We start from the raw sequence: 72,089 nt of genomic DNA, 5'->3' as shown, positions 1-72,089 counted from the left end.
CACAGATCCTAGCATCACTAAGGCAATTATTCATCTCTATTATGCAGATGAGGATACTGAGGCTCAGAAGTGGGGATGCTGACCATCCCCTCCTTGGCAAAGCAACCCTATTGCTCCTTAACACTGACACCCTGGCTTTCATCCCCATCTCGTGGCTGAAGCTGCTTTCGCTGTGAGCCACCCACCATCCTCATTGCCGGGCTGTCTTTCATCGTCCAGGCTGGGCACTGCTGCGCGAGGTCACACCTCACTCCGGAAACAGCCTGCCCTCTCCTGCCTTGGCCTCCTCAGACCATTCTTTTTGTGAGTCGTTTGTGGACTCAGTGTGTCCTGGAGATGCTGTTCTGACCCCACTGCTTTGCCCTGCACGCTCCCTGGGACACACTCTCCAGGAGAGCTCAGCATCACAGACCCAGAGCTCCAGGTCCCTATAACTGCCTGCCACAGGGGAGCCTCGATTAATACGTCCCCATTGGAACTCATTATCTCCTAATCTAATTTTCCTATAAGTTGGTTTGATTAAAGGAAGACTCCCAAATACCAGGGTGGGTCACCCCCTGGACAGTGTTGCCAACAGCCAGAGGCGTCTGCCTCTCTGCACCTCCCGGTGCACCTCCCGGCACCCCCCGGTTTGCCTCTCTTCACTGTCCTCTCGCCTCCGCTTCCGGATCAGGCTGTGCACACAGGTGCCTGCCCTGCAGAGCAGTCTCTTCCGGCTCCTCCCAGGCTGGCCTGGGCGTGAGGGCGGCCAGGCTGTGTGGGGTTAAGCCCCTAAGATTGGGGACTTGCTGAAATAGTCTACCCTGACTTATAAGTAGGTGTAAATAGGAGATGCATTTCAACTTTAGTTCCACTGCTTTCCCTGACAGGTCAGCCACGGAAGGAGGGTTGATTTGTATGTAGTTCAGCGGGGTCCCCTCATGCTTCGCTGCAATCACACCAAATGGGGGACCGTTTACGGAGTTCAGGACTTTCCACTACCAGCCAGTGATCATTCAAAGCCAACAAGTTATATCCGTTATAAAAAAGTTATGAAAAATTCTGTTTCAAAGATAAAAGTAACCCCTGAGGCTTAAAGGAAAAAGAAATCTAGCTGTAATAGAAACTGGGAAGAGCTAAAAGAATCCTATTTTCTTCTTGAATAAGATGAAATTTTTATCAGCTGAATATATTTTTTTTCTCATGACTGAGCTTAAATCATTTTCCCATTTCCTACCAACAGCTTTCTGCTCTAGTTTCGTATTATTTGGAGGGCAAAGCAAGCTTTGTACATAAGGGAAATCAAATATTTAAATCATAAATGAAATATTTAAAACTTCACACTGTACATACTTGTGAATTTGAAACTTTTGGGGAAATCCTCAATCGTCAAAACATCTCTAAGCTTATACATTTTTCTAACACAATAAAGATGTGTTTTATTAACTTTTTAAAAATATGTTTATAGATTTTAGAGAGAGAGGAAGGAAGGGAGAGAAACATCCACATGAGAGAGAAACATCAACTGCCTCCTGTACGTGCCCCAACAAGGGATCAAACCCACAACCTAGGTATGCGCCCCAACTGGGAGTCAAACCCGTGAACTTTCAGTCTATGAGAGGACACTCCAGCCAACCAAGCCACGCCAGCCAGAGCCCAAGGTGGTTTTTAAAGTATGTTGGATTGCAGTCCCCGAGGCCATCTGAGTCTTGCTCTCCCCACTCTCGGGAATTCTAAGGACATCACAGGTCGCAACTAAGATTCTGAAAGTACAACCTAAGGACCCTAGGAAAGGTTGTCATCACTAAAGCTAAACAGCGCTTCTGCTCATTCAACAGGCTCCCTAGCAATGCTGTGTTCATCACCAGAAATGTTGTGTTTGCTAGTTCCAATTCTGAAAGATTTGCTTCACTTAACTGCACAGTGTGAGGACTGTGAGTTTCTAAATGGTAGAAGACTATTTGGTAAATGGTATTTGCTTTGGATACGCAATGATATCTTTATAAATGGAATGAAATTAAAATTGAGGGGAGTCGTTTCACACTTTTTCTAAACTTAAAACCCTGATTAATTATAATCTGTACGTATAGTGAAGTTTTCTGTGGCTGAGAAAAGTATTTTCTGTATTAAGGTTAAATTTTTTAAAACATGTAAAGGAAAAAAATGTTGAAAATTAACAATCCTACTAATTAACATTTACTAAGCTCTTGAGCCATTTACAGTGTTAAATATGTTATTTACATTATTTTCACTGTTATAGTGACGGTACATATGTTTTTGAGTATGGTTTAACAAAAACTCTTGATTCTGCTGATATTTAGCCACGCTCCATTTGCCTTATCTTAATGTGTTTAGTTATGGTCCTTTGTGATACTGCTTACCTGAAAATGTAATCCTACGTCAAAGATTTTTGGTCCATGAGAAGTAGGCGACCAATTTTTATAGACTTTACATATATTTCTCAGCTTTTATACCACCTCTCTAACAGAGGTCACATATGGAAGGTCCTGGGCTTTTCACTTTTAAAAAATGTAATAACTTGCTAATATTTAAAAGTTAGAAAATTTTCTTTTTTACAGCCATAGTTTCTGGACAGACTTGGCAAGCTGAATAGCAACAAGCCCGGATTTTCGTAGGGCAGCAGTTAGCTCAGCAGCTGGTGGGCCCATCAGGCCAGCACACCTGCCGTCTCCTCCTTGTCCCCCCGCTGCCAAGCTTCGGGCCGGCTGTCCATCGTCCCTTTACAGTTTGTCTTCCACCCGCCCCCGTTTCCTCAAACTACTTACCAGCTAGTTTCCTGTAGGTGTAACTCCTGTCCTTAGTTATGAACATAATGAGCACTAGCGAATACTTCCATAGTGCTTGGTAGAACCAGACACTTTCTAAGTTCTTAATAAGCATTAACTCATTTAGTCTTCAGAATAACCCTAGAGGGTGAACACTGTTCATATCCAATTTTACAGATTAGGAAATTGATACACAAAGGAATCGGAAACTCGCCCAAGTCACCACAAATTTTGTGTATATGTCCCTCAGGCTCACACGCCACCATTCTCCACAATTACATTGGCAACTTCCTTTCAATTCTGTTCATTACCTCCATAACAGAGTATCTAATGAGTGCTAATTTTTTCTTCGAAACACCTAGAAAGCAAAATCTTAGTCCATATTGAACTTTAGAGAGCATTCTATTTTAATTAAGTCTGTGGCACTTGACTAGACAAGCTATCCCATCTGTAACCAAGGCTTTGATGCCATCTGCAGAAACTATTGCTACAAAACGACAAAGGGGCGTTTGCTAATGTGAAGGCCCTTCTAGGCCTCTGCTCTACAGCAAAGCAACGGTCAAATATTCGAGAAAATGTCATGTTAGTTTTTAGAGTGAGAATTATTTTGACATTTTCAATCATAAAAATTAATAAAATGCTTAATAGCTAAGATCTCGAAACAGCTCAAAAGCTGATCAAAATAGATCCAAAGACATGGAAGTAGGAAACAGACTGACACACCTCAGAGGGAAAGGGACGGAGGGCAGGAAGAGATAAACCAAAGAACTTATATGCATGTGTCTGTGTGTGTGTGTGTGTGTGTGTGTGTATATATATATATATATATATATATAACCAAGGGACACAGACAGCAGTGCAGTGGAGATGGGGGGGCAGGAGTAGGGAGGAGGGTGTCAATGGGAATAAAAAGGAGGGACCTCTGCAATACTTTCAACAATAAAAGTATTTTTTTTAAATACACTTGAAAAAAAATTACCAGGAAGATGATGGACCATACATATGTCATTTTCTATGCAATTAGCAACCCATCAACTTTTTGTTAACAAGCTAAATCCTTATTTCATAATTATGGCCAAAAATATACAGTTCTGATCTTATCATCTCACATCTCAAAATTCCGAGTCTAAGGCTATTTTTCCCTGCCCACTAATGAACTTGAAAGAGTGAACACGACATGATCTGCAAAAATTTTATCTTGGGCCCTGACCGGCTTTGCTCAGTGGTTAGAGCATCATCCCATGGACCAAAGAGTCGTAGGTTCGATTCTGGTCAAGGGCCTGTACCTTGGTTGCCATTGGATTCCTGGCCATGGTCAGGGTTGTGCACAAGGCAACCAGTTGATGTGTCTCTTTCACATCAATGTTTCTCTCTCTCTACCTTTCTTGCTCCCATTCTATCTGAAAATCAATGGAAAAATATCTTGGGTAAGGATTAAAAATAAGTAAATAAATTTATTTTTTAACTTTTTATTTTTTTGCAGTATAAAATTTTTATATTTAGAATTAGCCAGCTGGACTCAGTTTGGATGATCCCAATCTTGTTGGCAACATCCAAAGCATCCTAGTCAGGAGCCAGTGGAACACATGCCTTCTCACCATCAGGTCTGATCAGGGTGCTGACCTTGGCCACATCAGTGTCATCAAGCTTCTTCACAGCCTGTTCGATCTGGTGTTTGTTGGCCTTGACACCCACAATGAACACAAGTGCATTGTTGTCTTCTACCTTCTTCATGGCTGACTCGTAGTCAGGGGGAATTTGACGATGGGTAGTGGCCAAGCTTGTTTCTCCTGGGTGCGCTCTTCCGAGGATATCCAGGCTGCCTTCGGAGCCGCAGTGTCTGAGCTGACGGAAGGTGGGTGACGTGCGGATCTTCTTTGGGTGGCCGTGGACACCTTTCAGCACTGCTTTCTTTGCCTTCAAAGTCTTTGCTTTGGCTTCAGCTTTAGGAGGGGCAGGGGCTTCCTTCTTCGCCTTCCGAGCCATCTTCAGAAAAAGGGTTTTCAAAAATAAGTAAATAAATTTAAAAACCTTTATCTTAGAGCAGTAAATCCAAAACCCAGCTTATCCCCTCGGCATTTTTTTTTTTCTCTCTTCTGGTGTAAAACTTGACAACTATGATAATAAAAGTGTTCATTTCACACATACTATTGGATTTACATATGTCAACTCAATGATACAGGTTTATTATCTCATATTAAAGACAAGTAGGTAGGATTTGAAGCCAGGCCCATTTAATTGCTAAATTCTGGTTTATTCTCCCATCCCGCAGTGCCTCCTGGGTGCTGTGTGGTTGGTAGTTGTTGCTCAGCAAGGCTTCTGTGCGGCTGGTGTTCCACTGGACAAGAAGAGGGTCTGCTTTGGAAAACCAATAGCGTTTCATGGGCTCGAGGCTGCGAACGTCACCTGCCTGGGAGGCACACGCAGGCCAAAGCCCAGCAATGAACAGAATGAATGCAATTTGCCAGCGCATGATAAATTGGAAGCATACTCTGCACTTCAATTAGTTCTTCCCAGATTGAGGCTGACCCAAGCAAGAGTTTGAAAGATTTGGGAGGGGGAGATAAAGGAAGTAAACTGAGAACCTATTCGAGAAAATTGTTGAGGGAAGACTACAGATGAAAATTCTCAGGGTGAGTTCCAGAAGATGTCAGAAAGAGAACTGCACCTAGACCGGACACCTGTATTTCAAATTAGCTTCGCTCACGTGTTTCTAACAGCAGAACCAAGAAGTTGCTTGAAAAGTGAAAAATCTCTTCCGATCATACAGGAGGGAGAGCATCAGGAGTCCTAAGGTGACAGAATGGCACTCGGTCTCCGCAGAGGGCCATGGCCGGGGCTGAGCTGGGACCAGGTCGGCTGAGGCCCCTGAGGACGGGGTCGGCAAGGTGCACGCAGAGGACAGTGCTCTTGAAGCAAAGGCACTGGCCAGGGCAGGGCAGCACCGGCAGGCCCCGCACGCCCAGCAGAAGCGAGTGGTCCGGCAGGAGCCCGGCTCCCTGGCTTCGGGAGGAGAGAGAGCAGCCTGGGTGGCGGCGGAGTCACTGCTGGGCTGAGCCGAGCCTGGGCCGAGCAGAGCGGTCTCCCAGGGAAGAGGAGGCTCACCTTACAGGGCCAGGAGCGGGGCGCTGGGCCCGGGGTCAGGAGAAGCTGTCAGCGCAAAGACTCTGAGACACAGAGTCCAGGCAGCATCGTGCAAAAAGAAACTTTCCGAAGGTGCCTCCGCCGCACATGTTATGTCAGCCTCTTGGCCTGTCTGAAGCTCAGGATGATGAATTACTTACTGAATCCATGGAGAACAGCTTTTCTTCTTTTTATCTGGTAACATTACCAACTCCTCAACCACGGGCAGAGTTCTGAGTTGAGTCAGGGCACATCCTCCTTCCCTACTCCAAGTATACTCTTAAAATACAGCTTCATTTCCTCCTATGTATTTTACTCCGGCACCCAAAGCATTTCACTCACGTAGGATTCAAACCGGCTACTTCTACTTTCTTCCTCCAATGTTTAAAGCTATGTTCAAAGCACGAACTCATACACCTGCTTGTGGAGGCGACAACTGATGGACACACTGCAGGGACATCGGGTGGCACCGCGCGGAGACACCGGCTCGGACCGCTGGCTGGCCGGAGCCGCTGGTCTCCACCAGCAGTGCTAAGGCCCTTTCGCTGAGGTAGCGCCCCTCAGGGACACGTGGGGGAACACAGCAGACTTCTTCAATAAATATGCTTTGCAGTGAAACATGTATTTTTTAGTCACTCTGTGAGCAGATATTTAAGAAAGGTTTTGATTTTATCTTTAAAGACTGAAATTTTCAAACAAATTTCATGCTAAACCAGCACTTTAAAAAATGAAAAAGTAATAGAAAAATAAATTAAAACTTGGATGGTCCAGTTTAGGCAACAATCCCAGATGACCAGACTGGGAGACGAATCTAGTGAGTGGAGAACTAGTTTGTCAGATTTTATCAACCTGATGAGAAAAAATCAATTCATTGGTCACCTCTCCAGCAATTTTCCTGGCCCTTCACATTCTATAGGTGAATGCTGCCCCCTTTGGGCAAAATATTCAAACTTAAATATGTGAGGCTTTTGATTAAAATATGAAGATCAGAAGAAAAAATTAATTTTGCTGAACAAGAATGATTTATTTTAAAGTAAATTAAACTTTAAGTATTCTTGACATTGTCCATGTATCTTTTATTGTCTAAGTATAGCAATAAACCAAAAAAGCCCATTTCTTCCTTCCAGTCTCCCTCCTACAATTACTATGCTCTTGTCAATGTTTGCTACTTGTGAAGGACTTGGGTGAGACATGCATACTGGTGTGTTATTTCTTTCAGTTAGAAATATTATAAAGTTTGTATTCATAAAACATTTTTCCAGAAAGAAAGACTAAAAACTTCTGCTTCGGACACATGAGCTGACATTCAATGAGGGGGTAAAAACCTGATCACCGACTGCGGGGGAAGGAAGAACTGCAGGGCCCTGAGACGCACACTCGGCGCAGCTGCCGTGGGGCGCGGAGCCTCTTTCTGACAACGTCTCAGGACGCCTCTCCAGCAGAAAAGTGCCGCAGGAGCTAGATAAGACAGTCTGAACACTTTCCATACATCCACGTGCCGAGTGAGGAAGTTAGTAAGACATATGCAAACAAGAGTCCAAGAGTGAAGTGAAAAGGAGAAGCCAGAAAGGTAAGTAAACACTGAGGGCTGGTTCAGCTTGAGAATATTTGCTCAACCGAGTAAAATTAACTTCAGATTTTGGGGTAGAGGGGTACAGGAAGAAGAAGAAAAAGTTCTGTCCTAAATGCGAAGTTTTAATTGGAAAATCTGCATTTCCATCAAGTTCATGAAGGATGAGTTAGAAATAATCCAACTTACCCCCTCCCCACATCCATCCAGAAAAATACAAGAAAAATTTCCTATTTCAAATTTTTCTGTGAGGAAGTCAAATTTCCCTGGAGATGAAATATCCCCAAATTAGTTATGCAATGGACTTTCAGGCCACTCTACCTGAGTGATCTAAAAACCTTAAACCAAGGATTTAAAAAGATCATGAACTAGCAGTGCTTCTAGCAAAAATAACCCAGGCCTCTAGTAATCCTCACAGATAAAGTTCTACAATACAAGCACTGTTAAAACTCACAAAATACAAGAGAAACAGCGAGTTATGAAAGCTAGCGATCAGAAACACCATGAGCGGAGCCCATCTTACCCAGTTCAATATGTTTGGAGAATTGAACATAATAAACAGCAAAGCTCTGGCCAGTGTTGTTCAGTGGTTAGAGTGCTGACCCACAGACCAAAGGATTGTGGGTTTGGTTCCTAGTCAAGGCATGTACCTGGGTTGCAGGTTCGATCCTTTACCACATTTGGGGCACATGCGGAAAGCAATCAATCAATGTGTTTCTCTCACATTGATGTTTCTCTCTTTCTCCCACTCTCCTTCCTCCTTCCCTCTCTCTCTAAAATAATCAATGGGGAAAAAATTCTCCATTGAGGATTAGCAAAAACAGCAAAAAGAGCAGAAAATCATAGAAATAATCATGCATATTTGAAAAAGCAGGCCTAGAAATGAAAATTTAACAGGTATTAAAACTCAGTGTAAGCATTTAAAGCAATTGAAGAAATAATTAGTGATTGAAAGATGTATTTGAATAAATTGTTTAGAATTCAATGCTGAGAAATAAAATGTTAAAGCAATATTTTAAGGGGGAAAAAAGGCCAAGGATTTCCAGAACTGATGAAAGAGACTAACCCACACAGCTACAAGACAAATAAAAGACCAGGTAAGATAAATGAAAATAAAAGTTCATAACTAAACATGTTATATGAAACTCCAAATAATTAACAATGTCAAGACAAAAATCTTAACAATATCAAGACAAATTCTTTAAAGCAGAGATAAAAAGATAGTTAACCTTCAAAGGAATGGCTGTCAGTTGACTTTTCTAACTAAAATCAAAGCCAGAATGTAAAGAAGTAACTCCATTGTTCAAGAGGAAAAATGTTAATCTAAAAGTGTGTAACCAGATAAACTCTGCTAGCCTTATCCTGACGACTCCCTGAGATCCTGCTCCAACATAAAGGTATGTGAGCACCCAGCAGGTGGCAGCTAGACATGTTATACCTGGAGATATTTGCTGAGTGGCCTCAGACCTCCCTACCCAGCACGGGCACCAAGTTTGAACCTGTATCAATCTGGTAAACAACACTTGTCCCTACTTGGTAACTCACTGAGAACCTTCCTCATGCAACTTGAGTACAACCAGAGGCCCTTTCAGTGGCTGAACCTAGCAAGCAGCCTGCAGGCAAAGGCAGGCAGAGGCGGATCTTGGGGTGCTTTGAAAATTTTGCTGACTTGCCCCGGGGCCCAGTATTGATAAAAGCCAGTCTTGGTGCAGAGCTTGGTCCTTCTCACACACACCCAGACCTAGCAGAGACAGCTATAAATTATAGATCACTGTAACTTCAAACAGGTTACAGAGGGCTAGTCACAGGCAGCCTCTTACATTGGACTGCACCAGAGTCCCTCCCAACAGACACAGACCAGCACATCTAGTGGCCAGTTTCAGACAACATCAGAGCAGGAGCCAATAAATTTTACAAGAAGATTATCTAAAGGGAGATTTCGGCAGGAACCAAACCCTGCCGAGGCAAATTCTGCTTTATTTGGTCAACATCTGCACAGCAACTCATGTGCTGTGATCAGGGTTGTACCTCATAGTCAGCTGACCTGTGGGTAGACCCCACATATGAATGGGCCAATAGAAATCAAAATTCAATTACAACAGGAGGGCCCACATTACCCAAACAAGAGACATTCCTAGAGCACCCAGCTTAGGTGATCAAGGATAATGCACCACTGAACCCCACAGGACACCTATAACATAAGGACACCCAATGAAGACTGGAAGTCATAGCAGATCCAATACTTAGGAAGAAACATGAAATGGCAGCCAAAATGGGGAGACAATGAAAAAAAACAGATGAAAAAATAGGAGAAATGTTTTGAAAAAGAACTAAATAAAATAGAGGCAAGCAAATTACCAGATGTAAAGTAATGGTTATAAGAATGCTCAATAGCATGAAAAGGGACATAGAAACCATATAAAAGAACAGTTAGAAATGAAATATCTGAAATGAAAAATACACTGGAAGGAGAAAACAGTAGATTGGATGAAGCAAGGGATCAAAACAGCAATTTGGAATTCAAGGTAGAAAATATCACTTAATCAGTGCAGCAGAGAGAAAAAAAAAAGTAAACGAAGATAGTTTAAGGGAACTCTGGGACAATATGAAGTATGACAACATCCACATCACAGGGGTACCAGAAGGAGAAAAAAGAGAGCAAGGGATTGAGAACCTATTTAAAGAAATAATGACCAAAAACTTCCCTAACCTGGTGAAGGAAAAACACAGAAGTCCAGGAAGTGCAGAGTCCCAAACAAGATGGATCCAAAGAGGCCCACACCAAGACACATCATTAAAATGGCAAAGGTTAAAGACAAAGAGAAAATCTTAAAAACAGCAAAAGAAAATTACCTACAAGGAAGCTTCCATAAGACTGTCTGCTCATTTCTCAAAAGAAACATTTCAGGCCCATAGGGATTGGCATTAAATATTCAATGTGATAAAAACAAGGACCTACAACCAAGACTACTTTACTCAGCAAGGCTAGCATTTGAAATTGAAGGAGAAATAAAGAGCTTCCCAGACAAGAAAAAGCTAAAGGAGTTGGTTACTACCAAACCAGTATTACAAGAAATGTTCAAGGACCTGGAAGAAGATGATGAAAAGAAGAAGAGGGAGAAGAAGAAGGAAGAGGATGAGAATTAGGAGGAGAAGGAGGAGAGAAAAGGAAGGTGGAGGAGAAGAAGAAGGAGGAGGAAGAAGAGGAGAAGGAGGAGAAAAAATAAGAAACAAGAACATAGTTAAAAGAATAAATGGCGTCCTGGCCAGCTTGGCTCAGCAGTTACAGTGTCGGCCCGTGGACCGAAGAGTCCCAGGTTTGGTTCCCGCTAAGGGCATGTACCTCAGGTACAGTTTGTCCCTGACCCCAGTTGGGTCATGTGGGTGGCAACCAGTCAATGTGTCTCTCTCACATCGATATTTCTCTCTGTCTCTTCCCTCCTATCTCCCTCCTGCTCTATCTGAAGATAAATGCAAAAAATGTCCTCAGGTAAGGATTAAATAAATAAATAAATGACAATAAATTCATACCTATTAATAATTACTTTAAATATAAATAGTTTAATTGCTCCAAAGAAAAGACATAGAGTAGCTGAATGGATAAGAAAACAAGACACATACATATGCTGTCCATAAGAGACTCACCTCAGCATGAAAGATACATACATACTAAAAGTAAAGAGATGAAAAGAGATATTCCATGAAAATGGAAAGGAGAGGGGGAAGCTGAGGTAGCAATACTTATATCTGACAAAACAGACTTTATTTTAAAAGGCTATAGTAAGAGAGAAACAAGGTTAATAAATAATGACAAAGGGAGCAAGCAATCCAACAAGAGGGTAAATATGTAGCCAACATAGGAGCACCTAAATATGTAAAGAAATATTAATGGAAATAAATGGAGAGACTGAGAGTAATACAGCCATATGGAAAGATTTTAATACTCCAGGACAACAATGGATAGATTTTCCAGACAGAAACTCAATAAGAAAACAATGGCCTTAAATGGAATCTTAAATCAGATGGATTTGACATCTTCAGAGCATTTGACAAGCAGCAGGATATGTGTTCTTTTCAAGTTTACATAGAATTGTTTCTAGCATAGACCATGTTAGGACACAAGTCTCAATATATTTAAGAAGACTGAAATCATATCAGCATCTTCTCTGACAATAATGGTATGAAACCAGAAATCAATCACAAGAAAAAAACTAAAAAACACGCACAAAGACATGGAGGCAAAATAACCTGTTACTAAACAACGAATGAGTTAACAATGAGATCAGGAAGAAATCAAAAGATTCCTTGAGCTCTGGCCAGTGGCTCAGTTGGTTGGGTCACTGTCTAATAAACCAAAACACTGTGGTTGAACTGGTGGTCAGGGCACATATCTAAGTTGTAAATTCAATCCCTGGTCAGTGCATGTATGGGAGGCAAGCAACCAATGTTTCTCTCTCACATTAATATCTCTCTTTCACCCTGGCCAGTTTGGTTCAGCGGTTAGAGCGTCGGCCTGCGGTCCAGAGAGACCCGGGTTCGGTTCCCGCTGAGGGCACGTACCTCGGTTGCAGTTTGTCCCTGGCCCTGGTTGGGTCGTGTGGGTGGCAACCACTCGATGTGTCCCTTTCACATCGATGTTTCTCTCTCTCTCCCTCCCTCCCACTCTATCTGAACAAAAAATGGAAAAATGTCCTCGGATGAGGATTCAAAAAAAAAAAAATTTTAATATCTCTCTTTCTATCTCTCTCTCTCCCTGCCTCTCTCCATATAAAATCAATTTTTAAAAAAGATGCCTAGAAACAAATAAAAATGAGAACACAACACCTCAAAATCTGTGGAACGGAGGGAAAGCAGTCTTAAGAGGGAAATTCATACCAGTACAGACAGGCCTATCTCAAGAAACAAGATAAAGCTCAAATAAACAATCTAACTTTACACTTAAAGGAACTTGAAAAATAACAACAAACAAAGCCCCAAGTGAGTAGAAGGAAGGGAATAATAAAGACCAGAGCAGAAATAAAATAGAGTCTTAAAAAATACAAAAGATCAATGAAACTAAGAGCTAGTTCTTTGAAAAGATAAACAAGACTGACAAAACTTCAACCAGACTCATCAAGGAAAAAAGAGAGAGGACCGAAATAAATAAAATCAGAAATGAAACAGGGCAAGTAATAACTGACACCAAAGAAATAAAAAGAATTGTAGGAAAATATTAGGAACAACTACATGTCAACAAATTGGACAATCTGGATGAAATGAATAAATTCCTTGAAACATAAAATCTTCCAAAACTGAACCTGGAAGAAACAGAGAATCTGAATAAACAGATTACAACTAGTGAAATTGAAGCAGTAATAAAAAAAATTTTTTAAAAACTTCCAACAAACAAAAACCCTGGACTGATTAGCTTCACAGGTGAGTTTTAGCAAATATTCAGAGAAGAACTAACACCTATCCTTCTCAAACTCTTCCAAAAAATTCAAGAGTAGGGAAAACTCTGAAGCTCATTTTAAAAGGCCAGCATTATCCTAAATCCAAAACCAGACAAAGACACTGCAAAGAAAGAAAATTATTGGCCAATATCCCTGATGAAGAGAGATGCTAAAATTCTCAACAAAATATTAACAAACTGAATCCAGCAATACGCTAAGATCATACACTATGATCAAGTGGGGTTTATTCTCGGGATACAATGTTGGTACAATATTTGCATATCAAAAAACAAGATAAACCATATAAACAAAATGAAAAATAAAAACCACATGGTCATATCAATAGATGCAGAAAAAGCATATGATAAAATCCAGATCCATTTATAATAAAAATTCTCAACAAAGTGGGAATAGAGGGAACACACCTCAATGTAATAAAGGTCATATATGACAAACCCTCAGCCAACATCATACTCAATGGGAAAAAACTACAAGTATTCCCCTTAAGATCAGGAACAAGACAGGGATGTCTTTTTTCATCACTCTTATTCAACATAGTACTGAAAGTCCTAGCCACAGTACTCAGATAAGACAAAAAATAAAAGGCATCCAAATTGGAAAGGAAGAAGTAAAACTGTCATGATACTGTATATAGAGAACCCTAAATAACAAAATATAAAATAGAAAAATATAACAAAAATATACTAGAACTGATTAATGAATTCAGTAAAGCAGCAGGATACAAAATAAATATCTACAAATTGATGGCATTTTTATACTCCAATATTCAATTATCAGAAAAGGAAATTAGGAAAATAATCCCATTTACAATTTCTTCAAAAAGAATAAAATACCCAGGAATATATTTGATCAAGGATGTAAAAGATCCAGACTTGGAAAATTATAAGACACTAAAGAAAGAAATTAAAGTTAAAAATAAGTGGAAGCATATATCATGTTCATGGATAGGAAGAATTAACATCATTAAAATGTCCATACTACCCAAAGCAATCTACAGATTAAACACAGTTTCTATGAAGATATCAATGGCGTATTTCACAGAACTAGAACAAATATTCCAAAAATTTATATGGAACCACACACACACACACACAAAAACAACTATGATATATTCCTAGAAGTGGAATCACTGGGTCAAATGGAAGTTCAATTTTTAACTTTTTGAGGTAACACCATAGTGTTTTCCACAGTGGCTGCACCAGTCTGCATTCCCACCAGCAGTGTACTAGAGTCCCCTTTTCTCCACACCCTCGCCAACACTTGTTTGATGATTTGTTGATGGCAGCCATTCTGACAGGTGTGAGGTGATACCTCATAGTTGTTTTAATTTGCATCTCTCTGATGATTAGTGATGTTGAGCATTACTTCATGTGATCCCACTTCTAGGAATATACCCTAAGAAATTTGAAACACCAATCAGAAAGAATATATGTAACCCCATTTTTATAGCAGCACTATTTACAATAGCCAAGATCTGGAAACAGCCCAAGTGTCCATCAGTAGATAAGTGGATAAAAAAGCTATGGTACATATATAAAATGGAACACTATGCCGCTGTAAGAAAGATCTCTTATCCTTTGAGACGACATGGAAAGATCTGGAGAGTATTATGCTAAGCAAAGCAAGCCAAGCAGAGAAAGACAAATATCACATGATCTCACTTATTTGTGGAATGTAATGAACTAAACAAAGTGCTGAACAACATTAACCCAGAGACATAGAGGTGGGGTACAGACTGACAAGCCTGAGAGGAGGAGGGTTTGTGGGGGAAGAGATAAACCATAGAACTTACATGCATGTATGCATGACCAATGAACATAGACAACAAAGTTGGGGATGGTGTGGGGGGGAGGGGAGGAGGGTATCAATGGGGGGGGGGAATGAGAAACATCTGTAACAAAAACAAATTAATAAATAAAAAATTTTAAAAAACATGAATAGTCAGAGCTATATTGAGAAAGAAGAACAAAGTTGGAGGAATCACACTATCTGATACCAAACTATATCACAAGGCCATAGTAATCAAAACAGCATGGTAGTGGCATAAAACAGACATATATCAGTGGAGCAGACAGCCCAGAAATAAACCCATGCCTTTACAGTCCATTAATATTTGACAAAGGAGTTAAGAATATACAATGGAGTACAAATATTCTATTCAATAAACGTGTTGGAAATACTGGACAGATATGTTTTATAAAATGAAACTAGACCACCTTTTTGCACCATACACAAGTGTATTAAAATGTTGAGAAGAGGTATTAAAGACTTAAATGTAGGACTTGAAACCTTTAAAATCCTTGAAGAAAACATAGGCAGTAAAATCTTGGACATTTCTCACAGCAATATTTTTTCTGATATATTTCCTTGGGTAAGGGAAAGAAAAGAAAAGGTAAACAAATTAGACTACATCAGACTAACAAGTTTTTGCACAGCAAAGGAAATCATCAATAAAATGGACAGACAACCCACTGAATAGAATGAGAGAACATATTCGCTAATGATACATCTGATAAGGGGTTAATATCCAAAACTTATAAGGAACTCACACAATTCAACACCAAGGAAACAAACAATCCCCCTAAAAACATGGGCAGAGGACCTGAATAAACACTTCTCCAAAGAGGACATACTGATGGCCAACAGACATATGAAAGGATGCTCACTGTCACTAATCATTAGAGAAACGCAAATTAAAACCACAAGGAGATATCACCTCACACTCTTCAGAAGTGTGGTCATCAAAAAACCAACAAAGAACCAGTGCTGGCGAGGGTGTGGAGAAAAGGGAACCCTTGTGCACTGCTGGTGGGAATGCAGACTGGCGCAGCCACTGTGGAAAGCAGTATGCAGTTACCTCAAAAAAATTAAAAATGGAACTGCCTTATGACCCAGCTATTTCACTTCTGGGAATATATCCAAAAGAACCTGAACATTTATTTGAAAGAATATACACACCTCTATGTTCATGGCAGCCAAGATTTGGAAGCATTGTATGTCCATCAGTAGATGAGTGGATAAAAAAAGCTATGGTACATTTACACAATGGCATACTACTTGGCCATAAATAAGAAATCTGACCCTTTTTGAGAGCATGAATAGACTTATGCTAAGTGCAATAAGCCAGTCAGAGAAAGACAAGTACCACGTGATTTCACTTATATGTGGAATCTAAGGAACAAAATGAACAAGCAAGCAAAATAGAGACAGACCCATAGAGAACAGTCTGACAGGTGTCAAGGCGGGGGCTTTGGGGAGTTGGTGGGGGGTGGATGGATTTAGCAAAAAAGAGAAAAAACTCACTGACATGGCCAACAGTGTGGTGATTGCTGGGATGGGGGAGGGAGGGGAGGAGGAAGGTGTAGGGAGATAAATGGTGATGAAAGGAGACTTGACTTGGGACTGTGAACACACAATATAATGTATAGATGATGTGTTGTGTAACATTACACCTGAAACTTGTATCATTGTATCAGTATCACCCCAGTAAGTTCAATTTAAATAAATGAATGACTGACTGTGTGTAACCGGTTGACATAATTTTCAGACAGACAAGACAAAGAGTCAGCTACCTACCGTCATTCATTAAAGAATATTTAAAAGGATGTACTACAGGCAAAAGAATATTAAGATAATACATGATTCAAGAAGGAAAAACAAGCAGAAAAAAAGTGTAAACGTGGGACTATAGCTAGTCAAACAATGATTTGATAAATAGTAGTAATGGTGTATTATAGGGGCTTAAAATTTCAGAAGTAAAACACTTGCATACAATTTTGAGGTGATGACTTCAGAGTTAAAGAGCTTCTAAAGTGACCTTATCACTTACGAGATGGGGGTGTGAATGACTCCAGGTTTTGACAAGTTGAGTGAGTGTATTAAAATGTTGAGAATAACCAATAAAAGAGCAGAAGAAAAGAGTCATGGACAAAAAATGGGAGAAACAATCATCAATCCTAATAAAGGAGAAAGCGAAAACACAGAAAAGAATGTATAACACAAAATATCATTCTGTAATAATATTTTAAATGAATGTATATGAATGGAATGCTTCAAGTAAAATTCAAACATGGTCAAAAATGTTTTAAGGAACTCAGCTATATGACATTAAGAAACACATCCAAATGTAATGTACAGAAAAGGCTGGAAAGAAAAATAGAAAGTAGGTGGCTACTACCCAAAAGAAAACTGCAATCAGCAGAGAATATAAAGAGGGTCTCCACATAATTTCCAAGGTTCAAATCACCAAACAGATGCAGCAAACTAAAGCAAAAATGGAAAGAACTGCAAGAAATTGACTTTCTAGCTTTAAAGAGAGATTTTACTAAAAACTGATGGTGTAAGCTCACACACAAAAGGTGTTTAGATCATATTAGGTTTGAACAACTTGATTCAACATTTATAGACCACCACACAGAACTGCAGAAAATATATACTGTTAAGCACACCAAGCCTTTTATTAAAAATGACTATGCAGGGGTAATAAAACCAGAAATAAGACTGTTCTTCCTGTTTATTGCTTCCATCTAGCACTCTGCTAGAGACCCCAACAAACACATCTGGCAAAATAAAAATAAATAAAATCAAAGAGAAAAATAAACTGTATTTAAAGGTGATTTGGTTGTCTATGTAGGAAATGTATAAGAATCAAGAGATAGGGATACATTTAAATAACGTACAAAAATCAATAAGAGCAAAATATTTTAATACAAAGCATTGAAAAATATAAAATACCTGCAAATAAATCTAACAAAAGATGTCAGACAAAATTGTATAACCTTATTAAGATGTTTAAGAAGACCTAAAGAGAGAAGTACTATATTCATGAAGAACTCCAAATCATAAACATGCTAATTCTCACACAGGTTGGTCTATAAATTCAATGTTATCCCAAAGGAAATCCGAAAAGGATTGTGTGTGTGTGTAATTAGAAAAGCTGCTTCAATCTTGTATATCAAAGTCTAAGGGTCCAAGAATAGCCAACTCCTGAAATATAAGTTGAAAGAACTTATCTTACTAAATATTGTCAATTTATAGTAAACAAGATGGTGTAGTGTTAGCACCGGGCTTCATAAATCAACTAATAAAAAAGAAAGCCAAATATGTAGAGTACAAACATATGAAAATGTAATTTATGACAAAGTTAATATTGAGATCAGAGGAAGAAAAAGGAACTTAAAAAAAAAAATGGTGCTAAGACTATTGATCAACAAGGTAAAATAAACTACTACATATTATTTCTCACCTCACACAAAAACCTAGCAGGTTTACTGTAGACGTAAATGTGAAATCATAGGACTTTTGTAAAAATGTAAGCTGATTTTTTCATGATTTTGGGATTGAGGGTATTGGAAGATGAATTGAACACAATTAAAATTTGAAATGCCAATTCATCAAGACACCACAAACAAAATGAGAACAGAAACGAAACTGAGAAAAGATATTTGCAATACATGTAACTGACAATGAATTAATATCTAGATTACAAAAAGAATTCCTACAAGCAGATTTTTTTAATGTATTGATTTTGAAAGAGAGATATTAATTTGTTTTTCCACTTGTGTATGCAGTTTGGTTGCTTCTTGTATGTGCCCAGATGGGGGATTGAACCCACATCTTGGGGTATCAGGATAGCGCTCTAACCAACTGAGCTACCCAGCCAGGGCTCAACAATTTTTAAAAAGAAACTACCAAATAAAAAATTTATAAAATATGGCCTGATCAGTGTGGCTCTGTGGTTGAGCATCGACCCATGCACCAAGAGGTCACTGGTTCAATTCCCAGTCAGGGCACATGCCCAGGTTGTGGGCCCAATCCCCAGTGGGGGCATGCAGGAGGCAGCCAATCGATGTTCTCTCTCATCAGTGTTTCTATCTCTCTCCTTCTCCCTTCCTCTCTCTAAAATCAATAAAAAGAAAAGAGTGGGAGCCTGAGGGTTCTTTAAAAAACAAATTTTATAAAATACTGTAATTGAATTAAAACTTTATAGAAAGAAAACCTAAAATCAAGAAACACTTGAAAATATCAAAACAAAAACAAAACCTCCTTAATAAGTAACAAATCCCTTACCAAAAAGGCAAAAATCACTACCAAATGTAGGTGAGGAGATGGGAAAATTGGAACATTTCAACACTGCTAGAAGGAAAATATATTGTTACACTATTTGGGGAAACAAATTTGTACCGTCTACTGAAGGTGAATATAAACATGTTCCATGACCCAGTAATTCTCCTATATATACACACTAAGACTCTTGCACACGTATAATAGCCACAAAACATGCTGAAAAATGTTCACAACAGAACAATTTGAGGGAACAACACATGTCCACCAACAGTAGAATTAAAATATGAGTTGTGAATGTAAGGAACCTAACTATATGCATCATGGTCTAATCTTAGAAGGCAGTGTCAGTGGAAACATACAGCATGGTTCCACTCACATGAAATTAAGCATGCATAAAGCCAAATAATAACTTAAAGATACATGCACATGTGCTAAAGCTGCTACAGCAAAGGCCAAGTCATGATAAACACAAAAGGGTCACCCACGGGAAGGGAGGGATTAAGATGAGATTTGGGAAGGAGCACAGAGTTAATAGTAAATCAAGTTGTCAAATCTAATAGTAGGAACACACACATAGTCTAGTTCCTTGAATAATTTCCTTCAGCATCCTGTCATTACAACATTGATGAGAAAAAAATATCTTTTGATCCCTGGCGAGGCCACTGTGTGCGTATGCTCTGGGTCCTCCGGTTTCCTCCCACACCCAGGTGGGCACGAGTGGAGCGGCGTGTCTAACTGTCCGTGTGTGCACAGAGCTGGCACACAGAGCTGCCGGGAGAGGCTCCAGGCTACCCACAACCCAGCATCGGTAAGTAGGCTGCGAAAAAGTGGTCTTCTTTTGTTCATCTTTCTTAAATGGATGTGTAATTCACATCTACTTCAATGTTTAATATTAGATGTGTTTGGGGGTCTTTATTTAGAAGTTTGACGATGTTTCTGTGACCAGAAATAGAAGGTAAAAACTTAATTTTTATCAATTAGCAAATAATAAAATTAGTTTTGTTTTACATCGTTTAGCTTAGTCAGTTACCAAGAACCTATGAATAAGTGAGGACTTGCTGTATTTACATGTACACTGCATTATTCCTTATACTTTACATACATCTTACAATTATCCTTCATATCTACTGTACACTTTATAAAAATAATTTCTTAAAAACCCTCCACTCTTCAGAGGTGGCAATAGCCAAAAGGAAATTAGATGTCCAAATACAGAGCACCGTTAACTAACTCAGCGTACGTCCATAGGAGTATTATTGTCTAAATTAAAAAGGAAAAGCCAGGCTGCCGAGAAACAGTGTTTAATTATATGCAACTGTTTATTGAAAATAATTTTCCAAGTCTTCCCATAATTTAACAGGTTTTGCTTCACTTCTATCCCAAGACAGATAGAAACCAACACTTACATTATTTTTGTATTTCATTTTAACCACTATATATGCCATTTTCAAGACATTTTCCTTTATTAATGCTAGAACCAAATATATAGACCAATAAGCAGCATAGATTTAAATTATTTTCTTAGTAGTTATGGTGTCATTGTCAGTTGCTGGATGCTATTCTGAGCCATTTCCAACTAACTGTCTGATTCAGGAAAATCTGCTTTCTCTTGCAAAATAATTGACAGGATTAGATTATTCCTATTGTTTTATTTGGCTTAAAATCACATGATATATTCCTCATCATTTTCAATTAATTACATTTAATTTTTTATTTGCTACTTCTCCACTTATAAAGCATAATTACCTACACTCAAGTAAACATGAATGCATTAAAAAATAAACATAAACCCAATATATTGTTAATCACTCTAATATATTCCCATTAAAACATAAAAGGACTTTCACTTGAATTTTCATTTATTTCTATTTCTTTATTTAAAGTCAATAAAGACACAACTGTAAAATGAATGCATTTAAAAACAAAAAAAGATACATTTCAATGACAAAAATATGCAATCATGAAAATCTATCATACACTCTGCCAAGGTCAACAGAATGAAACATGCTATGAAAAAGTCAGTCTTCAAATTCAGCCTTAACAAATACTCTCTCCCGATAGTAAAACCATCATTTAAGAATATGTACATTTGTATATCTGGATATCAGCTCCAAAAACAACAAGGGGTGTGTGTGTGTGTTGGGGGTGGGGGGGTGCTAGATAAAAATACATGGGTACCAGGAATTCAAGATTAAACTTCTAAAAATAATATATAATTAAAAATAAAGTAGACAATTGTATGAATTATCTTTTTCCTTGAAAGAAATAACATGAGGCATTTCTTAACAAAAACAGCTTACAATCATGTGAGAAAAATTGTGGAGATACTCCCAACCCTACTTCTGGCCTGTCACTGGTATAAACAAAGAGCTTTGTCCGGCCAGTGTGGCTCAGTGGTTGAGCATCGACCCTGCACCAAGATGCCCCTGGTTCGATTCCCGGTCTGGACACATGCCCAGGCTGTGGGCCAGTCCTCAACGAGGAGCATGTAGGAGGTGGCCAATTGATGTTATCTCTCATCGATGTTTCTCTTTCCTTCTCCCTTCCTCTCTCTAAAATCAATAAAGGGGGAAAAAATAACAAAACAAGCAGCTTCCATGAAATTATCTTTTACATGACTAACATATTCTCATTTATTTGGGATCATTTAGGCTTAGAATATTTTAAATGCTTGTTTTTGGACGTATAGAATTCCCAGAACTTGGATTTTTGAAACTATCTATGTATTACTAGGTTGAATATTTGGAGAGATATTAATCCTTTCACGACACACTGACTGGGTTTCCTCAAGCATGTTCGATCAACTATTGTAACAGTGATGCTGGTGGTAATAAGTGATACTCTCAATTTTTTCCTTTTAAATAATAAATAATCCTTGTAACACGGATTACTAAATATGTAACTTGTATATCTTCTTAACAAGGAATGACTGATTTCAGGCCCTAGTATGATGAAAAGACACTAAAAATGGCATTTACTACCTGTGTTATTACTGAAAAGCTACTACTAACAAATGATAAATATGTGACATTAAGCAAAAAATGAAAATCAATATAATTTTACCTAGAAACAACAGACATGGGAAGAAATTAAATGAGCACAATGTAGGTCCCAAACACACTATGATTCTGAACTACATTTTCAAAGCAAAAGCCATCTACATACAATTTATGATTATTTCTCATACTACGAAAATGAACTTCAAAGCGAATGTAGGCTAGCTAGGTCAAGACAAATCCCCAATGAGTTCCAAGCTCCGTTTGCTGAAGTGCACCTGCCAACCCAATATGCTCTGGCCTGCTCCTGAGCACGACCCAGAAGTGGCCACGACTCAAGCTTATTCATTCCCTCACTGTGCTATCAAGTCATATACAACAATGGATTTTTTAAAAACCAAATACTTTATACAGTGGACTATAGAAAAAAAAATCCTAAATATACTGTCTTCTAAAACTCCAAAGAGTAATACAACCTCATTATTTTTAAATACTGAAAATGTAAAGGGTCCATACAAATGAAGAGTATTAAGCATATACTTTTTACTTGAATATTCACTTGATGTGTGCTCTTAAAATCTCTCCGAGAGAAGCAGGTATTTTTCCCATGTCTTTTGGCAATAGATTCAAAAGCAAAGTAGCAGTGCTGTTGAATTCCATGGAACATTTTTTAAAGCTAAATGTTTCAATATCTGTATTGTTATTGCACTCATATATTGCCCGGAATACATCTAAGTCACTCCGCAGTGGTGACTGCAAAGGAAAGTAAGGTGAGTGGGTCTACAAAGCATCAGTTTCCACAGAGGAAAGGCAGACAACTGCAGTTCAAATAAGACTCTATATGCTTAACATTTAACTTTATATAAAATTAAGTCTGACCCTCACTACTACAAATCCGCAGGAAATCAGAAAAAGATTTACAGTACACAAAATCTTGACTATTGTTGTATTCCACTCTTGAAGTCATTCTGAGTTAAAACAGCAATTTTTCCAAGATTTAAAGAAAAATATATTTTATAAAAGGGATTCTTTTTAATCACCGAATACATCATTTTTATTACTGAGAGGAACAAGTTATACTTTTTTTCCCACTATAATTTGCTCTGATAAAAGAGATGTCTCTCTCTTTTAACTTCTAACAAATGCTACATTTTCAAGACTATAGGAATTATCAGTAGGCATTCTTTCTTCGTGATTTAAATTATTTTTCTCTAAAATATGTCAAGTAAGCTTTTAAAGATTCAGGGAGGGGGAGCTTCATGATTTTCTCTCTCAGCAGATTCTGAGGGGGCTCCTCTGGCTTCATGGCTTCACTGAGATCTTTCTCTTCCTCCTCTTTGTCTTCCTCCATTTTCTCATCCTCCTCACTGTCTAGTGGCTGAGGAATCAGCTGGTTGCCCACAAACACATAGGTGTTAATTCTCTGTTTAACTCGCTTTCGTTTCCTTTTGGGCGGAGCCCTTGAAGGAATCCCCTTGGCCTGCATCTCGTCATTTATGAAGTTTCTCAGTGTGCGGCGGATGTAAATACGAGCCAAGTCTTGCAGATTTCTGACAGCACAAGGGGCTAAAAGAATAAACAGCGCACACACACACACAAAACATAGAAAGAAAAGCGTTATACAGTATCCATTTCTTCACAGAAAAAACATGTATTTCTTAATGAATGTTAAACAACAGTTAAGTATAAAAACTCTGATGTTCAACTAGCAAAGATTTCAGGGTGCTGACCCAATGCTCAGCACTGTTCTCAGAACCAAGGACAGTACTCGCCGGTGACTCAGCTGGCTGGAACATCATCCCCTCCCCCTACACCAAAAAACTACAGGGTTCAAACCCCACTCGGGGTGCATACAAGAGGCAAACAATCCATTTCTCTCTCACATCAATGTTTGTCTTCCTTCCTTCCTCTCTCTAAAACTGATGAACATGTCCTTGGGTGAGGACAGTGCAGAGGTTTATAAGTATAGATGTGTGTGTGACCCTATGTATATTCATAAAAATTGTCCGGAAGCAAAAAATAAGAACTTATAAACAGAGTACATGAGAATTAGTTAGGGGTCAAGAATAGTAGAGAGATTTTTTACCTTGCTTATTTTTTAGACTTTTTTATATTCGAAATAAATCTATTTAAAAAACTCAAAGTCAGCCCTGGCCGGTTTGGCTCAGCGGTTAGAGCATCGGCCTGCGGTCCCCAGAGACCCTGGTTCGGTTCCCACTAAGGGCACGTACCTCAGTTGCAGTTTGTCCCCGGCCCTGGTTGGGTTGTGCGGGTGGCAACTACTCGATGTGTCCCTTTCACGTCGATGTTTCTCTCTCTCTCTCTTTCCCTCCCACTCTGTCTGAACAAAATATCAAAAAATGTCCTCGGGTGAGGATAAAAAAACAAAACAAAAAAAACCAAAACAACTCAAAGTCAATATTTGAATAGCTCTCTGAGTCTAATCTAAAGCTTGTGAACGTGTGTACACACACATGCATACACAGTTTCTATCTTGCTGTGAATCAACAAGTAGAACTGGTTCATACACAAAGGACCACCAGAAATGCTATAAACACTCCATAACTCAGGGAAACACTACAGGTTTCTTTAAATCACTGATGTTTACTTCCATCAAATGCCTCACAAAGTTAGCACATATCCTTTCTGCTTCACTCCCATCTCCCACGAATAAATGCATACGTCCTAGAATCATATACTCTTCTTTGTAGTCTGTCCCAATATGTAATATAAATTCTCTAGTCCCCACCTAAAATGCATTTCTCCTAGTGTCCATCCCTGAGGAAGTAACTGTTATCAAGGATCCTTCTCAAACACCTAAACTACACAGAGCACACTCCTCCGCAGTCGAGCAGCATTAGAAAGTCTTCATCCGTTGTTTGCTTCTTCACTTTTGGTTCTCTTTCTGAATACCTTCCTTCCACACCTTTCGCTATAACATCGAAATCTTTTCTTGTTCAGCTCTTCGTATACGGCCTTTGTCGTCACTGTGAGCTCTACGAGGGAGGACTGTGGCACCTCCTCTCGGTGCCCGTGGGCACCAGCCTTGCACAGTGCGCCACCCTATCCACGGTTCACAGCGTGCTTCCCGTGTTCTTCCCATCATGCCTAGCGCCCGGCCTATGCCCAATCATACACTGAACACACCCTGTAATCACAGACATGATTTGTCATAAAACCCAAGGGTAGGAGACCTTTTACACTTATTCAAAGATCCCTTAGCATATACGTATTAAATGCAAAGAAAATTTTTTTAAAAAGTTCTTAAAATGGTCTTTTTTCAACTCCCTACTGAAACCTCCACTTCCACCAGTGTGGTCACTTCTCACTGGATGACTAAGTGTCCTGCTGACCTCCTGCTTTCTCTCTGCCCCCCGACAGCAGAGCCAGGGTCGCTTCGGCTGCCTGGACGCCTGCCTTCTTCAAGCCCTGCGGCAGCGCCCGGCAGACAACGCATTCCGACCGAGGCCTGCGGCCGCGCACCGCCCGGTCTCGCGCTGCTTTCTTCCTGCTCCGAACTTGGTCTGCACTAGCCTTCTTTCAGCTCCTTGAACATACCGAGGAACTTAATGAACAATTTGGGGAGGTAGGCGGAGTAGGCGGTATTTTACACATTTTAATATAAAGGGGGAGATTTCATATCTGTTGTTACTTACCATGTTCACAACACTAACCACTGGCAGAAACAGGACTTGACTTTGAATGGTTGTATGTTAAGTTTCTGCCTCACATAGTTGGTAGCAGGTCCAAACAGGGAAAACGGGAGAAAAAAAAAAAAGGTTTCTAGCTAAACACACCCAATAAGTCTCTTTGGAATTATTTTTCATTTCAGGTTTTAGTAGGGACTTGAAAAAAGACCATTTTAAGAACTTTTTTAAAGCTCTATCATTTTCCTCACAACTTTCGTCTTCATTTTGCTGCTAGCACTAACCTTCTTAGGATCCGTGGTGACTTACTATATGTATTTAATAACAGTAAGCAGCAACAAAGGCAAAAAAAAGACATGAAAATAGTCACAGCACGATTTCCTGAGATAGTAACGAGAGGCTTGGAGGTAAACTGACTCCCATTCACGCATTCTTCCTCTGGGTTGTCGCCTGAGAGATGTGAGACTGATCATACAGGTATCAGCACCAAAGTGCTGTTGGATCAAGAACTGAAGTTTTGTTTGACAACCGAGACATTTTTACCCCGTGAACAGCTTGGAAGAGAACCGAATTGTTGGAGACAGGAGATGTTCGAGATCCGAGGTTGGACCGTACTAAAAGCATCCACGTGAGCTTCACCCCAAAGTTCTTCACCCTCCTGATTGGAAACTTGTTCTTATTCTCCATACATCCTTTTCAACTTTGACAATAATTTAAAAATATTTTTTATTCTGTAAACATTACTATATATAAAGTTTTCCACTTTTTAGAAACTGGTCTTTTCTGACTCATTTTATAAGGTGCTCTTGATAGCTAAAGACTTTTTCTTCTCTTTTTTTACTTTAGATTTTCAAGTATATATAAAGAGAGAGGCAACAGCATAATGAACCCCATATACCCGACAATCATCTTCAACAATTATCCCTTATAGCTAATTTTACTTCATCAACACTTCTACTTCCTCTTCCCATCCCCACCCAGATTATTTTGATAAAAAAGATTTAGATCATTTTACCCACCAATATTTCATAGGTATAATGGATTTTTTTTAATTTAGGCTCTTCCCCCATTTTATCCTCTTCCATCAAATGTGTTCCCACTTTACACTGAGTTACAAATGTCAATCAATCCAACCAATGAGTCTTATGAACTACCTAAATCTATTTGTTGACATCCTTAAAAATGAGGGAGAACAAAAACTGCTCATTTAAAGAATATCACTATCCATGCCATTCATAATATATGTTACTATAAAACCACATTTACAACCAAGATTCTTCTAAAGGAAACCAAACTAGAAAACCTGTCAAGTAAAATGGGAAATGCTGAGGGTTATAATAGCGTCAGCTGCAAAGTAAACCACTAAAATAGCTGTGGCAGGAATCCACGGGAACTGAGTACAGGTGTACGTGACACACAGGACGCTCGCGGGTACGCCGCGGGAAAACCAAACTGCGTCAGAGAATTTCCTCATCACCTCTCTTTGTGACTCGCCAACCAGCTATGACAGGTTAAACAAAACTATCATAAATAACCTATAAGTCTAATGTTTAGAAAACAAGAGGAAAAAAATAGTTTTATTTTGTAACTATTGCTGCTTTTAGCAAGGAGTTTAAGTATTTAATAATTATAGTCTACTATAAACTATAGTAGTATATTTATTATACATATACATTTATACACACACACACAATACATGTGTACATATGGGGAGGGGTGTGTAGTCAACAAGAAAGGTAGACGTTAGTGAAATAACTGTATAACGCAGGTGAATGAATACAAGTGACAATTACTTGATTCTGGTGCTAAAAAGAAATAAGTCCCTTTTGGTCCCAAAGCACATCCAAAGTGTGTGTATCTTTCTGCCCAGCTGATGAGTCTCAGTGGCTGAGCGTTGACCCATGCACCAAGGGGTCACCAGTTCGATTCCGGGTCAGGGCACATGCCCAGGTTGTGGGCCCCATCCCAAGTGGGGGCATGCAGGAGGCGGCCAATTGATGTTCTGTCTCCTCGATGTTTCCATCTTTCCCCCTCTCCCTTCCTCTCTCTCTAAAATCAATTAAAAAAATTTTTTTTAAATATGTATCTTTTTTTACTAGACTGGAAGAAAATTTAAATTTAACATCCCCATGGAGTAACTTCATATTTCTAATAGAATGAGTCTTTTTTATAATCCTTTTTTATTTTTAGTCATGCTTATTTTTAAAATTTCTTTATATAATAGTTTAATGCAATTTGCTGTACAGGTTGACTCAAATCCTTTTTGTAAGTAGTATATGTTAACGAATATAGCTGAAAAAAATACTTAATGCTTTCTGAATTATAAAAGGTTGAAAATTATTTAGAACCAAGTGCCTAATTTCTTTCTAAATGAGATCAAAGTAAGAGTACTGTGTCAGGATTTATGAATCTTATGACTCCATGAAGTGGTCAGTGTGTCTCTGAGGGCAGCTCTTCTCCCTCGGAGAAAGTGCTGGTCAGGCCTCTGCGGGAGGAGACCTCCATGCTGCTGCCACCCACACGGGCTCTCCGTGTCACCACCCAGTCCTCCTCAGGGCAGCATGAGTGGCTTGTACAGTTTGTGGGTGTGTAAGAAGCAGCTGGCATGAGTGGTGAGCGGCTTGTACAGTTTGTGGGTGTGTAAGAAGCAGCTGGCATGAGTGGTGAGCGGCTTGTACAGTTTGTGGGTGTGTAAGAAGCAGCTGGCATGTGTGGTTCTCTCCTTTCCCTTCCCTTTTCCATTAGGAAATACACACTGAAAACTAAATCTCTCTATAAAGCCAGGTTCCTATGGAATAAATTCATTGAATAATCAAATTAAAGCCCTGGCTGGTTGGGCTCAGCGGTTCAAGTGTTGGCCCACAGACCAAAGAGTTGCGGGCTCGAGTCCAGTCAAGGGCCCGTAACTCGGTTGCAGTTAGTCCTCGGCCCTGGTTGGGGTCACCAGGGCCGTGTGGGAGGCAACCAGTCAATGTATCCCTCTCACGTCGATATTTGTCTCCCTCCCTCCCACACTACCTGAGATAAACAGAAGAATATCCTATGATGGTAAAGTTCATTTATGGTAAAGAACTTTACTTAATGGTGCCTTCTTCCTTCTCAAGTTCTCAGTAACCTTCACTCAGTGGCTCATTCCCTCCAGTTTGAAATACTTTTCTTTCTTGGTTGTCAACACACTGTGCTGTCTTCCCATCTCTCTGGTCTTCCCATTCCCATCTGTGCTAATACATGCCCTCTGTTTTATCTCCAACACCTCTCTCTGTATCTCCTCTCTCCCCTAACTTTTCTCATCCATTCTCACAGCTTAAAATGCCATCTTCATGTTCAGGATTCTCAGTTTATACGTCCTTCTTGCAGTCGGTATAGACCCATTCACAACCTAACATTTACAATGCTAATAGAAAGCACAAACATGGACAAAACAAGTATCTGATCTTCCTACACCTATCTCCAAACTATTCCACCCCCGTCGTCTTCCAAACACCAATAAATGGTACCATCACCTAGCTAGCTGTTCAAGTCAAACTTGAGATCCCTTTTTCTCCTCCACCAACATCTGCTATATAGTCCACAATTTTTCTGCCTCCAAACAACCAACTATATCCACATCAACACTGACTCTCTCCTCAAGCCTAAGAAAAGTCTTGTATAATTTATCTTCTACAGCGTAGCCAATGAGCTTCAACTACCCTAAAATGTATTTTCTGGTCTCAGAATGACCGAGCACTTTTCAGCCTAAATAAAGGCTTTTGTGTTTGCTATCCCTCTGTATAATGCCACCAATTTCACAACTATAATTAATAAATTCATTTTTGTTTGACTTGCTCCTTCTTTTCACGTTTCCATGAAGGCAACTAACAGTGTCTGGTGCCACGTAGGGCTTTATGTTTAAAGAAAAAGGTGAATAAATCCATTGAATACATTACTGCATATCTTTTTAATTCTAGAGTCTATTAAATCGTAAGCATCGGAGTTGAAGACACAGTTCGACTGGAAGGGACCACGGTTACTTACGGAGTCCAACAGAATCTGGTTTGCCATTGTCATTCTTACTTGGCTGCACAAGTGGAGCAAATGAAACAGCAAGAATATTTTTACTTTCCCAAGTGTTCTGTCCAGTTCGCATAATTTGTGTTAACTATTTAGAGGGGGGAAAAGAAAGAGAATCGCTTAATTCTGGAAATGTGATTGGCTTACAATCACAACTTTTTTTTACCAGACTAATTGCCAATAATTGCCATATAATCACTTGTATTTGAATGCAACCAAATTACTTTCACTTAATATTACTATAAAATAATAAAGAAGGAATCACAAATATTGGCTGAAGGTAGATATTCCAATGTAAACAGATCATCCAAATATGGCCAAGTCTCTGTGCTAATACGTCTGGGTCTGAAGGCTTCCAGGGGCAGAGTTCCAGTCCGTACCTGCCACTGGCTCCCGAAACATGTCTCATAAGTTCAGGCGCTTGGTTAAAGCATTCTATTAAAACCATGTCTTGATTACTGTACAATGAGTCAACTTCATGATCTTCCCTGATGGCAATAAAATACAGATTCTAATTCTAATCTCAATTTAATATTTCACTAATAAAAATAATTAGTCACAAAGGGTTTAGAAGTTGTGCCTAACATTCATCACCAGTCCTTGGATAAAGATTAGCACAGTACACAGCTTGATCAAGTTAGTACCTTTAATTTATATCATAAAAATCATTATTATATTTCACATCAGTATAACAGTATATAATAAATATTTAATGGAACACCAGTAGGAAGCCATATTTTAAATATCTGAAAATGTAGCTTTAAAGGAAAACAGAAAAAGACTGTTCATCTAGAGAGTCTCAACTCTGGAAATATTCAAGTAACATTTTTCCAGGAACATTTTTCAGTGAATGTTTCTATATTATATCTTTTTAATAACTGACAATTTGCACAGTGCATAATAATGATGAAATCCACTGAGATGCAAATAATATATTGTGATGTTAAGGGACCCCCAACATATATAAACTCCAAAACATCATGCCAGGTCCCAGTCATCTTAGACAATCTATCTTCTACCATACAAACCACACAGTGTTTTAAACATCTCAGATTTGGGTTAATATGAATATTAAATCTATTTTTTGAAATTTATTTTTATAAATTTTTAATGAAATTTGCTTTTGAAAGATTCACCCATTTTCTGAATAAATTAGTATTTCATACATTTGTTATACCTAATAATTCCAAACCACCGGAGGGCAAATAAATAGGTAAAAAATATTTTCAAATGAGTCTAAATCACAGTAACAGCCCTGGCCGGTTTGGCTCAGCGGTTAGAGCGTAGGCCTGCGGTCCTCAGAGACCCGGGTTCGGTTCCCGCTAAGGGCACGTACCTCGGTTGCAGTTTGTCCCCGGCCCTGGTCGGTTGTGCGGGTGGCAGCCACTCGATGTGTCCCTTTCACATCGATGTTTCTCTCTCTCTCTCTGTTCCTCTCTCTCCCTCCCACTCTACCTGAACAAAAAATGGAAAAATGTCCTTGGGTGAGGATAAAAATAAATAAATAAATAAATAAATCACAGTAACACATTAACAATAGCTAATAATAAAACAGAATTATAAGAACATACTGTAATAAAAGTTATGTAAATATGGTCCCTTTCTCTTTCAAAACACCGTATTTTGCTGTACTGCCCATTCTTGCTGTGATAATGTGAGATCATACAATGCCTCATTAAGTTAAGAACCTAACCTTTGCAGTTAAAGGAAGCCCTTTGCAGCTTCTTTGACACATGCAGTTGGACAGCATCACTGCTCTTGCAGTCTGGGCAATGACTGAGTGAAGTAAGCTGAACACAGGCACTGCATTACCACCACAGTCGGTCTGATACCTGAGAGGGCTACTAAGTACCTAGGGCGGGTAGAGTGCACACTGTGGCTAGGATGGACAAAGGGATGACACACGCCCCAGGCAGGATGGAGTGAGAGGGCTCAAGATTTTATCACACTACTCAGAACGTGGCACAATTTAAAATTGATGAATTATTTGTTTCTGGAAACTTCCACTTAATATTTTCAGACCATGGCTGACCACAAGTAACTGAGATAGCACAGGGTGAAACCAAGCGTGGGGTGGACTGCTGTACCACGGAAGACAGTAGCAAAGCATGGGTAAGAGACCAAGTCTCTTCTAATACTGGTATAGGGAACTCTTCTGTATCTGCTTTGGTTAAATAATTAAGATCCATTTCAAAATGTTTTATGTACATAGATCTAGGAAGATTATTTCTTCTATGAAGTTACATTGTAGCCCTGGCCAGTTTGGCTCAGCGGTTAGAGCATCCACCTGCGGTCCAGGGAGACCCGGGTTCGGTTCCCGCTAAGGGCACGTACCTCGGTTGCAGTTTGTCCCCGGCCCTGGTTGGGTCGTGCGGGTGGCAGCAACTCGATGTTTCCCTTTCACGTGGATGTTTCTCTCTCTCTTTTCCTCTCTCTCCCTCCCACTCTATCTGAACAACAACAACAAAAAAGTTACACTGTAACTTTTCTGGTGTTACACTTTTGTTTTCTGCCATTACACAAAAGGACAGTGAAGGTACCTGATCTTCTATGGGCATGACTAGAATGCCTCCAACTTTCAGTAATATTTTCATGTAGTTTTCATGGTCCTTCTGAACTCCGGCTCCGCAATAGATTCGATCATACTGATGACTGTCAGATGCTATCTGGAGGCAATTGCCAACCACAAATGCAGGTTCACAAAATTCAAATCTGCATAGAAAAACAAATATATTTCAATTCATTAAAACAAAAAAATTAGATGAAAAAAAATTTTAACATAATCCAATTCTTTGAAGTAGTGAAGTTACCAAAATTAATTCTAAGGATAAAATATTATTATGAAATTTGATTTAAATGTCATACTTATGAAGTTTAACGCTGATTAAATATATTATTTTTATTATAAACATGGTATAAACATTTTTAAAACATCAACCTATATTTTTGCCACACTGAAACCTCACTTAAGACTTAAAAATGAATATAATGAAAAGTCCATCACAACACCAATCTTGTGACACCACACAAATGATATATGATAAGGGTAAGAATCACAGAGAAAAAAAAAGACAAAAGGCTCCATCTTCCACTGTCCTTTCCAAAAAAGCCTGAGGGGCCATTGGACATGGGAAGGGCTGGAGAGTATTCATCTGTGAGATTTTGCTGCAATTAACAGGAGCAAACTTTGTCAGAAAGATACCAGTGTGACCATATACCCTTGCAACTACTAAGACGAGGGAGATTTTCCTAATAAATTTTAGCAGAACTATGTTGCAGGACTGGGACAGAGAGCAGAATGAACAGTAATTGTTTTACTGCTACCCTGGCCCCATGATCTCCCTGGGCAACAGAAGAAGGGAAGTGGTTTCAAAACAAAGGCATTTATGCTGGCCACTTGTTCCTGGTTACAGTGTTGGTTCATGGCATATGGAGTTGTGAGTTTATAAACTTTTCTAGTTAGACTTCTACTTTATTCCTTCATTTCTGACAAACCTGAAATAATCTCTAACATATAACATAATTACAATCTCAATGCACTGAAATGTAGTCATTTTAAAAATTAATTAATAAAATATCCTTTCACTTTTAACTTGATAAATGTTAATAGGATCACACAGCAAAATCAAGCTATCATTTAAGGATAAAGTAGTTTACATTAAAAGTTCCAGCACACAGTGAAACATGACACTGATTGAATCACAATCATTTATACTTTGTAAAATATATATATATATATATATATATCTCCTGTCCTTTGGTAATTAACAGACTTATGACACAGTAAGTTTCCATTAAAATACAGACACATTATGATCCCTGATAGTGAAAGAAGAATCTACCAGAATTACACCCTGTCTTCAATTTCCTGTCTTCTTGGTGGAGCGGGGTGGGAGTGGGATGGGAAGGGTTGATGGGTTGGGCGGGGGCAGTAAACTGTGTATACCCTATCATCTCTTCTGCATATCCCCACACTAAGATAGTCTATGCCCCGTTATTTCTTTTACTCTAACTTCCTCCTCACTGCTCACACCTGTCAGGTCTCCCTTCCACCATTTTGCTACCTACAGGGCAGGACAAATTCAAGCTCCTTGGAATGTCATGAGGGCTCTTTATGATTCTATTGTCAGGTTGTCCGTCCAGAATAATTTCCTGGCTCTGCACTCACCCATACATACTATGTTGAATTATTTGCTTCTAATTGCTTAGAGAAACTATTATAAAGTATTTTGAAACACTGTATCTGTGGACATGCTGTTCCTTTGATAAATGCCTACTATCCCTTAAAGATACAGTGCAAATATTAGCTTTGCAATGAAATCTTATCCAACTCTTTAATAGTACCTCTCATTCTTTCCACTTGCATTGCACACACAAGGTGTAAATTTACCTACATTAGGGATCATGTGTAATTTCTCTTTTATACTCAAGACTATGGTACAACCTATGACTGTATAAAATACGGCCAAAATATAATTTGTTGACTTTCAAATAATTAGATACTGTGGATCGGGTGGTTTAATCATTTTATCAAACTCACAATAAGCATTCTTTAAAAAGAAAAAGCCTGGCCGGTGTGGCTCGGTGGACTGAGCATCGTCCCTTGGACTGAGAGGTCCCAGTTCGATTCCTGGTGAGAGCACATGCCTGTGTTGCAGGCTCAATCCCTAGTACAGGGTGTGCAGAAGGCAGCCAATCTACGTATCTCTCTCAGATCAATGTTTCTATCTCTCTCTCCCTTCTTCTCTCTCTAAAAAAAATCAATTAAAAGAAAACATATTAAAAAAAAGTTAGATTATTTTCAATGAAGTCTATCTAAAAATCTTCATTCATTTTAAATAATTTACTTTTATAATAACTTAAGTCTGTCATAATTATCAGGATGTGAACAAAAAAATTTTAATAAAATTTTGAATTATTAAACACCTTTTTACCATTAAGTCTATTCAATAAACTTGGAAATAGTCCTATAGTTTTAAAAGCTTCCTACTATTTAAAAACATGTGATAGCTTATAAAAACTATCACCTAGAAAAACATAATTACAACTGAACAACTTACAATTAAAACTACTTCTCATACTAGTGATATTTTACACATTCTTGTCCCAGCAAAATGAATTAGCAAGAATTTAGTGCCTGATCTAAAATTAAATGTGACCCTGGTCAAGTTACTTTATACGAGTAATTAGTAAAATTCATTATGTCAAATACTACTTACTGGGCACCAGCTATGTATAATGACTGGAAATACAATGGAAAACATACATGCCCACATTTGTGGAAGAGACAAGTATCAAACTATCTATTTAAAGATTAATTAACAACTATGGTAAATATTTTAAAGGAAAGAAATATGATTCTATAAGACTGAGGATGAAAGAAAATTAACAGACCTGGGGAGGCAGAGAAAGATTCCCTGAGAAATGAGAAGCTATGATCTTAAAAATGAGACATGACGAACTAGAGCCACAAAATCCAAGAGAGGATCCACTAGCCCCATGTGCATACTAAGCCCTTCAAGTGTGGCTAGTCCATTCTGAAGTGTATTGTAAGAATAAAATTAACCTGGGATTTCAAAGATTCCATACAAAAAAGAAGAAAAATATCTCAACATTTATTTTATATTTATGTATATATTTATATATGATACATATTTCAACAGCCACATAAATTCCAGCAACTGCCCTTCTCCATATCACCTGTCAGCAGGAGCTGCAAAGACTGTCTCCTTAACACAGGCATCCCTTTGAAACATTCTCCTGGTCTCCTGCTGTCTGAAAATTTCTGCTGAATTAACTGTATCTTCATCACCTATTCCAGTCCTTGAAAAACATTTACTAAATAAGCAAACCATATAAAAAACATAAATGTTTTGTCAACTTTTCTACCAACTTTGAATATGAACCCAAAGCTGACAAATTTAAAATGCTAATCACAAAAAACTCAGAACTAGAAGAGAAAATTGCCCAGATAGATAGATAAATAAATTAATAAATGTTTATGGCACTGTCTGTGTCGACATGCTGGTTCTTGTTTTACGAAATTGGTTACTATAAATAACTGTAGTTTAATGTTACAAGATGCATGAGCTTCCCTCCCCCCACCCCAAAAAATGCCAAAAAAAAAAAAAGCAAAACTCAAATAGTAAAACAAACCCTTTCCTTTTATGAATAAATCAACTGGTCTATGTCACTGAAAGGCACTTTTTAGAAGCCATTCTTCAGATCTTAAATGAGCCACCCTTATTCTAAGAAACAACTTGATGTTTTCCCTTAAACACACATGAGAACAAGAATATTTGCTCTTATGTAGAAAGTATTATAAAGGATCATTAGAGAAAAATTAGATCTCTAAATTTATAAATAATTTCTATTAGTGCAAATGGAACATATTCATATGGGGTCTTTATACTTTTACTTAACATATTTATATTAATTTTCTTTACCAGAATATTCTAATTTGAAAGTTTAATTGAACTTGAGCCAACATTTCAAAAGGATTGAACTACTACTAGATACAAAATATTAAAACCTCAAGGACATAGTAAAACTGAGGAGAAAAGTGTAATATTTTTAAATGTTGGCACTAAAATATCTAGAACATAATAGCAAATTCACACACCAAATACATTACATAGTTAATACTACCAATTTAACAGTTATAAAAAACTCTGCCAGAGAGTATTCTATCTGGGGATTATATATTATACTTACAACTATGACCTTTTCCACTAAATACTACAAGAATCCTTCACATTAGTAAAGAAAACAACTTTCAAAATGCACATATTTACATTATTGTTTTCATATATAAATGGGCTATAGGTCACCTTTCCTAATAAAAAACATATAGATGACCTTTGTATTTCTGACTAGGTATACAGTTGAGGATACTACTTAGACATTTTGTATTCTGATACTAAAATTATTATTTTATAATAGTATCTCATATAAATTAATTCATATCAATTGAAATATTTTTTCAAAAAGCCTATAATGAAAATTTTCCAGGTAAATGTTTATGGATATGCTCATATCCATATCATATGTTTGTATTATATATATGAAGAACAAATTATTGCTTTAAGACATAGATGATGATTACCATTTATCAGGGTAAACTACAAATCCGATTAATTCTTCCAATGTAGAGAAGAAATATAAAGAAAACATTTTCTACCTTAGGCTTTTACTATCTTCTGAGTGCTGCAGCTTATCTAAGTTTCCAGAGACCTCTACAGGCAAAGGACATACTTTAAACCACAAATACATTTTCTGTATAATCTAGAAGACTATAGCAATAAACTAACTAGAAGTTTTCAGTTCATTACAAAACAGTACTACACTATTTATAGATTTACACATAAAATCTGAGCTAAAAATACTAAGAGAGAAAATCCAAATTCCACCTTTCACATCAACCACATACTACATGAAATAAAAAAATAAAATAATAAAAAATAGCAAGAGGTCTACCAAAATGCCACTTCCTATATGGTTATAATTCTACTCATAAAAGTATGGTTCACACATTCTTTCCCTAATTTTTATGTTTATTTAGGGGAGTTCATTAAAATTTTATGTCTTATTAAAAAGAAAAGCAGAAATCATTTTTATTCTTTAAAGAACATTTCCAAAACAAAGTTTCTCAGATACAGATGAGTCTTAAATTATACTAAATTATGTCTCCCAACAATGTTATCTATATAAAAAAAATAGTCCTGCAATGTGTGTAATAACTACAAATTCACTGACTTTAGACTTTTTATTGATCTCAATTTTAATGACTGCTTTTTAGACTCTCTTATGCAGAGAGGGAAAAAATATTTGATGTACTCTTACTAAATGTACACAGAAAATAATTTGAGAAAATAGAGAACACACATATATCTTGGTTTACATGAATACTTGCTCAAAATAACACCAGGATTCTAATCACTTACCTTAGCAGTGGTTTTCTTTACAGGTGCATGTTGGAATATCTTCATCTCGAGACGGACAGATGATTTCGTTCACAGCAGGGACCTTGCCAACTTGCCCATATAATTCTTTTGATAAGCTGCTAGGAGATCAGGGTGACCTAGCCTTGCCCTGCAGCTTCCCTCTTAGACGGATAGTCTAGGTCTAGGAGCTGACTGAGAGTAGAAAAAACAACATTCCCCTTCAATACACTGTTGAGGTGGGGCTGACAATTTGCACACCTAGTTTATCACGTGCCACAGGATGCTGTCATTGAAATTTTAGACTACTCTTTCAATGGAATCAAGAATTTCAAGGACATAGAAAAAAAATCCTACCTTGATCTCATACCTCATCCAAAACAAGCTGCCAAATAAATCACAGAAATCTTTTTTGTAAAACACTTTGTCAAAGTATACATTTTGAGTTATAAGAGCTATGACTATTTCATTACAATAGGATGAAATTTCAGAACTTTCCATTGGGAAGAAAACCCAGGGATATGTTAATCTTTTGATCTCCAAATGCTGTTAAACCATTCAAAACCTCTTACAATAAATAAACTGCTTGAATTTAAAAAATTTTAAAAACCAATGACTTTACCTTTTCAAGTGTTTCCCTTCCAAATGCATCAAACTCATCCCAGAATAACTCAAGCATTATGTAAATAAAGCAATGCGCTAAAAGTAAATACAGTAATTTTTCATTCAGTGAAGCTTTAAGAAAAATCAAAAACAACCTCTCACAATACCAAAGTGAAACTTCAAGTATTTCAACAATAATTTTTCTCCTAATAATGTGTTTGAAGCCGTTAAACTTTTCCCCATGCCATTTAACTGATTTTAAAATATGTAACTGACAGCTCTGAGGACTATTTTTAAGAATTTCTCTGTCCCACCATACGAATGTTTTTCATGGTTAAAAACTGTGTTTACAACTTGTAATAATTGTTATAAAACTACCATCTGAACATTTTTGGCATAAAAAATCTTCAAATTCTGTGAGAAATATTTTGAAATAATGTTAATATATATTTCTAGACAGCAAAACTACTTCCAGTGTACTATAGTTCTCTTACAGGCTAAGCAGGACTACTCTTGTGATAAAGCTGACAAAACAGAGAAGCATTTAATTTTTCCAATGCAAATCACATGAAAAATGAATACCTATCACTAAAAACAAAATTAGGACACTACACATTTCCATAAAGCAATTAAATCTCCTATAATAAAAGACTATACTGTCTTTGAATTTAATTTAAAAGTTACACCTCAACTAAATTTGAGGAACACATAGCCTCTTCCACTCATCTCTGCCCCCAATAGTAATTCACGCCATAGTCTCATTAATGAGCAGGGTAGGTGTGCTTTGGAATAAAAATGCTGTGGTACCTTTAACCCTGTAAACAGCACTCCTTAATTCTAATCTGAAGGACATAAATGATAAAACTTAAAGTGCTGCTTCAACTTTGCATATGGAGCTAAGTTGCTAGTCTGTAATTCACCAGTAGCAGCTTACTGTAGGGAAGAAATATTAGAATAAATCATGGTTTACACAGTCATACCTAAATCAGAACTAGTAAGACTGGCCTAGGTGAGGTTACAGGCTGTCTAGCTCTGCTTTCCCATTTGGGAAATGTGGACACCAATAGTCTCTAGGGCTGTGTACAACGCACTTAGAATGGTACATGGTATTTAATGAAGAAACAGTATGTATTAGGTGCTACTATTTTTATCATCTCATTACTGTTTTTAGTACTCAAAACGTGATTCATTTATATGACAAACTATATAAAAACAAATGCATTTAAATAGAAAGAAAATCTTCAATAAATCAGACTATGCTGTACTCATTTGACTACTGACATTAAAATACTTCTGAAATCCGCTACAGTATCCTTGGGAAGAGGGGTGCTGGGATCTACTGTCTTAGAGGGAAACAGCACTCCGCAAAGCATGCACTCCAGGAAGCCAAGTCCACTACATGCACATGTTTACATATTATATAAAGATATAGATGCAGCTATAAATAAATGCTATACCATTTCTAACTCATTTGCAAAGTATTTATAGGGTAAAGCTTTACAATTTAGGATCCTTTTACTGACTTAACTCTTCCAAGTAAACACAGCTGGAGAGATTCCTTTGCTTACTGCACATGCTCAAATACTGATTCATATAATTTGGCCTTTCCCAACTTCCTCCTTCCATTGTGAAAGACAAACACCTAAGAGCCTTTAAAACTTGGCCCAAAGGCTTCCCTAGACAAGAGAGAGCTAAACAAAGATTTTCTGGAGAGTTTGTGTGAAGAGTAGAGTGGGGGTCAGCGAACTGTGGGTAACGGTCAAATCCCACCTGCTGCTTGTTGTTATAAAGTGTCCATCTAGATACCCTGGACCACCACCAAGATGAACAAGAGTGTCTTGGGGCAAATCAAGCCTGAAACATTGATGGAGGCAAAAATGACAAAACTGAAGCGGTCCCACTTCATGACATCATGAGAAGGCAGGGTTCTTTGGAAGAGACAATAATGCTGGGAAAAATAAAAGCAAGAACAAGACTAAATATGAGATGTACTGACTCTACAAATAAGCCATAGGAATGAGTCTACAGGAACTGAGCAGGGCTATTTATAAGAGGACATTGAGACATCAGTCATTCAAAGGGTCATCAGGAGTCAGAGCCAACTCAATGGCACATAACAAAGATAACACCCCTGTGCCCATTTGTCTGCACAGCGTCTACGACTGCTTTTCCCTGTAACAGCAGAGTTGAACTGCAACAGAGATAATTTAGCCCAGGAAACCTAAAATACTTACTACCTGGTCCTTTACTGGGAAAGTTTGCCAATGTTTTAGAGGACACCTAAAATCAAATGTCAGTTTTATAGTAAAGGCATTTCAGTGAATCTGGGGTTACCTTAGGTGTAGCAAAGGAATAAACCATACAAGAGGACTCCCCCATCCCTCCCATCTCCAAGTTACAGTAAATTCAGAGTGGCTTCTCCAAATTATTTCATCTGCTGATACAGGTCTAAGACATAGAAAAAAGTCTGAAAATACATGCATTATAAAGTTACTTGTTCCTAAAAGAAAAACTACTACTTTCAAGACTCAGGAACCAAGATTGCTTTATGAAGCACACACACAAACACACATTTGTATCTTTTAAAAAGTCATCTGACATTATATAGTCTAATGTTGAGTAGTTTATCGATTTTTTTCTCACCCACTATATTTGGAAGTTCACTATGGACTCCAAAAATATATGTAAGAAAACTTTAAAGACTTAGTTTAAATCATAAAATCCTAAGTGACATGGCAATACTTTCGAAAAAGGAAAAGACAGCATAAACAGGACTGGAAGACTATTATGTGTGAGCTCTCTGTTCTCCCTGTAGTTCATGTAATCCAAGAGAATCTGGTACTAAGGAAGGCAGAAAGAGCAACCAATATTCCTGGGTTATTTTAATATTTTTTAAATTAAAATATGTATTTTAATGACCTATACACAATTAAATATAATGAAACTGCTTAGAAATGGAATTTTTAAAATCATTTTGCATGGCAAGTTTCTTTTTAATTAATGTAAGAATTATTATCCACAAACACCAAGAAAAATTACTAGGCAATCATCAAACACAAAAAGAAAACTACTATATCTTTTTAATTTCTGTCACTAAAAAGCAAGTGATATAAAAAGACAAAAAAAAGCCAATGAATGACTCAGAAACTCTGATTATTTCATTTCCAACCACTCACTACTTTATGCAAAATGAAATATTTTCCCAGTACCCACTATTCTTTGTAAGCAACATACTTCTACAATCTGAAACATATAACTAACATTTCAGAATACTACTTGAAAAACAGAATAGATAATATTTCCAGAACTAATTTTTTCAGACTAGTTTATTAATGTAAGAATCAGTTTTAAAAATCAGTTGCAACACTTCAGAAACAACTCTATTATATAATCTTATTAGTTATTTAAATTAAAATAACTAGACCTTTAAAAATAAGAAACACTGAGATCAGTCACATCACCATATTTTATGATTCATCATTTTATGAATGACAAAGCTCTATAATGCAACAATATCAAATACAGCCAAGGAAATCTGATCATTTTACAGTAACATGAAAACAATTTTAGAAAATTTTAAAAAACTGAAACCCTAAAATACATATAGTCTTCAAACTTATCTCTATTACAGAGCATTTAATATTTCAGTTACATCAACATAATAAAATGCTTTAAATAATGACATTTTTCATGGTGTCCTAGGGCCACGGCCACTTGTCAGCAATAAAATTGAGCTCTAAAGACACTTGTATAGAGGTGATTCAAAATACTTCCTTGAGTTTGTTCTGCTTGATTAGTAACTGAATCAGCTGTGCCATCATGTATTGAAACATAAAATGCATTATTACTGTCTCACATATATATAAAAGACCTTATAATATATAGACCTTAAACATCTACTTTTACTAACACTACTAATTTATATGTTCTAAATTCAAATGTATTCAAAATGTCCTTATGTATATATAGTTTCCACATCAAAACAAAAACTTAAAACAATAGAAGTTCAATTAAGTTTAATGGAATTCTATAGTTCCACTAAATATAAAAAATATTTATATCCACATCTTAAGACATAAGTATAAAAGGATGCTAAATTTGAACCCCAATTTCTTATAAAATTATTTGAGATAAAACTATTTTATTTCTATCAATATGATACTCAATAGAATATGAACCAACACAGTAAGCACTTGAAAAATAATTCAATATATGAATTAAGTGTTAATTACTTATAAAGACAAACATCAGTAAGCTAAAGGATAGCATTCAGCATACTGATGCAAAAAATGCAAGTGGCTTGCTCAAAGCCATTGAATTAATTATAGATAAAATAAATTCTGAGCATTTCCAAATTCTTCCAAGCTTGCCTGACTGAGGTCTTCAATAACCCAGTTGCAATCATACCTAAGTAGACACAAAACCTCCCCTTCCCTCTACAACACTGAGGGTTTTACTGCAGAGTATCTGTTTTTCAACCAATCAAGTGCCTCTTGCCAAATACAAAGTGGCAATGGCAAAGGCAAAGGGGAATAAAAGACAAAAGACAAGGGGTGGGGGGAGAATGGGCAGAGAAAGGGAGAAGAAAACTACACCCAGCAGACATCCATCCATAGCACCTCCTTGGCTTCCTTCTTAGCACGTCCCCAGGCCTAAGCTCTCTAGAAAAAAGCTCCCATCTCTGATCTGGACTCCAAGTTTCTCACCAACACGGCCAGGGCCTAGAGATGACTGAGAAAGGCTTTTACTCCCAACAAGTCGAGTTGGAACTCTGAATGGTTTTACATTAAAACTTAGTTGTATAAAATGAAGTTGCAAGCTTGTGATTCCTATCCTTATAATGTGTTCTTTGAAAATATGACTAGTTGAGAGAGATAAATGCCCTCCAAATTTTACATAATTTCAGAGTTCATAGACTTTAGCATAAGAAGCCCTTGTTCCATAGTATTATCATTGCTGAATTTTAGAAATATCACACACCAAAGAGACTTCCCTGCCAGCTGAAAAACCACAAACACTGCAGTTATTTCTTCGAAGGGAAAGCAGGAGTTCAAAGCGATGGTTTTATAAACAAATTTCTCAAACACTACCCTATCAAAGATATATCAATGTATTTCTATTATAATGTCCTATAGATATATTACAAAATAACTGAATATTTTTTAAGAAAGTCCTTGTATGCTAACAGTATTATCCTTACGTTACAAATAAAGAGGGGAGAACTACTGAATTACTATCCCAAAAGTATAAAACCAGTTCCAGAAAAGTCTTTTAATCCAAGCATCTCTGTATCTTCAGAAAAGGTAGTTGTATTATGTTTAATGACTGAAACATCACCTTATTATTAAAGTGATAGAAGCATGAGATTAAAAAATGTTATTTAAAATTTACTATAGACCTTTACAGAGTAAGTTATACCACAGAATATTTTTATAAGTTCATTTTTTTTCTCATTTTATACCACACTGACTTTTGCTGCATTCAAATGAGCAATTCAGGGTTAATAAACTAATACTATTGAGGATCAGACATCACGTATCTATTTATCAAGTGTTTTAAAACCAGAACTATAGATATAAATACTTACTTATCAAAGCTATCACTATTTTTGATGAAGCTCTCCAGTTTTTCCTTGGCATATTCCACCACATCTGAATGAAGCTCTATCCCATGATTTATTCCAAAAGGACCTGCAATTGTAGCAGCATTTTTATTAAAAAATATTAATAATAACTCATTACAGAGCTCATTTAATTTCTGCTCACTTATCACAGGAACATTTAAAGAGGCCTTGAAATATGTGAATATCTGCTAGCCACAAATTTAAAAAGCTGAATGGAAATCTCACAATTTACAATGCATTAATTTTTAAGAAGTAATAATAATGCTTATCTATCAGGATTGCCAAAGAAATAGTCATATACTATATGAAACTTAAGTTCTTTATCATTGGTTAAAAATTTGGTCATTTTAAAATCCTAAAACTATATGGAATTTAAGTTCTTTACCATTATATTGTATCATTGGTTAAAAACTTAGTAATTCTAAAATCTCAAAACCGTGTGCTGACAGAGATATCAAAGTATCTCCCAGTGCCCATTACTACCTAGTAATGCCAACTTCAAGGGCCAAGACCACATCCAATGTCTTCTGGAGCCCCCTTGTTTAGCAGAATGTGGCCTCAGCCACTTTCTGCAGGCTGATTTTACTCTCCTGTTCCAGCATACTTCTCACTTGGTATATCTTTTTACAGAAAAGCCAAGAATGAGTAACATTGCAGGAAAGAGAAAAAGGAGAGAGCTTTCTCAGCCTCAGAAGCTTTAGGATGGCTCCTTTCCCCACCTGGTACTAGCCACATTTCCTAAGGCTCCTGTTACTGTGCATGCTGCCTGCCCATGACCCACAGGACAGTGACAAGTTATTTTTTTGGAATTTCTGCAATTGAGTCGAGGTTTTCTACTCTACATTATTGTATTTGTTTTGAGATTGGTCTCCTAGGAGGAAGTGTGTGTACAGCTTGTGTTTGTGTTATCTATTTTTTGTCTTACATGGACTGTCTTACTGTATCTTACATCTATCATAGGAACAACTTAACTGAACGTGCCCCCTAATGAATGTTAAAGATAGGTATTAGAATTTTAAAATAACAACAAAATTGGTCACCAATTATTATATTTGAATGTTCAGAGAGCACATAAAAAAATGGTTTGTGCCCTGGCTGGTGTGGCTCAGCAGTTAGAGCATCGGCCTGCAGACCAAAGAGTGGCAGGTTCGATTCCTGGTCAAGGGCATGTACCTTAGTTGCATGTTCAACCCCCGGCCCCAATCAAGGCTGTGCACGAGGCACTCAATCAATGTCTCTCACATTGATGTTTCTCTCTCTCTCTCCCCCTCTCACTCTATCTTAAAAAAAAAAAAAAAAAAAAAGTTTGTGACCTAGAAACGAAACTACAAAAATTAAACCAAAATATTCAGATGCTATCTTCAAACCAAAATCAGATAAAGATAATGCTTTCACCTACTATATTTCTATCATATTTTGATTTTAAAAACTGATTCTACTTTCTAAATGTATTCAGATAAAAAGATTAAATAAAAAGTTACTCTCGCCCTGGCCAGTTTGGCTCAGCGGTTAGAGCATCGGCCTGCGGTCCAGAGAGACCCGGGTCCGGTTCCTGCTAAGGGCACGTACTTCGGTTGCAGTTTGTCCCCGGCCCTGGTTGGTTGTGCGGGTGGCAGCCACTCGTGTCCCTTCACATCGATGTTTCTCTCTCTCTCTCCCTTCCTCTCTCTCCCTCCCACTCTATCTGTACAAAAAATGGAAAAATATCCTCGGGTGAGGATAAAAAAAAAAAAAGTTACTCCATCCATCACACCACAACAGAATTTCCTTTGCAATGATTTTATAGCACTTAAAATAAATTATTCTGATTGATGAAAAAAACGTAAACATTTTGCTTCTCATTTTGTTTCCTTACTGTCGAACTGTTTTGTCAGTCTTATCTGAAAACTGGATTATCTATCCAGTATCATTTAAGACCTCTTGTAATACCTTATAATTCCCATAAACAAACTGACTAAATATAAAATTTCCTTTTATCAAAAATTAAAGTGGGAAAAATTAAATTTAGAGAAGCACAGTGATGTCACTTTAATTTAGAACTGAATCTGAACATTTTCAAAACTTGAAATTCCATAAGGAAACAAAGCATGTTAGAAAAAACTGAATAAAATTTTCCTCAAGTAAAAACTCAAATTAAGCTAGTTACTTAACATTAGGTACATAGTAAGGAAAATATTATTCTATGAAATTAATCTTACTTTCATTTTACTCTTAACATGGTGACCCACTGAAAGGAAAACATAACAGGGGTTAAGAGATCAATAACAAAGGTCAATATTCCTGAAATTTGACATTTCCTGTTAGACCAAATGCATAAACACTACACTAAAGGTGTCAAAGAATCTGGAAATCAAGTTTTCTATTCAGTATTTCAAACTGTCTTATTAACAGAGGGAGTTTGAACTTCACAGCTCTATATCAAAAGGAACTACACAAGCTATTCATCACTTAAAGACGCCAATGCTTTCGTCTTTTCTTGCTTTCTGCTTATTGTCTAAAAGCAAAATGACAACTTTTAAAATAAGTTTTAAAATCTGTTAAGAAAATATCTTAAGAATGTTTTTCATAAAACTTTTTCACATCACCTTGACACAGAATAAAGACAATTTCATTAACATACAAAGGTTCTGACAATACCATACACACACACATAGAATATATTACGCACTAATCTCTAGTGCAAACACTATTTATAATTTTAATAGACGTAATTGCTTAATTTTAAAATAACATGGAGATATATAATTATCACTAGTAAACTGATAATTAACATATTGAAAATAATACTTAAAGCAGTAATAAAAGGCAGAACTTAAATAGAAATATCAATATCTCATTTATTTAGAATGTATTATACAACTAGAATACATCAAATATATGATGAAAAATGTAATGTAGTTTTTATTACAAGTCATATTTGACATCTGTATTCAAAAGAACAGAAAAATTAAACACAGAAATTTTAAAAAGCATATATAGCTGCTTCTAAGAAAAGGAACTAACAGGTCTAGGGTAGAAAGGAGACAATGTCATCATTACACCTTTTGTCTAAAGTGTGTCTTAAGCCCAGCCAATGTGGCTCAGTGGATGAGCATCAACCCATGGACCAAGAGGTTGCCGGTTCAACTCCTAATCAGGGCACATGCCCAGGTTTGCGGGCTCAATCCCTGATGGGGGGTGTGCAGGGGGCAGCCGATCGATGTTTCTCTCTCCTCAATGTTTCTATCTCTCCCCCTCCCTTCCTCTCTTTCTAAAAAATCAATGAAATATATTTTACAAAAATTTAAAGTGTATCTTAACTGTATGCTCATGTATAAAGTTTTCAATAAAAAAATGAGCGAGATGCCCTGGCTGCTGGTACCCAGTGGTTAGAGTATCAGCCCAGGGTTCAATTCTCAGTCGAGGGCACGTACCTGGGTTGCAGGTTCAATCCCTGGCCCAGTCGGGGTGCGTGAGGGAGGCAACCAATCTATGTGTGTCTCTCACATCAATCTCTTTCTTTCTCCCCCTCCCTTTCTCCCTTCCACTCTCTCTAAAAATCAATGGGAAAATATCCTTGGGTGAGGATTAACAAAACAAACAAAGAGTAAGTCAAAGAGAAAAAACAAAGTAAAATATTTTAAAATAAACAAACAACATAAAAGAACTCTAATAGAAAGGTACAAGCTGTCGATAGAAATAAATGAAATGGTATCCAAAAGAAGTGTTAACACTTTCTAACATCATCTAACAGATGAAGCATAAACTTGACTTTGTATCTGATATATTCCAATGTTTTTCTGTATTTGTCAATATGAAGATATTTTTCTATGAAATAATGCTTAACTTTCATAATACATATTTTTAAAAATGAAACTTATAATAGTTGACCACTATCTTTAATGGCTAAATATTAAAAAGAAAATAGAAACATAACAGAAGTCAAAGTTTATTAACACAAATACACTTATTAGAAAAACCTGGGTATCTTACATGTTAGAAATTATTTTTAAGACTGGCAATAAGCCATTTATTAAGAGCAATAACAAATATAATAAAATGCCAATGTAATAAAAATCTAGTGATTATTTTTCTTTTGCAGCAGTTGAATCTAATCTAACTCATGTATCCCCTACCAGTTAGTCAAAAATCAAAGCTTATACATAAAGGTCAATAATGATTAGGCATAGATATGAAATGTCCAGGCAATATCCACATTTTTTATTTCCATCTATGTTGACCCCATGTAACACATACTATTCCGGTTTCCCCTACTCTGAAGTACTCTGAAAGGCTGGGTGTCATGCGCACGACAGAAGTCTTCATGAGGCAGGCCAAAGAAATCTGAGAGCTTCACTCGACATTTGAATGCAGTTCTCAGTACCTTAAGAATTCTGTATCAAGCCAATTTACAGAACATATAGCTACAAGCAAAAAGTACTTTATAATACATAACTAGATGGGCTCTAAAGATTAACTATTTCAAGATCTACCATTTCAACTGAGGACTCAAATCTAAACACTGTGGGCTGGTGAGAAAGAGAATTTAAGGGCAGATGTCTTGGTATTCAACCTTGGTTCCTCCCCTTAACAGCTGCATCAGCTTAGACCAGACACTTCCACTGGAAGTCTTTCCTACGGTATAAAATGGTCCCTAGGAGAATCAGGTGAGCTATGTGAAAGAGCTCTGTGTACTGTGTAGTACAAGGTGGGCGCAGATTGTTAGGACTCACAAAGTGCTCTCCTTGTACACAGAACTGGTTAGTTGTAGGAGCAAAACCATAGCCTATGTACAGTTCTCAACACTGATTCCATATTAGAATAATCTGGAAATTTTTAAATTATATTTAAAAGTAGATGAAATTTAATTTGATTTAAACTGTAAATGCTTGGGTCTCACCCCAAAAAAGGCAGAGGAACTCTCTCGGGATGTAGCCCAGGCTCTGCAGGTAACTGGAGTACAACTGCTACACCCTCCTAATTATTACAAAACCTAATCTAAATGACTTTTAAAATTGTCTTTGGATTATCCAAATCTATGTTCTCATTAGCAAAGTAGTATCAAGAGGCAATAACTACAAATTAAATCATTTTGGGTAAAAATTAAATATTCCCCACAACAGGGAGCAGGTCAGTCAGTTATTTGGTTTCTATGAGACTAATACAAAGTTTCTCAGTGAGAACTAAAATATATATGCAAAAGTAACAATGATATTTTAATAATAATTTTAGTTGTATAAATTAAGCATCTTTGGGAAGATTTATAAATAACTTGAAAGCATTCAGAAACAAGTAACAGGTAAAAAGCAGACAAGAATAGATTTGAGCCCTGGCTCGTTTGGCTCAGCGGTTGGAGCGTCGGCCTGCGGACAAGAGAGTCCCGGGTTCGGTTCCCGCTAGGGGCACGTACCAAAAAAAAGAATAGATTTGATTCTTTCTTTCCATGACACCCTGGGGTATAATGTAGAAACTTAAAATCATGCAAAGGTAAATAAAGCAGAGGGGAGAAACAGAAATTAGCAGAAGATTAAGTGTAATCACTAACTAAATAAAGGTGAACTGATCTAATTCACTGCCACTTATTAAGATATAATTAATTTATTATGGTTTCTCTATCCTATTATATCAAACTAAACACACATTCTTAATGAAAGGGAAACACTGTCAAACAGTTCCTGAATCTTGCCATGTTAGCTTAACCATCCTGAAGCTGGATGGAATATCTTAGCGACTAGAGACTTATTCTCTTCTCTGTAAATTTAGAAAAGACCTCATGAAGCAAGTCTCGAACTTTACCAGAAAGTTCAGGTTCCAGTCCCTCGAGCTCTTCTCAGCTTATGGACACGTAAGTGCTATTTTTATTACACTTGAATCTTAGAAATGTTTACACAAAATCTGAAAGTGTTAGTTTAAATAGTCCGAGATGGACCCAAACTCCTTTGTAAACTGAATGTCTAAAATGCTGAAATATCAAGAACAGACATAACAATCAGTTCATTTACTTATTTCCACCCAACAGGCTGAAAACACTCAAGTTTAATATGTCTGCAACATATGATTATCTCACACATCTACACTGGAACATTAACACAGAGATTAAGTCTCTACCAAAGCAAATTTAATAAACTAAGAAGAAAGTAACATAATAGAGAATAGTTTTTTAAAAGCTAATTGAAACAGCTTTATATCCTGATACAAATTTCATTTTAAGGCAGTCATTTCCCCTGCGAGCCATTTTCACCAGCTCTTTCATTCTATTACATGTTTATAGGTAAAATACCTGAAGGTACTCTGAGGCAAGTGCAGTGATCAATTCACATAAATACTCAATGAATATTTACTGAACTAAATGAAGAACGGCCAATACAACTGACACAATGCTTCTATCCTAGTTCAGAAACAACACACACAGTTTCAAGGACATGGGATGTATATTATGCATTGCTGTATTCTCAGCAGTTGGCAGAGTGTCAAATAAATAACTACTGTTTGAAAGAATAATGAAGTATATAAATGTAGCTAAGGTCCCAAGTTTAAAAGACTCACAAGACTGAGACAAAGTATATATATAAATAGATAGATAGATAGATAGATAGATAGATAGGTTTTTAGATAGATATATATAAACATACATTTTTTCATCTCTTTATTTAAAAATAAAGTATACTGGCTCAAGAAGGTGGCAGACTGAGTATAAACTACGCTGATGTTCTCCCAGGATCAAACTGGAATTACAACTAAAATAAAATCATCCTGAATAAACAACTGAGGACAGGCTGGAAAGAACCCTTATAACCAAGAATGTAAAGAGAAGCCACCCGGCCAGTGTGGCTCAGTGGTTGAGGGTCAACCCATGCACCAAGAGGTCACTGGTTTGATTCCCGGTTGGGGGTTGGGGGCTTGATCCCCAGTAGGGGGCATGCAGGAGGTTCTCTCTCACATTGACATTTCTACCTCTTTCTCCCTCTCCTTCCCTCTCTAAAACTCAATCAACTATATTTAAAAATAAATAGATACACAGATAAATAAAGAGTAGCCCACATCCAAATGGGTAGGAAGTGTGGAGGTGTGAGAGGGCAGCAGCTGAAGCGTTGTAGGGATATCTCAACTATGGAGGTCCCCCCTGAGAATTCTGGGGTCCAAACCCCAAGCGGGGCTCCCCAGCCCAGAGTAACTGAATCTGAAAAGGTGCCATAACACCTAGCTGTGAAAAGCACTGTGGGCTGACAGGGAGAGATGGCTAAACACAAAGGCACCCTCTTAACAGGCCAACGTACTAAATTTAGGGTGCAGCCACTCACCTTGGGCTCTGGCAAAAGGAAAGTAGAGTAGACTAGAGCTTCATGAGTAGAGTCTGAGGTTCGTGGTTCTTGGGGAGAGAGTGGGACGGCAGCCACCAGGATTCCTGTACTGAGTCATTCCACTCACTGCAGAAGTCATTTTTCTAATGCAGTTTTCCCATCAAAGCAGCTTTAGCACAGTAGGAAGCCCCCATCTGTTGAAAACTCACCCCACCTCCCAGGTGGAGTTTCTGCCTGGCTGAGGTATATAGCCTGAAGCTCATTAAGTGACTAAGACTAATAGCCTGCAGGCTGAAGCGGATCTCTAGGTGCTTGGAGTCTTTGCCTGACCTGCTCCTCTGCCCTGGGCTTGTAGACTCAGACCTTGGTGTTCAGCTTTGTCCTTTCCATAAGCACCCAGCCACAGCAAAGAAAGCTACAAGCTTCAGATCACTGATAGCTACACACAGGGTACTCAGGGCCAGTCACAAGCAGGGTCTGACATTGGCCTGCGCCAGAGACCCTTTGAATAGGCCCCAAACCAATAAAACCAGTGGCCAGCATCAGTCAACAATAAGCAGGACCCAATGAGCTTCATGAGCAGTATATCCACAGGGAGCCAACAGGGAGACTTTGGCAAGCTCTAAACACTACTGTGGTGAATTGTGCTTTGCATAATAAACATCAGCACACTGCACTGGGGGTTGAGCCTCACTGTCAGCCAGCCTGAGAACCAAGCCCATGCACAGACAAACCAATAGCACTCAAGACTCAATTACAAAAGGAAGGCCTACATAATGCACACAAAGGACTGGAGCACCCAGGTCTGGTCATCAGGGAGATGACTGGAGTACCCAGGTCTGGTCATCAGGGAGACTTTGCCACTGTGTCCCACAAGTAACCTACTACATAAGGCCACTCTACTAAGACTGGGGTGGTAGCAGATCTACCTAATACAGAGAAATAAGCCCAAAGAGGCAACCAAAATGGGGAGACAAAGAAACAAGCCGCAAATGGAAGAACAAAAGAATTCTGAAAAGGAGTTAAATGAAATGGAGATATGCAATTTATCAGATATAGAGTTCAGAGTAACAATTATAAGGATGCTCAACGGCATGAAAGAAGTTACAGAAACTATGATAAACAACCAGTTGGAAGTGAAGAATGACACAGAAGTAATAAAGAATATATTGGAAAGAATAAAGAGCAGATTAGAGGACACCAAGGATCGGATCAGTGAATTAAAAGATTGGGTAGAAAAAACTCATTCAATCAGAGAACCAAAAATAAAAAAAACAATTAAAAACAGGAGGACAGTTTAAGGGATCTGTGGGACAAAATTAAATGTAACAACATCCATATAATAGGAGTACCACAAGAAAAAACTGAACAACGGATAGAGAACCTGTTTGAAGAAATAATGGCACAAAACATCCCTAACAGGGTGAAGAAAAAAAGTCACCCAAGTTCAGGAAGCACAGAGAATCTCAAGCAAAAAGAACCCAAAGAGACCCACACCAAGACATATGATAATTAAAATGCCAAAAATTAAAGACAAAGGAAATCACATAGGACACAAGACACAAGCAACGTATTACTACAAAGGAGCTCCCACAATGCTATCAGCTGATTTCTCAACAGAAACAATACAGGCCAGAAGGAAATGGCATGAAGTATTCATGGTAATGAAAAGCAAGGATATGAAAGCAAGACTACACTATTCAGCAAAGCAATCACTCAAAATAAGGTGAAATAAAGAGCTTCCCGGGGGGGGGGGGGGGGGGGGTTACAGGAATTATTACCACCAAAACAACATTACAAGAAATGTTAAAGGGACTAATGTAATAAGAAATAGAGAGAGAGAGAGTCAAAGAGATATAGAACAAAAATTGCAAAAAAAATGTAGCTAACAAAAATAACCTTAAATGTAAATGTATTATATGCTCTAATAAAAAAAATATATAGCATAGCAGAATAGATAAAAAAACATGACCCATATATAAGCTGTCTGCAAGAGACCCACCTCAACAAAAGACTTCACACCAAAGGACATATCAAGAGACAAAAAAAGATCACTACATAATACTAAAGGGATCTATCCAACTAGAGGATATAAAACCTGGCAAACATATATGCACCCAACACAGAAGCACCAAAATATATTTTAAAACTTCTGGAGGAATTTAAGGGAGAGATTAACAGCAAGGCAATCATAGTAGGGAACTTTGACACCCCACTGACATCACTAAATAGATCTACACAAAAAAATCAACAAATTAAAAGCAACCCTAAAAACACACTAGAACAGATGGATTTAATTAACATTTACAAATAATTAATCCTGTAACTTAAAGAATGACAAAGGAAACAACAGGAAAAGCCCAGAGTAAGTAGAAGAAAATAATAAAAATCAGAGTGGAGCCCTGGCCAGACTTAGAGGTTAGAGTGTCGGCCTGTGGACCAGAGAGTCCTGGGTTTGGTTCCCACTAAGGGCATATACCTCAGTTGCAGTCTGTCCCCAGCTCCGGTTGTGGTGGTGTGGGTGGCAGCCACTCATTGCGTCTCTCTCACATCGATGTTTCTCTTTCTCTCTCTCTCTCCTCTCTCTCCCTCTCTCTCTCTCTCTCTCTCTCTCTCTCTCTCTCTCTCTCTCTCTCTCTCTCCCTCCCTCCCTCCCTCTCTCCCTCCTGCTCTATCTGAAGATAAATGCAAAAATGTCCTTGGGTGAGGATTAAAAAAAAAAAAAAATCAGAGCGGAGCCTGGCCAGTGTAGCTCAATTGGTTGAGCATCATCCTATGCACTGAGAGGTCACTGGTTCAATTCCCAACCAGATCACATGCCCAGGTTGTGGGCTCAATCCCCAGTAAAGGGCGTGCAATAGGCAGCCAATCGATGTTTCCCTCTCATCAATGTTTCTATCTCTCTCTCCCTCTCCATTCCTCTCACTAAAATCAATAAATCATATTTATTTTTAAAAATCAGAGTAGAAATAAATGACATAGAGTAAAAATAAATAAATAAATCCATGAAGACAAGAACTGGTTCTTTGAAAAGGTAAGCTAGATTGATGAACCTTTAGCCAGACTCAAGAAAAAAACAAAGTAAGAGGACCCAAATTAATAAAATCAGAAATGAAAGAGGTGAAGTAACAACTGACACCACAGAAAACAAAGGCCTATAAGAAAATACTATGAACAATTATATGCCAACAAATTGGACAATCTAGGCAAAATGGACAAATTCCTGGAATCATACAATCTTCCAAAACTCAACCAGGAAGAGCCAGAAAACCTGAACAGACCAATAATAACTAATGAAACTGAAACTGTAATTAAAAAAAACTCCCAGAAAACAAAAGCCCTAACCCAGCCAGCTTCACAGGGGAATTTTACCAACATTCAAAGAAGAACTAACAGCTAGCCTCCTCAAACGATTCCAAAACACAAGAGCAGGTAAGACTTCCAAGCTCTTTTTACCATGCCAGCATTACCCTAATTCTAAAACCAGATAAACACACTATAAAGAAAGAAAATTACAGGCCAATATTCCTGATGAACAGAGATACCAAAGTCCTCAACAAAATATTAGCAAATCACATCAGCAATAAATTAAAATGATTATTCACAATGACCAAGTTGTATTTACTCCAGGGATGCAAGGCTGGTACAATATCTGTAAATCAATAAATGTGATACACCACATAAACAAAAGATAAAAATCATATGATCATCTCAATAGAAGCAGAGAAAGAATTCAACAATATCCAGTACTCATGTTAGATAAAAACTCTCAGCAAACTAGAATAGAGTGATCCTACCTCAGAATAAAGGCCATATATGACAAGTCTACAGCCAATATCATCATAATCAATAGGCAAAAACTAGAAATGTTTCCCTTAAGAACAGAAGCAAGACAGAGATGTCTGCTTTCACCACCCTTATTAAACATAGTACTGGAAGTATTAGCCAGAGTGATCACAAAAGAAGAAAAAATAAAAGGCATCCAACTTTGAAAGAAGGAAGTGAAACTATCATCATTCACAGATGACATGACATTATACATAGAAAACCCTAAAGACTTCACCAACACACTCTTAGATTTAATAAATGAATTCAGCAAAGAAGCAGGGTACAAAGTTAATTGCCAGAAATCAATGGTATTTTTATACACCAATAATGAGCACTCACAAAAACAAACTAAAAAAACAATCCTGCCCAGCTGGTGTGGCTCAGTGGACTGAGCATTGTCCCATGGACTAAGAGGTTCCAGTTCAGCCCTGGCCGGTTTGGCTCAGCGGATAGAGCGTCGGCCTGCGGTCCGGAGAGACCGGGTTCGGTTCCCGCTAAGGGCATGTACCTCGGTTGCAGTTTGTCCCCGGTCCTGGTTGGTCGTGCGGGTGGCAGCCACTCGATGTGTCCCTTTCACATCGATGTTTCTTTCTCTCTCTCTCTCTCTCCCTCCCTCCTGCTCGATCTGAACAAAGAATGAAAAAGTGTCCTCGGGTGAGGATAAAAAAAAAAAAAGAGGTCCCAGGTCAATTCTAGGTCAGGGTACATGTTCAAAGTTCAGGGCTCGATGCCCAGTAGGGGGTGTACAGGAAGCAGCCAACTGATGTATCTCTCTCACATCAATGTTTCTCTCCCTCCCTTCCTCCCTAAAAAAAAATCAATAAAAACATATTTTTTTAAAAATCCCTTTTACCATAGCTAGAAATAAATATAAACCAAGAAGGTAAAAGACCTATATTCAAAAAACTTCAGGACATTTAAAAAAGAAATAAAGGTATAAAAAAGTGGAAACATTAAGCATGTTCATGGATTATAAGAGCTAACATCATTAAAATGTCCATACTACCCAAAACAATCCATAGATTCAATACAATCCCTATTAAAAGTCCAACATCGTATTTTACAGATCCAGAACAAATATTCCAAAAATTTACAGGGAACCAGAAGACCTCGAGAGCTGCAGCAATCATGAAAAAAAAAAAACAGTCTGGCTGGCATGACTCAGTTGTTGAGTGTTGACCCATACACTAAAAGGTTGCCAGTTCAATTTCCAGTCAAGACACATGCCCAGATTGTGGGCCTGATTTTTAGGGGGGTTGGGGGGGAGGCATGCAGGAGGTGGCCAATCAGGTTTCTCTCTCTCTCCCCATCTCCCTTCTTCTCTCTAAAAAACCAATAAAGAAAAAAAAATTTTTTTTAAAGAAAAAGAAGAACCAAGTAGGAGGGATCACAACACTGGATATCAAATTATACTACAAAGCCATTATAATCAAGACAGCCTAGTACTGGCACAAGAACAGGCATAGAGATAAATGGAAGAGAAGAGAGAACAGAAATATTGACCAAAGACATTATGCTCAATTAGTATTTGACAAGGAGGCAAGAACATACAGTGGAGTCAAGAACATACAATGGAGTCAAGACAGTCTGTTCAATAAATGGTGTTGGGAGAATTGGACAGCTACATGCAAAAAAATTAAACTAGACCACCAACTTACACCATACATAAGAATAAACTCAAAATGGATATAAGTCGTGAAACCATAAAAATCCTAGAATAAACCATAGGCAGCAAAATCTCAGCAGAATTTTTGCTGATACATTGCCTACGGCAAGAGAAGCAAAATAAATAAATAAACAAACGGGACTATATCAAAATAAAAAGCTTCTGCACAGCAAAAAAAAAAAAAACCCCACAAAATAAAAAGTGATCGTACTGTGTGGGAGAATATGTTTGCCAATAATACATCTGATAAGGGTTTAATTTCCAAAATATAAAAAACATATTCAACTTGACAAGAGAAAGAAAAACATTCCAATTAAAAAATGGGCAAAGGACCTAAATAGACACCTCTCTAAAAAGGACATACAAATGGCCAAGAGACATATGAAAAAATGCTCAATGTCAGTAAACATCAGAGAGATGCAAATTAAAAGGACAATGAGGTATCACCTCACACCTGTCAGAATGGCCGCCATCAACAAATCAACAAATGATGTGTTGGCGAGGGTGTGGAGAAAAAGGGACTCTAGTACACTGCTGGTGGGAATGCAGATTCATGCAACTATGGAAAACAGTATGGAGCGTCCTCAAAAAATTAAAAATGGAATGGCCATTTGACCTAGTAACTCCACTTTTAGGAATATATCCTAAGAAGTCTGAAACACCAATCAGAAAGAATGCACACACCCCTATGTTCATAGCAGCGCTATTTACAATAGCTAAGATCTGGTAACAGCCCAAGTGTCCATCTATAGATAAGTGGATAAAAAGCTGTGGTACATATATATAATGGAATACTATGCAGCTGTAATAAAGAAAGATCTCTTACCCTTTGAGATAGCATAGAGGGACCTGCAGAGTATTATGTTAAGCAAAATAAGCAGCAAGTGTAAGACAAGTGTCACATGATCTCACTTATATGCAGAATCTAATGAACAAAATAAACTGATGAACAAAATAGATCCAGAGACATGGAAGCAGGGAACAGAATATCAAACCTCAGAGGGAAGTGGGGAGTGGAGGGTGGGAAGAGATAAGCCAAAGAACTTATTTGCATATGTGCATAACCAAGGGACACAGACAATAGTGTGGTGAAGGAAGGGGGGAGGGGAGGGAGAAGAAAAGGGGGGAAGTTTATGGGGGAAAATAAGGGGGCATTTGTAATACTTTCAACAATAAAGATAAGTTTTTAAAAATTAATTTAAAAAAGAAGTAATAAAATAACAATAATATAAAAGCAATAATAAAGTATAGTAGCCCGCCAAAGTGGCTCAGTGGGTTGAGCGTCATCCTGTGCACCAAAGGTTGGAGCACATATAGAAGGCAACTGATCAGTGTTTCTCTCAAATAGATGTTTCTCTTTCCTTCCCTCTCCCTCCCTCTAAGTATGTCCTCAGGTAAGGATTAAAAATAAATTATACTAGCAAAAAAACCATTAAGTATATGTCTAATCTATTTGATCTAATATTACAAAATGAGGCATTCCACAGAAATAAATCTTACAGATAAATACATTCCATTCAAAATAAATTTATAAATTTTAGCTGTTTGATAGAAATCTCTTTATGTACCTTAGATAATTCTTCTGACTTCAACTATCATCTCTATAAACATCACATACCACTGCCCCTTGAACAACACAGGGTTGAAAGGCATGACTCCAGTTACACGAGAATTTTTAAAAACAAACATACTTTTTGTCTGTCTTCTGTATGCTTGGGTTCACATCTGAGAATTCAACCAACCCCAAAGTGAAAACAATATTTTTGATCCACAGCTGAAAATCCTCAGATCGGGAAAGCTAACTGTATGTACCGTTTTACACCCCTTTATAAGGGACTTTGAACGTCCGCAGATACCGAGAGACTGTAGTTAAGTTTTGGGGAGTCAAAAATCATATACGAGTCCTGGAAGGTTTGGCTCAGCGGTTAGAGTTTGGCCCGCGGACCAGAAGAGTCCCAGGTTCGGTTTCGGCTAGGGGCACGTACCTCAGTTGCAGTTTGTCTCCGGCCCCGGTTGGGGTCATGTGGGTGGCAGCCATTCAATGTGTCTCTCTCACATCGATGTTTCTCTCTCTTCCTCTCTCTCCTTCCCGCTCTATCTGAAAATAAATGCAAAAAAAAAAAGTATGTGAATTTTCTATTGCATAGGGGTCAGTGGCCCTAGCCACTCACTGTGCTGTTCATGGATCAACTGTATTATGAAAACAAAGGCATTTTTAGAGGTCTACAAAGTCATTCTTGAAGTGGGGCGGCAACCAGATAAAATGGAGGGGAGAGAATACAAATCTTTCAAAGTATGTCTTTTGATTCTTTTGGATTCTTTTAAATCCTGTAAATATATTACATATGCCACAAATGCGATTAAAGAGAGAAGAGAAACTGTTCAGGTTTCTGCCTTGAGTAAGTAATTCTTGAATGAAAAAATGCACCATTCACCCAAATAGGAAATACGGGAGAAAGAGAATTTGAATTGCTTTGTCTTCTGTGGGATAAGGTAAGAAAAGATAACTTGAGCTGGGGGCAGGTTGAACTTTTGGAATCTTGTGTACACGGAAGAAGAAATATGCCTTAAGCAGCACACATTTAAATACCCAGTTTGTTAGTGGAGCGGGGAAGATTCAAGATTGCCCAGAGCCCAGCAGACAGATATTAGTGCTGGAAGCCTGTGAATCCTCTGCATGTGGATACTACTTGAAGACAAAAGAAGATCCACCCTTCACTACAGGCTAAAGCCAAAGAAGCTTCCATAAAAGAATAGAGAACATGTTTATAAAGGCAATATAGGGAGTTTGAAATTCATGAAAAGAACTTTTTTTTTAAATTTTTTTCCCCTTTATTGATTTGAGAGAGAGAGGAAGGGAGAGGAAGAGACAGACAGAAACATTGATGAGAGAGAACATCGTCTGGCCACCTCCTGCATGTCACCCACTGGGGATCCGGCCCACAACCTGGGCATATGTCCTGCCCAGGAATCAAACCGGAAACCTCTTGGTGCATGGGTCGACACTGAACCACTGACCCGCACCAGCCAGACAGGAAAAGAATCTTTGAAAGCCAAAGGTGTGGGAGGGTATATGGGCTAACCCTGCAGGAGCCACTCAAAGAGAATGTGAAAGCAGGTTCCACAAGGGACCAAGAACTCCAGTGGGCCAAGCAGCCCTGCTGACTCATCAACAGTCCAACATCCAAGCCAGCACAGAAAAGGCTGCTCGAGAAGAGAAAGACAATTCCGTGGGCAGCAGCTCCTACACTGGGAGATAGAGATTCACAAATTATTTTACATATGAAGACACAGTTGCAAAAAGGCACAGTACTTTTCTGAAATATACAACTAATATTATCTGTGTTAGTTTATGTTCTATAAAGCCCAGCAAACTATTAGCAAACGATAAATCACTGCTACTTGGGGAATATGTATATATATATACACCTATCTGAAATAGGCTATAATCTTAAATCCTAAAATCTCAATCTGGTAGTCTATTTTCCTTATTTTACAAAAGAAGGTCAGAAGTGTGAAGCCATTTGTGTGAGGTCACCCCAAGAATGGGGCAGGAAACGGGTCCCTGCACCGCCCACTTCTGTCCCCCCATGGTACCTCCGGAAGACAGCTGAAACAACAGGGCAGGGCTCCACCTTGTTCCACTCCTGCTAGGAAAGAACATGGTCACAGAGAGACTCAAACTGTCCACTCCTCTCTGCGCATGTGCAAAAATGACCTCGAAAACCCCACAGATATCAACTTGAGGGCTACAAACAAATTTTAGCAAGTGGGCAAATTTGTAAGTACTGATCATTTGTAACTACATGGATAATCCAAGTTAGGGAGAGTTAATTCCTAAAGAAAAAAACTCAAGGTGCCCAGAGAACCATCTAAGAATTTTCACATCATTGAGAAAATTGCCTTATAACTTCTAAGAGTAGTAGGTGGGAATAAAACCAGAAAAATTACTATGAAAATTTCATAAAATTTCTAAAACCAGTACTGTTTCCTAATATATTTTTTATTATTTACTACTTCTGCTCTGTAATTATTAGCAGTAATATCCATAAACACAAAATCCTCTGGGTGTTGATCTTCAGAGGTAGCAGCAATGAAGGAGATGGCTACGAGTAATGACGTCCTCTCCACAACCAAGTGAAGAGGGAAAAACCCGTACAATACAGAGTAGCGGTGCAATGCAATACAGGGCATACATGCAGGAAAAAGATGCACAAAAACCTAACTAAGACTAAGAAGTAACAGTGTAAACAGTGAAGGACTTTACTGATTTCAGAAAATGTTGAATAGCTCAAATGAAAGGGTTCTTTTCAAAACAGATTAGTCCAGAGCCCCAAAAAAAGCACATACCAAGAACAGCATTTGTAATTCCTAAACAGAAAAAAAGAAAATTTTCTCTCCCTACCCCACCCCCCAAAAAGGAGAAAAAAACTGAAATTTGGTTTCATGTAGAAAATACAATGTACCTTAAAAAGAACCCTGGAAATTTGAGAAATATTTCATCTTGTTACCAATAAAAATTGGGGGCAGGGAGAGCCAAAAGACACTCTGGATCACCCCAGTTCTCTGGCCTATAGTAAGCCCAGAGAACTATTTGAAAATTATATTTCTGATAAGGGGATTGCATCCAAAATACACAAACAGTTACAACTCAATAATACTAACAACTTAACTTTTAAAATAAGGGAAATCTTACTCTTTGCATGCATAGACCTAAAAAGCATTATGCTAAGTGAAATAAGCCAGTCAGAGAAAGACAAGTACCATATAATCTCACTTATATGTGGAATCTAATGAACAAAATAAACCTACAAACAAAACAAAAACAGACCCATAGAGAACAGACTGACAGCCCTCAGAGGAGAGGAGGTGGTGGGTGGATGAAAAAGGTGAAGGGATTAAGCAAAAACAACAACTCATAGACACAAACAATAGCCTGGTGATTATCAGAGAGAAAGGGGGGTGGGGGAGGTAGAAGAGGGTATAAGGAGGATAAGTGGTGATAGGAGACTTGACTTGGGGTGGTGAACACACAATACAATATACAGATGATATATTGTAGAATTATGCACCTGAAACCTATATGATTTTATTAATCAATGTCACCCCAATAAATTTCATAAAAAAGTAAAAAAAAAAAAAAGAGGACTGTATCCAAAATGTATAAAGAACACTTACAACTCAATAATACTAACACCTTAACTTTAAAAATCAGGGAAAGATCTGAAGAGGTATTTCCCTGAAGAAGACAAAGTGTAGGAACAGACGCCCCGCATCAGCAGTCACCAGGGCGGTAACTGCAAGTGAAAACCACACTGAGATACCACTTCACACCCACTGCAATGGCTAGTAAAACAAACAAAAAACAAGCATCAGTGAGGATATGAAGAAACTGGAACCTCACACATTGTTGGTGAGACTATAAAATGGTGCTGCCAATTTCTCGTAAAAAATTCAACATAAACTTACCATACAGCCCAGCAATTTCACTCTTAGGAATCCACCCAAGAGAAATTAGATGTCCACACAAAAATTTACACATGGATATTCACAGCATCATTCATAATAGCCAAGAAGTGCTAACCCATGTCTATCACATGGTGACTGAACAAACAAAATGTGCTCTTCCCATATTACCATATTATTCAGCTGTGAGAAATGGAGTGCTAACACATGCTACAGCCTAGATGAACCTTGAAAACATAGTGCTAAGAAACCATACACAAATATCATGTTGATTGATTCTATTTATAAGAAATGTTTAGCAAAGACAAATCTACAGAAAGTAAGTAAGGGGCTGGAGTAGGAATAAGGAGTGGATGCAACTGGAGATGGGGTCTTTTTGGGGAAGGTTCTCAGACTGGATTACAGTAATACTTGCACAATTCTGCAAATGTATTAAAGCTCGCTGAACTTGAGTGCGACTAAAATTAAAGAGAAAACATGAGTATCTGAGGTCCAAGGCAATATAAGGGTAGCTGAATGAGGACCATTTCATGTCCTGTGGTGAAGAAAGAGGAATATAGAGACCAATTGCAATGGCAACATATAGCTGAACTAATTAACTATTTTGGACAACACAGCAGTTGCTGGTATTTATATATGTTGGCAGTAAGTTTCCTGTTGAGCACACAAGTTTATCAACTGTTTCACCTTTAGGAACTAATGTAGTGCTGAGGTTGTGAAATATAGTATTGGGATGATTCTGGCCCTCTCTCCACAGTCACTCTTACTAACTAGGCAACTAGGGAAGAGAGTTAGGAAGTCACTAAGTGGGATGAGCCTTGATATTATAGTGAATCCCTAAGCAAAAGGGATAGAAACAGAGAGGAACCATACCTCCCTGAGTCAGAAAGATTTTCAGAACAACTTGCAATCACAGTTTTGATATTTAACTCCACCCTGGGAAGCAGAGGACTTGGGAGACATTTCTTATACCCTATTTTTCAATGGGATTCCCTAGGTATGATAAGACCATACTGAGAGAATCAATTAAATACAAGAATCTGTGGCCTAGCTGGTGTGGCTCGGTGGTTGAGCGTTGACCCATGCACCCAGAGGTCGCTGGTTTGATTCCGGGTCAGGGTACAATGCCTAGGTTGTGGGCCTGATCCCCAGTTGGGGGCATGCAGGAGGCGGCCAATCGATGTTCTCTCTCATCGATGTTTCTCTCTCTCCCTCTCCATTCCTCTCTAAGAAAAAAATAGAATCTTTGTGAAATTCCTTCATTCTAGGAAGACTCCTAATGAGAAGCGAGTGGAAACAAGAAGAAGGTATCTTCAATCTGAAACTAAACAAGCTGTCAAAATGAGGTGATCCATCCTCAAGGTCCAGGGCAAAAATAAACTCCATTTATGAATAACTGCTTTAAATGGACTTTAATTACAAGAAATTTCCTTAAGATAAACCTAACTTCTCTACACTGAACAACAAAAGCTCTCTTGAGGTGGTAACCCAACCTCTACAGGTGTTTCTGGAGTGCCGATGGAAATTCCCCAAGGAATACCTTTATCTGCATTACCAGAGCACAGATGCCCTGCTCTCCCTGCTCAGCCCGGATTCCTCTAGATTACAGAGCATGCCCTCAGACGAGAACCACTGCAATGTGAGCGCCTGCCATCCCCACCTTGTGACCGATGCAGAAACATGGCTGAGAGCCATGGTGTTCTAGTTATTAATAAGGAGAGACTTCTGTTAATAAGGTCACTGTAAAGCAATGGAGCCACATCTGATACACAACACTCAGATCCTTCTTTGGATCTAGTTCTAAGTGATTTTTATGTGTGTATCCTCCCTTCCTTGACTTAAACGCTCTCAAAACACAAATCAGAAAAAAGGGGGACAGGGTTAAAAAAATGAAGTTTCCTCAAAAGCTGAATAAATCTAAGATTTATTAGCTGTAATCATAGTTTTACAGACTCTGTTCTTTCTTCCTTTACTTTTTTATTTTTGTCTTTATTGATTTTAGAGAGAGGAAGGGAGAGAAACATTTATGAGAGAGAACATCGATTGGCCGCCTCTGCATGCCCCTCTCTGGGGATTGGGCCCACAACCTGGGCATGTGCCCTGACCAGGAATCAAACCAGTGACCTCCTGGTGCATGGGTTGACGCTCAACCACTGAGCCACATCAGCTGGGCTTTCCTTTACTTCTTTAATGTTTTTATTTTATCTTTCTCACAAAAGAAATTATTTCCCAGCAAAAGGAAAGAACTATACCTTGGTCTTGACAATGCAGGATCACAAACAGTAAATCTGGGAATATCTAGTAACCATAGATATACATAGTAACTAAAGACCCATGACTGCCTGGAGCCTTGTAACAAGAGGAAAATATCTAATGTATTGTGGCTGGTTTAAACAGGGTCTATTTCCCCACAATGGTCTCTGGAATGGATTAGAAGACATTCAAGATACAACAAAGTTTGAGATCACCCTACAAGTGCATCTGGCCACAGGTATCTAATCTCTTGGAGACTGAGACGAAGAAATGAAGTTTAAGAGGGCCACCTTACTACTAGCAAGGTTGCTAATTATTATTCCCTCTCCCTGGCCCAGGCCTTTGGCTAGCCTTGACCTCCCTCAGCAGGAGCCAGCTGACAGGGTTGGAGAAGTGGAAGACAGGATAACAGGTGCTCTGATGCTGGCAAGACATGGTATGGGGCCAGGACTCCAGCCTCAAGTTGCCAGAGCTGGTCAAGAAATGCACTGGTTCAAGAAGGGTAACTTTTGAAAAGAAACTCTACCTGTTCTCCTCACTAACTTCCTTTGACTTGGAGACTGTCACAAATCCTAGAAAGTCCTTTTTCAAAGAGGCACTAGTGATACAAGTGATAGATGTTTGGGGTTCTCAATCCACTGGGAAACTCCTGTCTCAGGGCAGCAGGAGAACCAAGTATAAAATGTCAGCTGCTAAATTTCTTTCTTGGTAAAATTTAATAATTTGCTACCATTTTTGAGGAGTTATTATGTATCAAGAACTGACTCAATTGTGAGAGGAAAATATATATTTTTTTAATAAAATAAGATTGCAGGCTCCATGATTTAAAAAGGAAGGAGCTAGACATTGTGTAGGAAAGGAAAATTTCAGGACTAAAAATGCCTTAAATGTCATAGATGACCACATAATTTACTGTCCAAACTAGGATACTTTGGGAAAGAACATTATTAATACTGATGCTAGGACCACAGAGATAAACTAGGACTGTCCCAGCATTCTGGGACCTAGTTACCCTAGAGTAGAGTCAGAAATTCTCTAATTTAAAATCTTTCAATGATTCCCATCATTTTGAATTTTAAACCCATCTTGTCCCTACAATTTGGGCGTACCTCAACTGTAACACATGCTGCCTAGGATGAGAAGTGCTGGTTTTTGTCTCTCCACTCCCAAAAGTCTGTGAACCCAAGGCAAGAGTCTATGTTATGGGTCTTCATGCTCTACCTTAGTTCTTGACACAGAGCAGCACTCAGTAAAGATGAAGTGGCTGATCAAAAGTCATGGCTGTTCATTCTCCATCCAACATTATAATGTCTTACAGATTTTCTTCTAGCCATGCTTTACCCACCCACATTCCACATTTTCCAGCTGTCACTTCCTAGCTATGTGACTTGAGGGAAGGAAGATATGTAACCTCTGTGCGCTTCGGTTTGGCTCACCTGTACACATGGAAATCATAAGTTTACACTTCACAGGATTATTAGGAACATTAAATGAGTAACTATACATCAAGTGTTTTAAACAATGCCTACCCTCCTAGTAAGCAGCCATAAATGTCTCGAAGACAGAGATATTTGTCCCTTTTGATCACACGCCAGAATAACACCTGGCAGAGCTGAAGATTGTGTAATAGGTATGCTGGAACCTTAATGACATATACTTCTCTCTTCTGTGTTCCTTTTCCCAGTCCTTTGCGTTGCCCGCCAGTGAAACATCCTCTGGATCCCACATACTCCTGTATCTTTAACAAAAACCTGGCACCATTCCTTTTAAAATAGGACATTGATAAGTATCAAACTCTATGCCAGCAGTCAGAACACTACCTCAAATAAATTACATTATACTCCTCAGTCTCCTGCCTACCAGCTGTTCAATTTTAAGTACAAAGACTGGGGGTTGGAAAACAATCCCCAGAGCTTTTTAAGTCTAGGACAAAACGCAGAAGGTAACTATCAGAGTCAGGGCAGAGAATAAGAAAAGATTACTATCACTTTGTGCTTCCATTTAAGGAAGATAACTACTTTGAGTATATACATTCAAATATATACTGTACATAAACACAGTTACAAACCCTGTAAATCACAAACAGTAATACAAACTTAGCTTACTTTTAAAAAATAATTTTACAAAAATAAAATTACCTAAAATTAAGCCCACCATTGTACTTAAATATCCGGTTCCACTTCCCAGGTTAAGAAAAGACAATCCTGGTTGAAGTTTCAGTGCTTCCATAACTTCAGAATAAATGCAAGGTGCTGACAAGTGTATGTTCCCATGCTTCCAGGCTAAGTCTTTGTAAGCATTGTCTCTGTAGCCTTCCAAATAGTAATCTCCGCGATCAATCGCTCTGAAGGCTTGCTCCACTCTTTCAGTGCGGATATACTGAGCTTCTTTTAAGTTATCAATTAAGTCATCATTATCTTCCCCAGCACTCACAGCTCCTCCCATGATAGTATTCAAGTCAAATCATAAATTTTAAAATGTAATAAAATGAGCAGAAATGGCTTCCAATCATGTGCGATACAGTTTGTTTTCCTTTTAATATTGCACTTGATTTCCAAAAATAAATTAATCCTGAAAGGAAAGAATAAAAATAAATAGGTTTAAATAGTGCTCAAAAGGAAAGTAATTCCAGTTTATTAATAAATATGTAATCATTATTATAACTGTCATTTCTCAAGGACATATTCCGTTCTAGTGTTAATTTACTTATTCTTACCACAACCACAAAAGATAGCTTAAGTATGATCTCATCTGTACAGATGGGAAATTTGAAACTCAGCAAAGTCAAGTCAATTCATACTATGAGGCCCAATAAGGCAGCCACTAGTTACATGTGGCTACCTAGACCTAAATTAATGAAAGTTAAATACAATTTAAAATTCAGTCACTCATACTAAGCACATTTCAAGTGCTTAATAGCTACATGTGGCCAGTAGCTGCCATACTAGACAGTGCTCTGAAAAAGACACTGCTGGGACACAGCCCAGGCCTTTGAGCCAGAAACCAGGCCCTCACTCACCAAGCCACGTCGTCTTCTTTACAGTATTTTAAGTCTAGCCTAATATGCATGGATTACTTGATTGATTTAAAATTCCTAAACTTGCCCAGCCAGTGTGGCTCGGTGGTTGAGTGTTGACCCTGTACCAAGAGGTGGCCGGTTCGATTCCTGGTCAGGGCACATGCCCAGGTTGTGGGTCCGATCCCCAGTGGGGGGCACGCAGGAGGCAGCCAATCAATGTTCTCTCTCATCCATGTTTCTATCTCTCTCTCCCTCTCCCTTCCTCTCTCTCTCAAATCAATTTCAAAAAATGTTTTTAATTCCTAAACTTAAAAATCTACTAACAATTCCCAAATGTACCACCATAAATTCAAACTGTTAACACAAAGAATAACATATTACCCAAACACTACTTACAAAATGTAAAAACAAAAACACTCACATTTTTGCAGTGTGTATGTGTGTGAATAAAAACTGTTTTGTTTGGTAAACCTTGTCATGATAAATAAGAAATTTTATTAACCTTAATAGTTTAAGCACTAGAACATACATGTTACATACACACACATTATGAACTTCTTTAACAAGTCAAACTCAGCATCTCTGAATGAAACATAAGTGTACCTTGATAAACTAAAAACTGTCAAATACATATTAGTGAATACATAATTTACGCTTCATTCAACTATAGTTAATAAGTAAATTCATATATCAACTTCTGAATTAATAAATCAGGAGAAAGGGAAAGTGAGAATGAAATACCCATGGCCAAAAACAAGAGTTAGGACGGCCAACTCTGGCAAAACTGCACCCTCACTCTTGACTTTAGAGAAGAAAAGCAATCAGGTCTCAAACTTCGTCAGGATCCTCAAAGCCCTGGTACCAGGCTGCTCCAACACTCCTGGGGCAGCTTCCTTACCAGGGCCTGTCCACGTCTGTGTCCTCCTTGTCGTTTTCTATGATCTCCTTAAACTCTCTGAGTAAACACCGTGAATTCACAGCACATTCCTATTTAACTTACTCAAACTCACACAAACCTGGCTGATTCCAATGCCCCGCACAACAAAAGAAAGAAACCATTTTAAAACAGCAGTTCTCAACCTGTGGGTCATAACCCCTTTGGGTGTCGAATGACCCGTTCACATATTTCCGACGGTCTTAGGAACCAAGACACCGCTCCTCTATCCATCTCCAGGCGGTCCGCCCACATGCAGATACGCCCACACACAACATGAGGAACTGTATTAAAGGGTCGCTGCATTAGGAAGGTTGAGAACACCGGTCTCCTCCACAAGTGGTATTTCGTTGCATGCAGTGCAATGGGAGATGCCAATCTACTGTTCCTTCAAGGGGTCTGTTTTGACATCCTTTTTCAACTCCAGTATATCAAACTCACTAAGTACAATTCTGGCATTTAAAGATTTTTTTTAATGACATGGCCTCTAAGCACAGGTTAATTTTTTTTCATCTGGGACTGAAAGAATGAATGTCTTCCCAAGATGAAAGAAAAAGTGGCTACAAAAGATTGATTCTTGTCCGTCTCCAGTGTGGCATATGCCTGAGGATTTTACAGGGATTTTATAATTTTGACGACCCACAAACATTAAACAAATGACTCTACAGGAAATACCATAATCTACTAGTTTTCTTTTTTTATTTAATCCTCACCCAAGATATAGGATACATTTTTATTGATTCTACAGAGAGAAGGGAGAGGAAGAGAGAAAAACAATGATGTGAGAGAGAAACATCGATCTGCTACTTTCTGCAACATGCCCTGACTGAGGATCAAACCCTGGCATGTGCCCCAATGGGAATCAAGCCCTGACCCTCTGGTACATAGGACAACACTCCAACCAACTGAGCCATACCGGCCAGGGCCTTAATTTACTAATTTGATAAAGTATCCTCCTTTGGTTCTAGGGCTGAAGAATGCCCTGGCCCTTCTCAGGCCCTATTGAACTCTAACCTATCCGAAATTATCATAGCAAAAACCAAACACTGACTTTACTACACAGACCCTCACACTCTTGGTGAGAAAGGCAAGAGGAAGAATCAAACAAACAAAAACAACTACCATTTGCTGACAGACACTGTACTAAGTCTATGAGAAACTCACATGCCCGTGTTCAAGTGAGAAACCATCTGTAAAAGGATGGCGTGCTACAATCTGTGACCATTGCTAAAGGAATCCAGAGGAACCCAAAGTGGAAACTGAATCCAGAGATCAAGGAAAACATTCTAAAAGGCATGATTTGTGTAATACCTTTAAAAGAGTAACAAGATTATAGGCTGAAGAAGAAAACTGTATTTAAAACAAGAGAGTGGGTGATACTTTTGAAAAATGACTTGATGTTGGGTACCTTTTTAGCACCATAAAACCTTTATCCTGTAGGCCAGTGATTTTTTTTTTTTTTCCAGTCCTCACCTGAGGACATTTTTCCATTTTTTGTTCAGACTGAGTGGGAGGAAGGAAGGGAAGGAGAGAGGGGCAGAGAGAGAGAAAGAGAAACACCGACATGAAAGGGACACATCAAGTGGTTGCCACCTGCACAACCCAACCAGGGCTGGGGACAAACTGCAACTAAGGTACATGCCCTTAGCAGGAACCGAACCCGGGTCTCTTCGGACTGCAGGCCAACACTCTAACCGCTGAGCCAAACTGGCCAGGGCTTAACCTGGACCCTTTCAAGAGTCCGATCATTTGTATAGCCCCTCTCTCTATTAAAAAGTAAACAAATCAGAAGTTTTGCATATCGGCTCTAACTTAAGAACATCTACTATGGGAAACAGAGTCAGTCACAGATATTAACAAAGGAGGGAGTTACATTTTCATTGTAGAAAGTGCAGTGAATCTGGGTTTCTGGGTTTCACACCAAGTGCAACAGAGCTGAGACCAGGTACTCAGAAAGCTGGAGAAAAACATCACCGTGTCAACAAGGAGCAGTGCAAAACTGTGAAACCAGTTTACCTGGACTCCTTTCTCTCCAGCCTGGTAAGAAAGATAACAGATCTGAACAGAAAGCTGTAAGGGTATCCAGGAGGGAGGTGTCAGAAAAAGTTTGCTGGAATAGGAGATACAATCTGCTACAATGCATGTTTCTTTAACATAAATTAGTTCACACATTTAGTATATAGGGTAATGATGTAGAGATCACGAGAAATTTGTGGTGGTTCAAAATACATGTTCACGTGAAGTGATAGGAAAGTACAAGCTTCCACATATTAAAGAGATACATTAGCAGCTTATGAAGACTTTAAGCAAAAACTGGAAAAAAAAAATATATATATATATATAAATTAGATGCTGGTATAATGTTTCAAATGATGATCTGGAGAAGCTGTGAATGCAGAAGGAAAAAAAAAAAAGCAAAGACATTTTCCCTGAATTAAAACAGACTAAGGGAATATCCAGGTTCATATTTTTAAATTTTGATAAAAATGATAGCCATTTGCAAATAAAATGATACCCATACATAAACTGTATGCCAAGGCCTAAATCTCAAATGAGAGAGATGAGCCCTACAGTTCAAGGCTGCATAGGACTAACTGAGTACATGTTAGCTGTGCTAAAAATTTCATTAGGATTGCTATTGTTTTAGCTGCTAAACTGGTTACATGGTTGCACAGGTTTTGAGTGGTATGCCCCAGGCTGTTTTCCCCACAAACCCTAATGTTTTATAAAACATTAGTTGTTTTCAGATGTTATAGTAGAAAAACGAAGTACTTGATCTCTTTTATTTTAGGAGGCCTCAGGGACCCTAGACCACATCTGGCAGAAACAATTACAAATTCTGATTAGTAGAACCATGGTAGAATTATATACGGGTGTTAAGGGGCACCTAGCCCAGACATGCTGGAGGTGGCTCAGTTGGTTCGAGCGTCTTCCCACACACCAGAAGGTGGCAGGTTCCATTCCTGGTCAGGGCACACAACTAGCTGCAGGTTCAACTACCAGTCAGGGCGTTTACATGAGGCAACAGATCGATGTTTCTCTCCCTTCCTCCCTTCCTTTCTAAAATGAATTTTTAAAAAGGAGAGAGAAGAGGTAAAGAATGGGAATGGGAGTTAACATCTCATCTAATGATAACAGAAAATTAATGCTATATGAAATTAATGAATTTTTAAAAATAACATCAGAAGCATCTTAGCAATATGGAGGTAACTTCCCTATGAAATAGCTAAAGGTGTGAAGTTCCCTCTGGAGTATGAGCCACAGGGTAGAAACCAGTGAATCCAGGAACTATTATACTTTGTCATCAAGGCTGGACTTTCTAAACTGTGCACATATGTTATTAGGACAAAAAAGACAAGTAAAGATAAGGGGGATACACACACACACACCAGATAAAGTACAATAAAGACACACATAGAGAATAATTTCCTAGAGAAGAAAAATATATTTAACAAATAAAATAGCCTATAGTAAAAAAAAAAAAAAAATCAACAAAACAAAAAAAGAGATAATTTACACCACGAAGCTTCAAATATGTCATTTTACCATATACGTTTGTTCCTAAAATTGCATGGAAAATAAATTATGAATTAATTACATTTTCATACTATTCACTGATTTGATTATATACTTTTATAATCAAATCAGTGAATAGTATGAAAATGTAGTATGTACATTTGTAGGAAATTTGGAAAACAAGTAAAATAAATAAAAATTATTCATAATCCTGACATTCAAAGAATCACAGTTAAGTTTCTAACCATGCATGTATATGCTTATTTTTATCACAATATACTATAATCTATA

At 38.0% G+C, this 72,089-nt stretch overlaps 1 protein-coding gene and 1 pseudogene across 6 annotated transcripts; both read right to left on the bottom strand.

Annotated features, from left to right (window-relative positions):
• Positions 1 to 3,294: 3,294 nt before the first annotated feature.
• LOC118631845 lies at positions 3,295 to 4,751 on the bottom strand (annotated as a pseudogene).
• A 16,715-nt stretch (positions 4,752 to 21,466) lies between these two features.
• Positions 21,467 to 66,906, bottom strand: PCMTD1 (protein-L-isoaspartate (D-aspartate) O-methyltransferase domain containing 1). Of its 6 annotated transcripts, none has more exons than XM_036263718.1 (9): positions 66,468 to 66,582; positions 65,859 to 66,092; positions 43,801 to 43,903; positions 39,984 to 40,161; positions 37,614 to 37,805; positions 35,371 to 35,493; positions 32,211 to 32,382; positions 29,635 to 29,758; positions 21,467 to 23,539 (listed from the first exon to the last, which is right to left on the bottom strand). In XM_036263718.1, the coding sequence occupies exons 6-9, from the start codon at positions 35,424 to 35,426 to the stop codon at positions 23,175 to 23,177; spliced, it is 717 nt and encodes a 238-aa protein (XP_036119611.1). In that variant the 5' UTR covers positions 35,427 to 35,493; positions 37,614 to 37,805; positions 39,984 to 40,161; positions 43,801 to 43,903; positions 65,859 to 66,092; positions 66,468 to 66,582; the 3' UTR covers positions 21,467 to 23,174. The 6 variants fall into 6 exon arrangements, with proteins under 6 accessions (XP_036119611.1, XP_036119612.1, XP_036119610.1 ...); XM_036263719.1 differs by lacking the exon at positions 39,984 to 40,161 and adding an exon at positions 37,968 to 37,995; XM_036263717.1 differs by lacking the exon at positions 39,984 to 40,161.
• Positions 66,907 to 72,089: the final 5,183 nt, after the last annotated feature.

This window comes from Molossus molossus, unplaced genomic scaffold (assembly GCF_014108415.1).
Source record: "Molossus molossus isolate mMolMol1 unplaced genomic scaffold, mMolMol1.p scaffold_m16_p_16, whole genome shotgun sequence".
Taxonomy (NCBI): Eukaryota; Metazoa; Chordata; class Mammalia; order Chiroptera; family Molossidae; genus Molossus; species Molossus molossus.
Note: the sequence above shows the minus strand (reverse complement) of the source record. Positions and strands in the feature narration are given on the sequence as shown.

Coding starts and splice junctions, on each gene's coding strand:
- PCMTD1 (XM_036263715.1), bottom strand. CDS start 66,774: ATGGGAGGAGCTGTGAGTGCTGGGGAAGATAATGATGACTTAATTGAT. Junction 32,383..43,800: donor AATAGTGATAGCTTTGATAA/GTAAGTATTTAT, acceptor TTTTCTATGCAG/ATTTGAATTTTGTGAACCTG. Junction 23,540..29,634: donor ACCAGATTCTGTTGGACTCC/GTAAGTAACCGT, acceptor TTATTCTTTTAG/CCCCTTGTGCTGTCAGAAAT.